Below are 72,089 nucleotides of genomic sequence, written 5' to 3' on the forward strand. Positions count from 1 at the left end.
ATGGTGTAACACTCCCTATTTTAGCCACTTTCCAAGCAAATCGTGTTATTATACTAGCAGCTATGGCAGTCCCTTGGGGAAATGTAATTGGTCCTCTCAACCTTAGAGAAAATAATGACTTTCCAAGAGCATCAAGAAAAAATTTCCCAAGTTTTAATGGTGATGGCACAATCTCTATAGAACAACACCTAAGTGCTTTTCATAAAGCCTGTGGTGTGGTGAATCCTCAACATGAAGATGTGGTAGTTAGGATGTTTGTGGATACTCTTGTTGACAATGTTGTTGATTGGTTCCAAGATTTACCTATAGGGTGCATCATGGATTGAAATGATATAAGAAAAAGTTTGAAGAACACTATAAAAGTATAGAAGATGCACAAGTGTTGTTGCTACAATTGTCACAAATGAAAAAAGAACCATCTGTTTCTATGAGGTATTTTAATGCAAGGTTTAACAAACTCATCAACAGAATACCTTCTACAAGTGCACCAACAAACAACAATAAGAACACCTTCTACATCATCTCTATGCTTCCTGATCTGGGATATCAAATTAGGAGAGCAAATGTAGAAAATTTACAAGTTTCCCAAACACTAGCTATGGAGATGGAAGATCACATGATAGCCTCTAGTAAGTGGAAAAGAGAACTTCAATTTGGAACCATAAGTAATGTAGCTAGCACTTCAAATAATAGAGATGTCATTCTCCAAAAGTTGTCTAATGAGGTTATTTCATTGAAGAAACAAATCAATAAGCCTATTCATTCTTTTCACCAACCTTATCAAGAAGGTTCTAGACATCCAAATGGAGGTAAGACTTTGCAAATACCAGCTGCTCAATAGAGGTTAGCAATTGAGGTTGCCCCAAAGAGACAAAACATGTGTGCTTTCCATTTAAGGGTACATCATGATGGGGATACATGTATTGACATGATCAAGTATAAGCATATGGTGGACAACAAATAACAAATAGTGGAACATCTAGAAAGTGAAGATGATCATACTCCTTGTCGTGACTCTAAAAACTTTTATTTGGAATATGAATCAAAATCACAAAATGGAGGGGGGTTGTTTTGCAACTCTAGATGGACCTCAGTTGATAGTCATGACTAGAAGTTAGAAGAATAGGAATCAATCCTCCAATTTAGTGCCTACCAAAAATCATGCACCATCAAACAAAGTAGTTGGAGATAGTGGCATGGTACCTTCAACTTCATAAAAGGAGCACAAGGATAAATCATCTAATTCCTTTGATATAATACAATACTATGAAGAGGTGAGAATTCAGATATATCCACTAGATTAGTTGAATTCTAATCCCGATCAACTACAAAGGTTAGTTGAGCACTATAATAATAAATATGGAGGACCTATTAGTATTAATGCTAACATTGATCATCAAAACAAAGCTAGTACTAGTGGAACTCCTTTGGCTGATGAAGATCTTGCACTACCTAAATTGTCTCAAGAAGAGGAATCCATTTTCTTGGCTACCTCTCTAGATCAAAAACCAAATCCTTTTTACATTTCCTTGTTTATCAATGGAAATAGGTTAGTAATTGCATCATAGACTCAAGGGCTTTTGATAATGTAATGCCTACCTCTGTAGCTAAAGCTCTACATCTACCCCTAACTAAAACTTTTGGTTGTTGTTACTCAATGGATGCAAAAGGAGTATCCTTTCTTGGATAAATAAAGGATGCTCGAGTTGCTTTAGTTGCCAATCCTTCTAAAAGACTAAAACTCACCATCCTAGTGGCAGACATCCTTGCAAGTTATGAAATGCTCCTAAGTAGAAGTTTTTGCAAAGAAATAGGGGGAGAGATAAAATTAGACTGGTCCTAAGCTACCATCCTGGTTGGGAACAAAAGGAGAAACTGGAACTAGAAGAAAAAGTAAAGTTCATTGTCCTAAAATCAGATGATCCTAGGTCTCAAATATCATATCAAGAAATTTAGTTTACTAACTATATTTTATTTTGTGATACCCCTGATATTCAAGAAGAATTAGAGCAGACTAATGGTGAACAATTGTGGACTTTAGAATTTGATGGTAGTTGTGCCAATGTTGGTTTAGGTGTAGTAGTGGTTTTGACGTCACCTAGTGGAGAAACAACTTGTTTGGCATACAAGTTAGATTTCAAGAATACTAACAATACTATAGAGTATGAATCCCTTCTCCTTGGCATAATCGCAGCAAAACAAAAAGGGGTCAAGATACTCAAAGCTCAAGGAGATGCAGAATTGATGGTAAGACAAGTGAAGAACCAATATCTAATAAAGAACCAAAGATTGAGAAACTACCATAATAAGGTGTGGGATGAGATTGAAAGTTTGGATGCTTTTTCAATTATAGCAATACCAAGGGAATTGAATTCAAGAGTTGATTCTTTGGTAGTCTCTTTTTCTCCTAACACATCCTAACTTCAAAGATCAAATCTATAAAGTGGAAGTTTTATTTAGGTCCAATGTTCCTTATTATGAAGACTCTTGGCAAGTGTTTGATGGTGACAAACACATACAACAATTCATTGAAGAGGCATAACCTTTTGCAAGCCTGTATTTTGAAGGAAGCACTAAATCAAGTTGTGATCCATTGATAGATGACAAAAGGAAAATAAAGCCAGATATGATGCAATTGAAAGGTAACAAGATCCCATCTCATCTCATTTCTTTGGAAAATATTTTTGATAGACATGATGCATACATTGAGAGAGAGAGAGAGAGAGAGAGAGAGAGAGAGAGAGAGAGAGAGAGAGAGAGAGAGAGAGAGAGAGAGAGAGAGAGAGAGAGAGAGAGAGAGAGAGAGAGAGAGAGAGAAGAAGAAGAAAAGAAAAGCTTGTGGTGAGTATGATGGAATAAATCTAGGGAGAAAAATCAATCCAAAAAGGATAAACACAGGGAAGTGTTGCACACAAAAGGAGAGGGTAGAAATCAAGAAATTACTCATTGAATATCAAGATGTATTTTCTTGGAGCTATGAAGATCTAAAAAAAATTCATGGATGCAAAATTCACAAATAAAATCCCCCTTAAGCCAGGAGCAACATCATTCAAATAGAAACAAAGGAACTACAACCCTATAGTTGAAGGAGAAATCTTTAAGGAGATTGATAAAATGTTGCAAGATAGGATCATATATCCTATTCACCACTCTACTTGGGTGGCTAGCATTGTGCCAGTGAGGAAGAAAAATGGAGAGATAAGGATTTGTATGGATTTTAGAAAACTAAATCAGGCTTCTCTCAAAGATAAATTTTCACTTCCCAACATGGATCACCTTTTGTAGACTATTTTAGGGTCAAAGATGGTGTCTATGTTAGATGTATTTTCAAGGCATAATCAGATTCAAGTAGATGTGGCATATCAGTTCAAGACAGCATTCACCACACCTTAGGGTATTTTTGCATATAGTAGGATGGCTTTTGGCTTATTAATGCAGGTGCAACATTTCAACGTGCAATGAATTTGGATTTTGGTGATTTAAAGGATAAAATCATTGTTGTGTACCTTGATGATTTGACAGTATTTTCCAAGAAAAGAGAAGATCACACCAAAGACTTAAAAAGAGTTGCTACAAAGGTGTAGACATCATGGTGTCTCAGTGAATCCCAAGAAATCAATATTTTGTGTAACAGAAGGTAAACTGCTTGGGTACATTGTCTCTCAAGAAGGCATGAAGATTGATCTAGAAAAAGTTAAAGTCATTCAGCAATTAAGTCTGGCATTGAGCAAAACTAGAGTAAAGTATTTCTTTGGTTGGGTAAATTTATTAAGAAGGTTTGTGCCTGATTTCTCTAAGACAAGTGTATAGTAGATATGATGAAGGGTAATAAAGCTTTCAAATGGAATGATATTGGAAAAAGACATTTTAAAGACATCAAAGGTGCTATTGCCAAAGCCCCTATTCTTGTTCATCCAAACTATACTAAAGAGTTCATCGTCTATTATTATGCATCAGAGAATACCATGTTAGCTATATTGATGTAGGAAAACAAAGAAGGAATACAAGCCCCGATTGCTTTCATGAGTATGTCATTGAAGAATCAAGAATTGAAATATTCACAAATGGAGAAACATGCATATGCAGTGGTGAGAGCACTCAAGAATTTTAGATTCTATGTGTTGCATTCCCATTCAATGATATATGTGTGTCTGATCCTACAATTAAAAGTATCTTGACACAACAAGAGGTTGGTTGAAATAATAGAGGAGTTTGGATAGCAAAGGTCTGAGAATATGATATAGAAGTTAAGCCAACCAGACTTGTGAGATGAAATGCACTTTGTAAAGCCTTGACAGAAGATCAGCAAGTTGAAGTAGAAGGTATTCCAAAGCTCCTCATGGTCAACCTTCAAGATCCTTGGTTTTCAAATATTGCATACTTTTTGAACTATGGTGAGTGTTCTAGTGGATTAATTGCTAAGCAAAGGAGAGATCTAAAAACAAAAGCCTTAAGGTATGTAATTGATGATGATGTCTTGTATAAAAGAGCTATTAATGGTACATTTCTAAGATGTATTGATAAGGAGTAGCAGGTGAAGTTGTTAAGATCTTTCCATGATGAAGCATGTGGAGGACATTTTTCTTCTACTATCACTGCATTCAAAATCTTAAGGCAATTCTACTATTGGCTTGGTATGTTTAAGGATGCATATAAGTGGGTTTCCAATTGTGAGAAATGTAAGTTGTTTACTGGTAAACCTCAACTACCTGCCTTGCCTTAGGCCAGTGGTGATTGAAGCTCCTTTTCACAAATGGGGGTTGGATTTTATAGGCCCAATTAATCCTTCTTCAAGCCAAGGACACTCTTACATATTGACTTCCACTAATTATTTTTGTAAATGGGTGGAAGCCAAACCTATGAAGAAGACTTTATCAGAGGTGGTATGTGAGTTTCTCAAACAACATATATTGGTCAGATTTGGAGTTCCTGTGAAATTGATAATGGAAAATGCATCCTATTTGTCTTCCTCAAAAATTATTGAGTTTTGTTATGATAATGGTATCCAAATTGATCATTCCTCTGACTATTATCCTCAAGGAAATGGGTAGGTTGAATCTAGAAATAAGAATATGATTAATATCTTGAAGAAATTGGTCTCAGATAATCAGAGAAGTTGGCACAAGAAGATGCATGATGCTTTATGGGAAGATAGGACCACACCTAAAAGAGCCATTGGTATCTCACCTTTTGAGTTAGTTTATGAAGTAGAAGCTAACTTTTCATTGCCTCTAGAGCTTACCACTTGTAAATTGAAGATGGTATATGAATAAATGGATTGGAAAAGAGAATCTTGTATCTCACCAAGTTGCAGGAGGAAATAGAAGAAACGGTAGATAAAATCACTGAACATCAAGGGAGAGTTAAAAGGTTATTTGATAAAAGGGAAAGACCAAGGGAATTCATGGAAGGTGATTTGGTCCTACTATGGGATAAAAGGCATGAACCAAGAGGAATGTACTCCAAGTTTCAGTCTTTGTGGAAAGGGCCATTTCAAATCATGCAAGTGAACTAGAACAACTCTTTCAAGTTGGCATATCCCACTAGAGAATCCCTGCCATGTTCTTATAATATGCAGGATTTGAAGTTGTATCAAATGTAAAATTGAAGCATATAACCCTTGTATAGTAGCTAGTTAAGTAGATTTTTCTTTGATGCATTTTGCTTTAACTTAGTTGCTTTCTTTCTAGGTTAGTTGTTGTTTCTTTCCTAGATTAGTCTGTCCTTTTTGTTTCCAATTTGTCACCTTGTTTTGCGGAACCAGAGATTTCTAGGATCCTTTTAAGAATTTTCATGCTTAAATCCCCAGACAAAGCCAGATGTTGCCCATTTTCAATTCATCTCATTTTGCTTTAGGTTGAAGTCAAGTCAATGTGTCAATGTTTTGAGTCTATGTCTAGAGTGCCCCTAGGATGACCTATCTTCTCATCACCCCTTTCAAGCTAACCTATTTGGGAAATCATGTAAGCATTGCACTGATCAAGGGCTAGATGATTTAGAGTTTGGTGGGTTAGTTATAAGTGTTTCCTTAATGAGAAGAAGGTCTGCAAACTCCAATGATTCATCATCTAAATATTCAGAAGGATTCTAAGGACCAAGATCTATAGCGGTTTGCATTACCATGGAAGATATCATAGGTGATCAAGCTCAAAATATAGGTAAATGAGTTATTTCATTAGAAAACCAAGTTTAAATCCTTAGATATACTTAAATATAAAGGCGAAAAAATATGCATCATTGATCTGTCACATGAACAGTCTAGATGCGATCTTAATAGCTATGTAAGTGTTTGGAAAAGTCAATCAATAAAAGGAACACATGCCATTGGTTAGTTGAAAAGTCATGCCCCTAAGTATTTTATGTTGCAATGATGTCAGAGATAATAGCTATAGTAGATCAAAAGTTTTTGCAACATTGCTAACAGTTAAAGTTAACCTAGAGTTGAGGTAGTGAAGTAGCGAAAAGTTCTTCATTGCATCATCACAAACAGTTAAAGTTGACCTAAGGTTAGTGTTGCGATAGAGAAAAAGCATGCATTTGTAGCTTCGCAAGGTTAAGAGATGAGTCAGGGTTTTAGGATGCGAAGTTGCAATGGATGGTAGCAATTAATTTCACATGGTTATCACATTGTCGCACAATTTTGGTGGCAATTAAATTCTTAGGACACAAAGCCACAAAACAAGATAATAGTCTTTTAGTGTCATAGATGTTAAGGTTTACTTTCAAATTTGGGTTGTGAAGCTGCGAAAGGTGATCTGGGCAGTTAAGTGTGAAGCGATAGCAACATCACATGCAGTAATGCAGTTAAGGGATTTTAAGTGGCGAAGCTATGAAAAGTAACCTAGGCCATTCAAATTTTGAATCATTGCACCTTCGCAAGTGGTTAAAGGTAACTTGAGGTTTGGGTTGCAAAGGAGAAAAATCTTATTATCACACCATCGTAAAGTTTAGTCGTAAGTTAAAACTTAAGGTTGTGAAGCTACCAAATAAGATAATAATTAGTCATCGCATCATTGCACGAGTTAAAAGTATTGTATGATGGATAGTTGCGAAGAGGCAATAAGGATTAAGATGAAAGGGTCCTACATGTTGAGAAAGCATAAGGTGGACCCACAAGCATTGATACAAAGGAGAAATCTCAACCATTGATCAAGCACAAGATCAATGACACTTCTTCATTTTCGAAAGCTTTCCTACAAGTACAAACTCATTTCAGAAAATCTCCCTAAAAGGTGCCACGTGTTGTCACATGTTAGGAATGAAGGTGGATCCCTCTTTAGTTTCCAAGTAATGTCAAATGATGCATCTTCATAGCCATCAGATCTCAAAAGATCAACGCCTCTTGCTTTCTCACTTTACAAAGTTGTAAAAGAAATAACCAAAGCGAGAATGCGAGCATTGGATACGTGTGCACAAATGGACCCATGAAGGAAGTCATAAAGGAAAAAAATAAAAAGGATTGTTAGGTTTTAATCATGATCGTTGATTTAAGATCAACGGCCAAAATTCAAACTTGTTGTGACCATTGTGATACGAATTACATGGATTTGGCGCCAACGGCATAATATGAACAAAATGCATATTTTCATAGGGTTTCTAAAGCTACATGAAGATAAATGGTTGCCAAGTGTTCTCAGAGGTGTCATGGGATCAAGATCATCATTGGGAAATATGCCACACGTCCATACCATGTTGCAGATTAGATGTCTCATGTTTTATTCATATTTTCTTTCTATTGTGTGACTGTTGCATTGTCATAACTGAGGAATGACAGAAAACTATAAATGTAATTTCTAATGATAATGAGAAGGTCAGAAAACTTGACAGTGGAGAATTGGTAATTATATTTATCTAATTTGGATTTCACATTTTATTTTTCTAACCATACATTAGATTAGGTTTGCATTGAGGGCTAAAAGACAATCATATTTGGGACTATTATTTTCTCTTGGATTTTATTCCATTATGGTGATTGCAGCATAGGTAATCCCATTTACCTTCTACATGTGGTTCTTTTTTTGTACTTCCCTATTATATTTGCATCATTAGAATCAGTAGTCATGATTGTAGAAGTTAAGATAGTTGCTAATTAGAAGTTAGATTCTATAGCTTTAGGATAACTTATAACAAACATCCATTGGGGGTTGTGAGTTATCCAAATCCAATTTTACTTGAATTGTTTGTGTATACAAGCAATTTGGTTAGTAGCCTCTTCTACTCTTAGGTCAAGAGCTTATCCTTTAAAATCATGATCGAATAAAGACATCAATTTATTTTATATCATTTCAAATTAAAGGGAGTTGTACCTTATAATTCAAAGGGCAGTGATATAACACATACACTCACTCATTTATTGGTGGCATCTTTTTGTTTCTCCAAAATATTGGGCATTAAAAAGAGTTAGGTTATAAACCCTAACAGGAGAACAATTGTTAACCAACATACTTATATGAATAGATTTGTCAAGTCGGCTTGAATATACTTTTGAACAAACAATTTCATCCCTTAAATTGGATAGCATTAACCAATAAATCAATCAAACTCCATATTCTATCAGTCAACTAATATTGAATTGAGTACTCGGTTAACTTAGAGAAACTCTTTGTTTAACCGACCCAACTTGGTCAATACTAATCCTAAACTGACTTTCATTTGGTAACCAAGTGAATTCGGTCAACTCAAGATCCATGACAACTTTCCTTTGGTAACTAAGTGAAGTCAGTTAACAAAAGATCTTCCTTTGATGTTCGAGTGAGCTCAGTAAGAACTGACTTAGAACTTGGTTGTAATTGGAACTCTCGGCATACATAGGAAACTGTCTTCAATGCCTGAGTGAGCTCGACAATCACTGACTTGCTCGATAAAGCTTGACATTTTTTGTAACATCAAAGACAATATAAAATTGCATAATTGTTTTCAATAGTTAAAGGCAGAACTATATGATGACAGTGAATATTGGGGAGCATTGGAAGAAAGAATGGTTGAAGCATTATAGTTGAAAACTTCTAAAGCAGCAAAGAAATCTATTGACACATGAGGAACATGTAGAAGCAAGCAGACTACAATAGAAATAAGAGTAGCAGGATCAATCAACATATTATTAGTGTAACCTTTATCAATGGCATCAAGTAGTCAACCATTAGCATCGCCTATGTAGGTAGCAAATATTAGTGCTATCCATACAATAGTTGAAGATCAAAAAGAGAAGGATGTGCAGTGATAAGTGAGATAAGTACATTGACAGTATCAAAGAAAACTACAAGAACAACTTCATCAATTACACTTGCACCAATTTAGCAAGAAAAAGAGGAAGAGAAAAAGGAAGAGGTGACCCCTAAAAGATCAAAACGGACTAAGGAAATGGCTGCTGGTTTAGGACCAAGCAAGAAACAAAAATATTAATGACTTATGAAGGTAAGAAAGCCACAACAAAGAAGGCAAGTACACCAAGGAAGATAAAAGGTCAAATTACACCAACACCACAAACACAACCAAAACCATAGTCACAAGAATCAAAAATTAGTGAGAAAAATAGAAAGAGTTAGAAACCTGAAATTGGTCGAATGAATCAAATGATAATTAAGGACAGTAACCTATCTCAGCTAAACAACTATTATGATCTTTATGATCCCTTTTCGAAGAGGCAACTGGAGAATGCATTGATAAGACATAATAGATTTCAAGAAAAAATTTGTATATGTTCATGAGAATAGTCCATAAGACATGTATAATAGATTGATTGAAAAGAATCCTAGAATCAAGGAAGTGGACAAGAAGGTAAGGGAACGAGTAGTGAGGAAACTTTGTGACATTAAGAGTGAAGAAGAAATGGAAGCTATACTAGAAAAGATAAAGCCAATACTGAGGAATAAGAAAATATCTATATTGATTGTGGGAGGAGGATATGAATTAATCATCAAGGAGATAGAAGATGCAGTAATAAAGGTCATGACAAAGTCAACACCTATTGCAACAACAAAGGAAGAACATGATGATATAGTCATGGATTCAGGTGATGTACCTAGTGAAGAAGATGACACCATGATGATAGGGGAAGTATTATCACTATTGATACTAATGAAGACCCCTTTGAAAATGTTCAAATTTGACCCCTCTATAGAACAAAAGAAAGAAGAAGTTCGCAATTTGTAAACATCCTACATTGAAGACTATATCAGTTTAGAGGATGAAGAAGAAAACAAAAGAAAATAGGACTCTAATGTTATGCATGGTCAAATATCACCCATAGAATTATCTTTGGTACCTATACCAATGAGCGTAGAGTTTGACTATTCAACTAAGTGGTCAAACATAGTAGATAAGGTAACATCCAACATTGTTACCTTGAAAAAGACAAAAAGAAGAGGAGAAGAAAGAGAAAGTAAACAAAGACAAATTCATCACAACCACCACAACATCAAGGACCTATAATTTCAATTAAGGAGAGACAAGTAACAATTGTACAAACACCTACTAAGGCAATAAAGACAACACAAGCTAGTACTTCACGATCCCCTCTTGAAGCACTAATTACTGGATTACCACAGGATATTGCCAAGATGTTTGATGGTAACATGGACACACAAAAATATCTACAGCTAATAGCATTTTCTTTAAATAAAATTACAGAATAATCAAGTAAGATGAGCAAGAGTTCCTTAGGCACACTTGATAAAATGACAAAGAAGATGGACAGCATTGCCCAAATATAAATTGATGAATCCGATACAAAGAAAAGAACTGAAAAAGACAATGACAAGATTTGATAAGAAATTCTCTACATTGCAAGAAGTTAAGCAGCAAAAGCTTGGACCAAACAAGATGCTAACCTATTTAGCATTGTTTGCGACAATATCACAAGTGATTTGTTAATACTTGATACTTGCATCAATCTATTGAAAAAATATCTATGAGAAGGAAAACAAATGTATGGGAAATGCACTTTATTATTTGAGTATAGAATAAACATTGAGAAAGAAATCAAAGAGAAGGAAGCAAAATTGAAGAATATTGTACGTGAATTGCAGAATCCACATGCACAGATAATAGAATTAGAGGCAAGGATCAACAACATTCATGGTCCGCTAAGATTACTTGAATTAAGGAAAGAAAGAACCATAAAGAAATTTTCATTGTTAAGGGAACACCTTACCTTGGAAATTGACCATGTGCAAAAACAACTTAAGGAATGTACTCGCACAAAGGATCCTTGCCATATTTGTGTATTATGATCTCAAAGTAGGAGAGTTGGCATCCTATGGCTTATGTGCACTAATAAGAATATCAAAATCAGTCACAGATACATGGGATAAAGAATTCAATAGGTTGAAGAGGAACTTTGGAGAGTGCATGGCACTCATTAGCTAGCAAGCTTGATAGAAAAATAAAGGTAATAAAATTTTGGCACATATATAAAGTTTTGTTTCACCTGTGTCATTGATGTCAAAGGGGGTGAGTAGTACAAGGAAAGGGTGAGTAAGCGTGAATATAAGTTATAAAGACGATAAATAGATGAATTGATCCAAATTTTGTAAATTTTATTTATCTTGTGAAGAACTTCACAATTTTTGCAATTTTGAAGATTTTTGGGACTTTGCCAATTTTTTCATGCCGAAGAGGGAGATTGTTGGCAATTTGGGTAGGAGAATATGAAAAGATGATATAGGGTTGTCATTTATGGCAACATATAACTATTATGAAGAAAGAAAAATATCATATTAAGTTTTGGGTGATTTAACTTAGAAAATTGTCTAAGTATAATCTAGGAATCAAAAGAAAATAGGACTCTAATGTTATGTGTGGTCAAATAGCTACCATAGAATTATCTTTGGTACCTATACCAATGAGTGTAGAGTTTGACTATTCAACTAATTGGTCAAACATAGTAAATAAGGTGACATCTAACATTGTTACCTTGGAAAAGACAGAAAAAGAAGAGGACAAGAAAGAGAGAGAAAATAAAGACCAAGTGCCAAAATAGAAAGATCAGATGGATGTTGAGCCATCACAACCACCACACCAACAAGGACTTACAATTTTAGTGGAGGAGAGACAAGTAGCAATTGTACAAACACCACCTAAGGCAATAGAGACAACAAGCTAGTACTTCAAGATCCCCTCTTGAAGCACTCATTACTGGATTACCACAAGATGTTAATAAGATATTTGATGGTAACATGGACATACAAAAATATTTGTAGCTAATAGCATTTTCATTAAATAAAATTACAGAAGAATCAGGTAAAATGAGCAAGAATGCCTTGGGTACACTTGATAAAATGACAAAGAAGATGAGGGAATTTGCCCAAATATAGATTGATGGACCTCATATAGAGAAAAGAGTTGAATAAGACAATGAAAAAATTTGATAAGAAATTCTCTATTTGGAAAAAGTTTAGCAGCAAAATCTTAGGTCACACATGATGCTAACCTATTTAACACTATTTGCGACAATATCACAAGTGATTTGTCAATACTTGATACTTGCATCAAGGTATTGATAAAACATCTGCGACAAGAAAAAGAACTGTATGGGAAATGCACTTTATTATTTGAGTGTACAATAGACATTGAGAAAGAAATCAAAGAGAAGGAAGCATTATTGAAGAATATTGTGCATGAATTGCATAATCCACTTGCATGGAGGAAAGAAAGAACCATAAAGAAATTTCATTGTTAAGGAAACACCTTAGCTTAAAAATTGACCGTGTGTAGATACAACTGAAGTTATGTACTGGCACAAAGGATTCCTTCACCAAATTTTGTGTATTATGATCTCAATGCAGTAGAGTTAGCATCCTATGGCATATGTGCACTAATAAGCATATCAGAATCAATCAAGGATACATGGGATAAAGAATCCAACAACTTGAAGAGGAACTTTTTGAGAGTGCATGTCGCTCATTAGCAAAAAAGTTTGATAGAAAAGTGAAGGTAATATAATTTTGGCATATATACACAGTTTTGCCTCACCTTTTCCATTGATGTCAAAGGGGGAGAGCAGTACAAGGAAAATTGTAATTTTTGAATATAAGGAGTTACAAGTAGAATAGAATATAGTGAAAGGGGGAGTTAAGCATGAATATAAGTTGTAAAGATTGTAAATAGATGAAATGATCCACATTTTGTAAATTTTATTTGGCCATGTGAAGAACTTCACAAATTTTGCAATTTTGAAGATTTTTGGGACTTAGCCAATTTTCTCATATGTTGTCATTAATGCCAAAGGGGGAGATTGTTGACAATTTGGTTGAGAGAATATGAAAGGATGATATAGGGTTGTCATTTATGGAAACATACCCCTATTATAAAGAAGGCAAAATATTATTAAGTTTTGGGTGATTGAACATAGAAAATTGTCCAAGTATAATCCAAGAAAATAGTGAACAATTATGCATTTTGTTTTAGCACAGCTTACTAGGAACAAATGAAGTTATGCACAGTTGAGGGAAGCAAGGTCATGATGTATTAAGCACGTACCTAAAAGCCCTAAAGATTATTTGATGTATGAACAAAGTTATGATGAGTTTTACAAATAAATGTTAAACAAGCAGAACAAAGAAGTGAATAGAGTAAAGGCATTTTGATTAAGGGGTGACTAAACAAAGTAGCGATGACATCCTAGATATTAATCCTCACTTAACATAAAGTAATTTTGAATTTTGGACACGTGTGAAGACTTGAAGGTTGACGTGACAAAACAATTTGGTATAAAAGAAAGATTTTTGTATGTGAAGTTGTGTAATGCCTTTTTGACATTGCAATGCAATTGTTATGTGATGCAAACTTGTGTTAGAGCATAGCAAAGGCAGTATATGTGAAGTTGTGTAAAGAGAGCCATCAAGGACAAATAAGAAATTGAAGATATTAGCACTGTCAAGAGGTTTTTGTATCTGCATAATTTGTATACAACATATACCATTGTATATGTATGTTTGAGCAATGGGCTCATCTTGCTACTCTTCTAAATTGTAATACAGGCTTCTAATCGGGTCGAGGCTTCTAACAAGGACAATTATACTATACGGATGTGATAGACTCATAACAAAGTCAATATCTTTCACAAGATACTTTTGACTAATGAATCATTTTGTGTGTACCATCTCCACCGAGGTTTTCCCTTGGGCAAGGTTTTCCTAGTTAATAAATAATGGTGCTATGAGTTGCATTGTGTTTCTTTATATTAACTTTTCAGCTTGATTACATATGCATATTTAAAGATTGTTAAAGATATCCATGGTTGGGCAAAAGTTTGTGGAATACTGTGAAAAACATAGATTAACCTGATTTAATAGCACTTATTACTCTTGCAAAAAGTTGTCATTCATTTCAAACAACTTTGCTTCTACCTTGAGGTACAAGATTTTTAAAACTAGCACTTAACCAAATAGTGCAAGGTTTGAGCAGATTTTGATTACGAGTTCCTATCCTAATTCAAAAGTGAGCTTCACTCTTTTTATTCGAATGCTCTCTCTCTTTTTTGTATCGACTTAATCATATGAACTTATTGTATTTTTAAGTAAAATTGAGAAAGACGGACGGATTAGGACAAGGCATCCCTCGTCACAAAATAATATTAACATATACAAAAATCGTATCAACCTCATCAAATAAACTATAGATTTATAATTATTTTCCTATTAACACAAGATAGCATTATTTCCTAAATAATTATTAAGGAATATCCTGGCTCAAGTGATACTTAAATTCTTTTAATTATCTTTCAAACATAATATGAAATCAGCTTGCAAGATGTTTTAGCTAAGTTAGAGAAACCAATAGCAAGGCAATTTTAACTCTTGATTTTGCATATTACCACCAATTATTGTTGTCCATGAAACTGCATCTTGTTGCGACATTCTGTTGATAGGTTTTTCGTATGTTTCCACAGAAACCCGCTTACAAGTATGGATTTCCATACCGTGAATGGCGCGAGAAGATGCAGTTTCATGGATGCCAATATTTTGAGAAAGTGGGTAGCTAATCTTGCTCTGAAATCATTCACGCTCTTCAAAAAAGCAGGTCCACAGTCCGAAAATATCTAAGATGCACCTCAGCAACTGAGGCGGTGCAAAAATGTGCTTTAAGTGTCCACAACATCTTGGCCAATCAATAACTCAAATTACTAAGGATGTTCCTATTATGATAACCTTTCTTCTACAAATCTAATGTTCTCGGAATTTTTCAAAATAAGAGAACATGAGATATATCAGACCAGGAAAAAAATTAAATAAATTTTGAGTATGGCGATGGGATAGTTATTCAAATAGCTTTACAAACTAAAAGCTGTCGGAAGATTTTAAGAGTAAATACACAACTTTTCCGGGATCGGACCAATTCCGGCAACATTTTCAACCAAATCTTTATTTCACTCATGATATATATTATTTTACCGTTCATCTGCAAACATTCTATGTTAAATAGTGCAGCCCAAAAAATGCTTTCTCGCATCATCTTCATTGCATCCAAATATTATATTTGTACCCACATTGATATTTTTTATCTGCACCATTAATATTTCCCTTATACCTGTCGGGCATTGAAATTTATCTTGACAAATAAGTTTTGTATTAGATACCCAATGGAAATGCCATATTACAAAACCTATCTCAACAGGCAATGTATAAAACTAATTTCCTATCGGAATCTAATCTATCTATTTTCGCTCTAGAATTTTCCCTTTATTTGCCAATGGAAAAATCCATCTTATTTTGGGATTCTGAGACAACACTGACAGGTGGGAAAATGGCAATAGAAATTATAAGATTCAGTCTTACATCTGCCAGGAAATCCTCATCTGAACAGAGTGAAGTTTATAGGCACGCGTCGACCAGAAAGAGAACAGAAAATAATACGTCACAGAATTACAAAATGCAGCCCTCACTACAAATTACATGTACAGTAGTTAGAATGAAGTTGGCAGGGAGATTGAATACACTTCTCGCTGCAACCTCGAAAAGTTGAATAATTAGCTTGTATTTCTCAGCTCGCTAAAAGAGTCAAAAGTGTTTTGACTTTGTTTTGCAACTCTTGTTCTATGATGAAACACGTAGAACGATTAGAAACATTAATAATAATAAATTCAACACAATCTAATCTAAAAACTATTACCAATAGTCAAAAGTGTGTTTACAAAAGTAATCACAACTTATCTCATACACACTCTTTATTTTCAGTAAATGAAAATCCTATTCACTATGTCACTAATATTAACTATGTCTCAGCATTATGCATGGTTTAGCAGCAAAGGACTCACCGATATTGTTTTCAGAGATTTTATCCAAGTTTCTTTGTCGAATACTAAAATTTATAATTAAATTTCCCAGATTCTCCATTGTATAAGTCTGATTTTCCATACAATACTGACCCCTAATTCCATACAACAGTGACCCGTAACTCCCTTTTGTTGTTGTTTCCTTGTTATTCAGTTCTCAGTTTTACTAATCTTTTCCTCCTTTTCTCAGTCATTGTCAAACATCAACTTCACCGCCATTACAACATTGGCAGAAAAAAAAATTTCCCTAATCTGTAAAGCTTTGTATCACAGAAACATGTCTTAAATATACAACAAAACGAGATACATGTACATACATTCTACATAAGTACATAGTAGGGGAATAGGAATATCTATTCTAGAATACATATTTTAGAATAGAAAATGGGGCTACGTAGTCCTGTTCTCTGTTTGTTTCAGTTAATATTTGATGGGGAATTCGCAGACCCCAAAATTTATGTTTTCTAAAATAAATAAAAGTGGGATAGGAATACGTATTCCAATAACACCTATTTGGGTGGAATTGCAAAACCTCATGTTTGGGCCAAAATTGGAATACGTATTCCTATTTTACTTCATATTCCAATTCCGATTTAGTGCATCCAAATGAAGAATTCAAAATTTTAAGAATTTACATATGCCTATTCCGCTTGTATTCCCGTTACCAAACAGACTCTAAATTTGTTGATTTTTAACAGACGATTAACAATAGATATATAATGCTCTTTAACTTTTAACTTAGTCAATATTGCTTATTATATATTAATTTCTCAATAACCTTATTTACAAGATCTAAGAGACGGCTACAATGTACCATAAGGCAAGGATTCAGACTCTCCCAGAGCTCGTTATTTAGAAGCTTATAATCTAAAGTTTATGGCCCGCTGTTGATTTTGTTGTGTAGATGAAATAAATACAATCGAACAATTGATTGATATAGCGACAATGTTGTATTTGAGTCCAAAAAGTGATAGTATCAACTTCTACGCAGTACCCACGTCGCTCGAGCCCTATAAACACAATAAGCTAGTTTTACCAGTGCATCATCATGGATTGTACAAAGCAATACATATGGAGAAGAAACCGTGTTGGGAGTAGGCATCAAGGATCTTCATTCTGTAGTGTTTGGACTTTTAACAGAGCTGCTATTAGATGCGGAGTTCTTTTGATTTAGCATGATAGATATTAATTCATTGCTTGGTGATCCCACTTACCCCTGGTAGGCTATAGAAGCATAACATATTGTCATACATCAGACGGGGGATTATTATATATGCCACGAATTGTCATTAACTAGACATCATTACAAATCAAAAGTGGGTACTATGTGTACCGCAGATGTTTCATTGACATATATTCTGGACGGAGAAGATTAAAGACAGGAAATAAAAGATAAGGATGGAGAACAATCAGCTTGGTTTTAATAATCGAATCGAAATTGATTTCTACTCATACCCTTTGCAGATTGGGAAAGAACTAACAACAGTCCCTTTGATTTTATCAGAAATGGCATCCTGTTGAAATGTTAATATCCTCAGAAATATTTGGCAAGCATTATGAAGGTCTTAGAGAAATAATGTTAAAACCAAGCATATCAAGCAAGCACTCAAACAAATCAGGTGGTCTTATCAGACCGAAACAAATCTATCATTTTTTATTGATAGAAATATATCAAATGCTGTTGATTATAGTAACCCACCAATACATAGTATATTACCATTTCACAGACAAATTAGATATGCAATCAGATTGAGCAACTGTATTATTTAATGGGACCACATCATTCCACACGATCTCATAAGATTATATCTGATAAGCAGAAGAAGGAAATCAGTTGCAGCCATATATGAAAATAACAAAGTGTTGTCAACTATTTTATAAGGTGATATAATATATATATTGTTTCTTGGAAATCATATCAATATCTATCCTTTTCAATTATGCAAGTCTATACCATCGGGGATTGTAAAATTTAAGTAAGAAGAAAGACTCTTTGTTTCAAATTCTCAAAGTCGATAAAAAAGGGACATTACATCATGTAGGATATGTTTTAACTAGTATAGATATCTTAAATAAATCTATCTAAACAAATGTCAAGAGCTATCACTATAAAATAATTAAAATTTAATTAACTACACCCATGAAAATTTGCACTCACTAAAATGCCAAAAGCTATCAATACAAAATTAATTTTTAAGGATATTTAGTTTATAATAAATATTAAAATTTTGACATGTAAATCACTGTCACATTTAATCTAAACAGATAAATGTTAACATTAACACACTCACACCATCTCACTCCACCCTTTCTACCATTATAAAATGCCTCTCAGTATTAACAAGCATAAATTATTAATGTCCCTGTTGTTACAGAGCAGGATTTCCTGGGTTAAATGAGTTTAGAACACTTTGAATCGTCCTCTCGACAGCATCAATCTTGTCTTCTGGAAAATTAGGTGGAATGTTGAGCTTTGGAACTTGTAAATATTGAATCATGCGATGAACTTTCACTCTATAAAGCTTCAGCTTCTCAAGTTGATCAGCTGCCATAGGCTGCAGAAAAAATAATGCTTAAAGATTGATTCCAAATTGAATGGTTTGCCGTGCCATCAGACCATTTGATTAAATTACACTGCAGAAAAGTGAGTTAAAAAGGAAAGTAAATCTACCTGCTGACATATAATAGTGAGCCTTTGGAGTAATTCTCTTAGGTCAGGAAAATACATATCCTTCATCGTTTGCAGCTGCAAAAATATTGCATCACCGTATCTTTAAGACCATTGCTAGAAAGAGAAGTCTTCAGCCTAATACACTAAAAAGAATGTAGAAGAAGAATCATTAAATGTACAAAAATTAAAATCAGGTGACTTAAAAACATATCACAAAAAATACTTTTGGATCTCCTTTCTTCTTTGATAAACTAATTTCCTCGGTTCTAAAATGAGTTAAACTGTAAACACATCAGATTACAAATCAATTCACTGATCGTAAATCCTTTCAATCATCTTTCAAACTGGTATTCAAACCTTAGCAATCATTTTTAAATCGATCTCCAGTGAAGTGAAATGTCCACAATATTGAAAATTGATCAATAGCCTGGAAGAAAGGAAGTTGCAAACATCGTACCTTCTGATAGATTATCTCTTGCGAGTCCACAATGTTTGATTGTCCAGCTTGACCTGATGTATCCATTGACGCTGGAAAATCCCACAATTCCTAAATATGTAAGTCCACCAAAGATTTCTATCATTCCAAAGTATAAAAATGGGAGAAAGAATGTAAACCTTCAATTAATGTAGATCGAGCCGAACATGTGCAATAGATAGACAATAGTGATTAGTAGAAGACCATCAGGTGTCATCATCAATCCCAGTTACAATTCAATGAGAATATAACTAGCACTTGCACTTTTGAAGGGAGCAAGGGTTAAGCCGATAGTCATGTATATCTTTTATAATGTTTTTAAATAGTTATTATTTTGTTTCTGCTTATAATTAAGTTTAAGTTTGATAGTTCAAGTAAAATGCTCGATAAAACATTTCTATCTTTATTAAGAGGTGCATTTTAGTAAAATAGATATAAAATATTGATACTATGCTAGATACCAGGGATTCTTATGAAGGAATTTGATGAAGGAAGCTCTTATGATGTATTTACTCCAAGCTTGTGCTCAAAATCCTTGAATGGTAATTTCCTCTATGACGAAAATGTTTACTTTAATCCTTTATTCTTAAAGGAAGGCATTTTTGTTGATGATTCTCCAGTTGGTATTCAAAGACAAGGTTCAATGACTATAGATCTACAGGTTGCTTCACATCACAGATTGTATGAAGGCAATTCAATACAAAGTTTGGTATCTTCTAGTCTTAACCATCAGAAGGCCCTTCAGATAGAGAATTTTGATATAAATGGGATGGAAATTGAAGTTATGGCCTGTAATGTTGAAGATGGTACCAATGTAACTCAAAAGTACCTAAAAATTCAAGATGGTCTTTTGGAAGATCAGGAAGAAGAATTGGATCATAGGAAGATTCAATCTAACACAAATATGCATCTAGGTTGGAATAATTTTACAAAAGATTCAACCATAATCATGCCCACAGGACAAAAAGAGTTTGTGGAATCAGAAATGAGTTCAAGACTTCATAATGACCAATCACTAGAAATTCAAGTACAGGGCTTGCCAAGTACAAGAGAAGATCAGAGATAGATTTAGAAACTTGAGAATCTAATTCTACAATTCTTTCAAAAAGAAGTCATTCATGACATGCATCATGAGGGAGAATTGAATCCAAAGCCTGACGTTTTTTATGAGACATGGTTATTTGGATACATTCCTTTGTCCAAAGCAATGGAACTTGTTAGGAATTCAAAATTTCGAATCAAAGGAGCAAGCCTACATTTGAGTTTGCTGGAATTTGGGAGTTGTCCCTGGTTAAGTCACCATGGAATATACTTTTCCCAGCCATATGGGTTTGCATGATTCATCTAAAGCTAAAGATATCAGAGGTAGCGGTACCCTACCTTGTACATATGCTAGTTAGGAGTTTTGTCATGCCTTTCCCTCCCTTTTTCTTGGTTGTGTTCCCAATTTTGGTGTGCGTAGTGCCTTTTCATATATTATCTCCTTTTTGGGTGACTCTATGGCCCTTGTGATAAAGCACTGCTCTTTCTTAACTCTACATTCATTCAGAGTCCTGTATAGTCCTTGTCCTCAAATAGAGCCAACTGTTACCCAAAGATTTTACTATGAGAGTTAGTTAAGTTAATTTCAGGCAGAGAGAGTTTAATTCTCAACTATTCAAAACTACCTCTGTCTATGTACTAAAACCATCTCTCTTCCCGTACTAGAACTTTTCTATCTCCCCGTACTAAAATGTTTTTCTCTCCCCATACTAAAATCATCTCTCACTATGTACTACCTTTTTGGGTTTTCAGTCAAAGACTTAAAAGCTCATCAACTCTGATCTATGAGATCAAAACTTCAGAAATTCCAACAACCCATGGAAGACAAATGACATTAATAAATGTCTTTAACTAATCATTGATGCTCAATCAACAATTAACGATGAAGATGGAAGGCTACCTCAACAAAATCAACACTGTGGTCTTTTCTCTATAGTAGATTTTTAATTACCTATGGTGAAAATTGACTTATGTCACTTATTGTAACTAGAGTCAGGATCTAGAGTTTTTATTCATATGAGTTAGAGTTAGCATCAGAAATGCATTACAAATACAAAACTCTAACTTTTTGAGTGGTTACGAACCCAAAAAGTTAGTTAAGACAGAATGACATATAAATTCAAGAATCTCTATGTGACAAGGGACTTTTTAGAATTTGGAATAAGGGAACACTTATGTTTTAGATGATAAGACAATTTTTGGAAAGCATGTACACTTATGTTTACATAAAATTCTTCCATTCATCAATATGCACTTTTGAATAAAATATTTAATGTTTTATATATCTATGAGTAAATCTTTAGTTCATAGACAATAATTAATATTAAAAACTATTTATCACTTCTCTTGTACTGTAATATTTCAAAATATAATATTTCACAATTCTTAAAATATTTTATTATTATTTCATAACATGTAAATATCTTTTATTAATAATTGATTATTTCTAAGATTTTTTTTAATGTCATTAACATAGTTTAATAAAAGACTAAATATAAAATTTATAAGATATGTTCATAGGAATAGGTGAAAGACTTTGAAAGAGAAGTTCTATGATGCAATTTTACCTTATTGTCTATTAGTATGAAATGAACAAGGATAGTTACCTCATGAAGAAAGGAGATGTGACGAAAGATAAAGCTCTAGTTATAGTGAGGGTGGCATTGTTAAGGAGAAAACTAAGAAGATAAAGGAGAGTCATGGGGACACCCTCCTCACAACATTATTAATATTTTATAAAGGGTAAAATTATTATTTAGAAATATATAGATCACCTCCACTTTACATAAACATAAATGTGAATATGTTGCATTCTGGGCATTTTATATTAGTAATTGAGTATTGACGATAAACTTCAAAAATATCTAAAATATAATTTTATATTAAAACATATATAACTTTTTTATTAAAAAATTGTTGAATAGAATATTTTATATTTTATGTGTTTGTGAAACTTTTATAATGGACAAAGTTATTATTTAAAAATATAGATCACCCTCTTTTTATATAAACATAAATGTGAATACATTGATTTAATAAATTAATTATTGATAATTACATTTGAAAAAAATCGATATAAAAACAAAAGTATACATAAAATTTCTTAGGAAAAGTAATTCATGCATTAATATATACTATTGAAGAGAATAATATTCAATGTTTTATATTTTAAAATATAATCATTTTTCATTTGTCAAATTTTTTTCCTATTATTTGAAATAAATGTGAACATTTTATATTAATAATTGATTATTTATATATAATTAATTAAAAATATCATTAACATATTTTGATAGCAACTAAAACTAAATATAAGATTTGTAGAACACTTTTAGAAATAAAAATAGATGAAAGAGTTTGAATGGATCAATAAATGAATAATTAAGAGAGAGGTAAAGTGCGATGGAAATTCATGAAAAATAAATGCTTTGAATGATACTATGAACTTGGAGTTCTATAGTGCAATCTCACTTCACTATCTATTAGAATAAAATGGACAAGGAAATTTACCTTATTAAGAAAGGGGTGGCACTAAAAAGAGAGTAGGGTGCCATGTTCATACTTCTATGACTAAAATAAGAAGCTATGAAGGAGACATTGGGACATTCAATCGACAACATTATTAATATTTTTGGTAGAAATAATAAAGAAAATGTACCACAAAAAATGAAAATCTCATAAAGAGTTTGCAAGCTTTTTGTGGCTTGGTTTCTTTATTTTAGATTTTTTGTTCTATATTGTTTAATAATTAGTTTGTGCTTAGATTTGTTAGTTCTATTTTTGTTGTATAAGGAAATTGTGATCCTTTTAAAACCATTTTTCTTTAATAAAAACAACTATTACCTATGCAAAAACATAAATAGAATTATTATTCTTAATAGAAAATGTTTGATTTAAATAGAAAAATATAAAATATTTTTTTAAACAATGCCACCTCCATCACTTATGACTATTGAAATAAAGATTGAATTTAGAAACTTATGTCAAAATATTTTATATACTAGCACTTGCACCCAAAGGAGCAATGAGTACACTAACAAAAGATGCAACTCTATATTAAACAATTGTTCACATGTATTTTTTTGTCAAAACTTTTAATAGAAATTGAAGGAAATGTAAAAAAGGAAAATAAAATAAACATAGTGAAATTGAAATATTTAAGTAATAAATAGTCAAGTCACATACATAATTGAAATGTAGAAGATGAAAACAAGTTTGTTCTTAAATTCATATACATGTATTATAAAACAAAAGGAATGTAGAAAAGGAAAACAAAAAAAACAAAGATAGTTAAATTGGTATGTGTTTTGCCCACAAAGTAAACTATTCTTGAAGCAAAATAAAAGAGACCATCACCTAGATCCGATGAGTGCTAAGTGTTCCATTTATTCTCATGAGAGATGGATTCATGTTGAATCACTACTCATGAAACATGGGTCAATGAGTTTGACTCAAAATCACACAATTAAACCCTGATAGCAATAACACAATTTGACTTGCTGTGGAAATTATCTCCTACTTATCAATAAAAGAGACGTTTACACAGTTTTTAATTGTAAGTTTAATATAATGTATTTCAAGGTAATGAGTAGTTTTTTTTTTGGAAGAAGAAATGGATTTCAATGGCATGTAGCTACAAAAAAGTTGTGTTTTTTCAAGAGAACCAACAATTCAAAGTGTGGCCAAGGACCAATTACAAGCAATATAAGTTTGGATGACTTTCTATGAGCGGCATCTTCTCACCATACATGTAACACAACAATAGTATTCATTAGGGAAAATAGATATTAAATTGGATAAATATAGCCAATAAAAAGTGATCAAGTAAATGCACAAAGAGACATATATTAAGGCATATATAGTAGAGGTAAAGAAGAATACTTTACTTCTGACTACTTTATTCATTTTCAAAGCAAATAGAAAATGTATGCTGCTTGGAATCACATAAATTTAAAAGATCTAGAAAACATTGGAGCATATGCAAGTGGTGAGGCTTCAACAAGTGGTTCTCTGACAACGGAGGATAATGAGACTTTCATAGGTTCATCAAAGTAACATATTTTAAGCCCTTAAGTTCTCCTTACCACAACCTTAAATATTTCAACACTTTTCAAGGTTAATGTAAACATAAAAAATGCCATTCAAATGTGCACATTCCATTTTTCTAAAAAGAAGAGTGGCTAAATATCAGTATGGGTAGTACACACATTTCTTTCAACTTTTATAATGTATATAGATCAAAATGGATGCAAAAATAATATTTGAAAAATAAATCGATGATGAAATTCAAGGGGGGTAAACTTTAAATTATGTCTAGAGGTATAATGAATGCATCGTCCTCTACTTCCTTCTAAAAAATGTGCCTCTAAAGTTTGAGGATTCTTTTATTCTTTGTTCTTTTGGTATGTTGTGATCAAACGGTGTTTCTTTGCTAGACAACCAAGACCAGAACATCAGAATATCACATTAATACTCATGAGATTCATATAAAAAAATAGTTATAAATTTGAGGGACATACTGTCAACAAATTATAATATTTCTTGTAAGAACAAACTTCTCTAATTTCTACAAATGCTATATGCAAAGAGAAACAATACTATTAGAGCATGCATGTCCATTTTTATCATGTCCATTGCTGAAAATGATATTATTGAGATTGGAGAACAAAGAAATGAATGACTGACAATCTATTTACCACACTAATAGAATCTAAATATTCATCAGAAGATCATATCATGCTTATATTGTGCTATGGAAAAATATTACTATTTAGCTTGGCACCAATGTGTTGGTTATCAATAGTTTTTAAGAAGTGTGGTTTCAATGTCCAAATAATATATTAAAATTAATAATTTTTTCGGTCTTCTTTTATATTAAGTGAAAGAGATTAACAAAAAAATTGCCAATTGTTTAATACTTTAAAATTCTATAAATTGGAATGTTTTAAGTTAAGGGACACTCTTAAGCATGTGAAACATGCCTAGGAACCGAGTCACTTATCACAATAGAAATATAAAAAGGTGATACAATAGGATGGAAAGCACAAAAAAGGAATGGAAAAGGGAAAAGAACTGTAGCATTTTGTATTTTCCCCAGCCAACATAATAGCCACCCTCCTCTTTTATAATGCATTAGCAATATATAGTATTTTTTTATCAAGCAAGAGTAGGGGACACCCTTCTTATTGCTTGGGATAGTTCATTGCACTTATGTTAAATGAGGACAAAAACTCTATGAGTTGGCTTTCTTTCTCCCCTTCTTTGACATTAAATTACCGTGAATGAAGAATCCCTATATTGGTAATTAAGTTGTGTAATAATGTACCTAAAATTAAACTTCTTAAACTCCAAATTCAAAACAACAAATAAAAGAAGTAGAACGAATTAGTTTTATCATTTATTTTTGAATCTAATACCTCAAAGTAAATGAACTCTCACATTTTAGAGAACCCCAAATATGATGAAAAATATGGTGGTTTTTCATATATGAAGCCACAAGATGTCATGATTGCAATTACTTTGTTGAATTATTTTTTAGTGATAAACTTACCCTGTCCATAAAAATAAAAATACAAATGAATTTAAATTAAACACAATTATCATAAAAATTACCATTGATGCGCTCAGAAATCTCGAAGAGCCCATCTAATGGCAAGCACCACTTTAAAACATTCGCTTGCAACTCGTTATGTTCACCCTCTTATAGTCGCTAACCAAAAAAACATAGTACTTTTTGCACAAATAGATCAATCAACAACCAAGAAAGCTAAAACAAAAATTATTTTGTTCAAAACTCATACCACAGTGTTGCCACATAAAGAGATCAAATTCTTTATTCCCTACTTCCAGTGCCACATCATATTAAATGCATTATGTTCCAATTGGGATAACCAATAAGAAAAGATAATTCCTAGAGGAATACACTAATTAGAGGCAACCTCATTCATCTGAAGCAACACAAGGTGAATTGGATTCTTGTCACATGAAAAAGTCAAACAAGATTTGTCTAGCCGGATTTGAAGATCTATAACCAAATTTGCAAATCTATTTCCCTCACAAGACCTTCTCTTATGGATTATAATTAGATTAAATTAGATTTTTACTTAATTTTAGGATCATTGAGATGAGCCAGCCTATGGAACCATATGTATGGGTTTTTTTCAAATTTATACCATTTCAAATTTATCCCACTTATTATGCTTCTGCCTTTAAAAACTAGTTGTATCATGTATTAGCAAATGGATTCAAAAAAAATACGTACACGTCTACGAACAAGACAATGCATTTAACTTGTGTTCAATCACAACCTTGGCTACCAAGAAACGTCCCAAACATAATTTGTCAAGAAACCATGTGAGAAAATACAAAAGAAGCCACAAAACCGAAAACAAAAGCATAGGCCATTGTAGTTGATTTGTCAATAAACCATGTGAGAAAATACAAAAGAAGCCACAAAACCGAAAACAGAAGCACAGGGCATTGTAGTTGATTTGTCAATAAACCATGTGAGAAAATACAACAAAAGCCACAAAACCAAAAACAGAAGCATATGCCATTGTAGTTAATTTGTCAATAAACCATGTGAGAAAATACAAAAGAAGCTACAAAACCAAAAATGGAAGTATAGTCCATTGTAGTTGGGTAGCATAGGTGGCTCAAGCGAAAGGAGAATGAAAACTCCCAATTTGTAAGATGAGAAAGAATGCCCAACTGATCAGTCCAACCCATTACAGTTTGTCCCTGGTGCTCTGTTCTGGAAACACCCTACCCCTGCATGCAAACAATTGTTTGAAGAGGACATCCAGCCATAGACAACTACATTGCAGAGGAGGCACCTGATTAGTCACTCTGTACCTATCATCAAGTAGGTGCGTTTGATGCCCATTTGCTTGGGGCCTTAGAAGAGGCCCCCCTACACACACATGAACACCTCCTCTACTCTTGAGCGGCGCCATGTGTGTCACTTGTTTCTCTGCTTACTCGGGCAAGGTAGTTTCTACATCGATCCCCTGAGAAGGAAGCTGAGGGTGGGTCTGTATTGGAGAAGTACAATGGTCTCATCTCTCTCATTGCTGAACAAACACCTACTGATCGAAGGATAGACTGATGATGCAATAGACTAGAAGACTGAACCAGAAATGCGAAATAACGAAACCAAAACCAATTCGGATTGGGGAGGGGTAATGGATTGTAGTGTGTGCATGCAAAGTGCTGCCATGCATTCATGGGGACAATACTCCACATTGAAACCTAGATTAGTTGGTGGCTGGAGAACCAAACACAAGACAAACTCATTCATCTCTAATGGAATTCTTTCTGTAAGTAAAAGAATAATAAAAAATAAAATTATGGAAGGTAAAGCCTAGATCAGAAGAATAAATATTTGTGGAAATCTATAAGAATCTTCACAGCTGATCAAAATCGCAAATCTTATTTAATCTGCATAGCAATAAAGATTTTATTTCATCAAGGAGATCTGATTTGATTTGCATAAGATTTTATTTTGATTTGAATTTGATTTTGCGGTGGCTGCATAAATTTTCTATTGATTGATAGGTAATTGTAAACCATGGGATGCAACTGTAAACCAACAAATAGTTATTGCTTGAACTTAGAGCCCGTTTGGTGAGCGGAATAGGAATACGTATTCCAAAAATTTTGAATTCCTTATTCGGATGCACCAAAACGGGATTGGAATACGAAGCAAAAATAGAATACGTATTCCATTTTTGGCCCAAAAATGGGGTTTTGCAATTCCACCAAAATAGGTGTTATTGGAATACGTATTCCAATTCCATTTTTTTTTATTTTAGAAAACATAAATTGTAGGGTCCGCGAATTCCCATTAAATATTGGCTGAACCAAACGAAGAACAGGAATACGTTCTATTCCAGAATACGTATTCCTATACCGCTCACCAAACGGGCCCTTATTGTTTGACAAGTAATTCGTTTTTAATTAAAGTTCCACTGGTTAACAAGAACGCGTTTATTATATATTATTCATGTCTGGTGTCTATTACCAAAATACCACTTATAATGTCTGGTTTTCCAAACGGACAGGTTTCTATGAAAAACCCACCTATAATAGCCTATTGGCTAATTACACAAAAATTTTACTTAAAAATTGGTTGATGACAAATTTATTTTGTTTTAGAAGTCACGCGTTGTGACATATCTCTCTATTCGAATCCAAGCGAGTACAAGCATTTTTTTATCCATATTCACACACGGAAGAACTATTTGGACAACTTATTCAGAGAAATAATCAGTCCCTTTGTAATTGTAGCTCACACATTCGCTATAATATCGTCATGGGTCGCAAGATGAAAGCCCTTGTGTTGCTATCTGCATTTGTGATTGCATTTCTATTGCCATTTTTTTCCTTCTCTGACGTCGGTGAAAACCAGACCATCAAAGAAAGTTCAGGTCACTTAAGACTTTGTAATTTCTAATCAGTGCAATATCTGTATTTGCCGTTCAATTGATCATCATTTGTCTACCAATATTTTTGTTGCTGATTATTAAAAATGTTTCAAATGTTCATCATTCTTTTAAAGGAATTTCGCCCTGGGCTCTTTTGGTATGTGATCACTTAAATTTTTATTTATTTTGTTATCTGACTATTGTTCTAAGCCATTTTGTACTTTAACTAACTATTATTTTATAATCTAAACCTGAATTCCATTTTATCTTTACAGCAAAGCACCCTTATTGGCACATGGTTTCACCTCATTGGTTTTACTGCTGTGTAAATTATAACGAATCATACTGCTGTCCAACAGCTGCATCTTCTTAATCACATTACTCTGCATGAGATCCCCCATTTCCACGCCGTTTTCCAGTTTTGGAGGAGCCAACAATTCAAACTTTTCTGCCATTTTCTATTTCCCTGACGTCAGAAACTCAGAAAATTCCGATGCAAGTCTCCTAGGGAAAAAGCCTATCGGCTTAATAAGATATTTGTGATAAATGTATAGAATAGGTTAGATGAATTTTACTTGTAGGAACATCCCACAGCCTCTGGGTTTGGGCCTGTACTAGCTGCTTTTCCGACTCAACAAGGCTTTGCTCCTGCCATTAAAAAACCCCTTCCATGGTTTCTCTAGGCAAACTAACCAGTTCCAAGCATTTTCTTTTTCCAAAACTCGAACACCTCAATATCTTTGCATAAGATGACATGGTTTTGATAGGTTAAAGCCTAAAAAGCTAACACGAAAGGGCAAACATGTCATGTGAAGAAACAACAAGGCTGAGAATTCAAAGAGATAGCTAGGCACTTTGCCAACAAAGTACTTATACAGTTCAAAATATATATATTCACGCCTATAAATGGTGTTAGAACAGTGAAGGAAAATTTGTTAGATGTCAAATGAAGTTATCCTAAGAAAAAGAAGAATGAAACTGAATTTTGATAGACTGCCAAAGATAATCTTGGCTGCACAAGCAGGGGTGTAGTCTTTATAAGCGACGGCAGAAGAGTTTAAGCATTTTTTTTTGCTTAAATCATGCAAACTCATCCAATAAATAATCAATAGAAAATGCTCTTCTCCAAGACCCCTTCCTTGACATCTCTAAAATGCAACTATATATAAACAATTAAAATAGAAAAGGTTGAAAGTTAATTATTGGCTACATTTTTTTTAAATGGGCTTCAAAATTGAATGTCAAATATAGTTAATTCAGGATTTCTTCTATTGAGATCTTGCATTATCATTGCTATTAGTTGCATTATCAGAGGTAACAATGTTGCAGACCTTTTAGTAGAAAAAGGGGCTAGAAAAAGGGGCTGGTGTAAGGTCTATAATTGGGTATAAAATTATATAGGTTGTTATCAAGCACATCCAGCCAAATATCAAAGCATTTATCAGCACTTGAGATGGTTTCTCTATACTCTTGGCAATCAATGTCTCCATCAGGACCTGCCCTCGATCAAATAAATGCCTTGAACATGAAATTTTGGAAGATACCATTCATGCTTGAAAGGTATCCATGACATTTCATACAGTCTGGAGCTAACGCTCTTAGAGAAGAAAACTTTCATGACAAATGGAAGCAATCATGTATATAGATAGTGACCATGGCAGCAATGCAAGCATCATTCTAGTGGCTGATGTTCCTTAAATCATAAGTTTTATATTTTTGGGGTGCTTAGAGTTAAACTAGGAGTTACCTGAGAATCTCTTTATTTTTGGCTTTAGCCTCCACTTTTAATAGTCTAGTCTTTAGATAACATCAAAGTTGCATGGACACAGACAAGGATACAAATATGGATACGGTATCAGATAGAGATCAACCACTTTTTAAGAGCTCTAATATGAAAATACCATACAGTTGGATACAACATTAATAGAAAATACATAAACAGATTTAATATGATTTATAAGTTATTAGAAGAGATTTTCATTACTTCGAAAGAAATATAGACACAGAGATGCTACATAAATGATTATAAGGTAACTTAAAACTTTATAATATGCTAAAAATTGTATAGTTGTGTTGTAAGATACTCAAAATATAGGTCTCTGAAATAGAAAAACATTACATTTCTCTTTCTTATTTGGTGTAGGTTTTGTTTATACCAAAAGAAGTTAAGAAGATTGCATGAAATGAAGTTTTTTTAATTATATCTGGGAAGATTTACGTCAAATTTTTAAGAGTTAATTTAAAACTTCGTAATATTCTAAAAATTGTACAGTTGTGTTGTAAGAAACCCAAAAAATGTCTCTAAAATAGAAAAACATTACATTTCTCTTTCTCGTTTGGTGTAGGTTTTGTTTAGACCAAAGAGAATTAAGTAGATTCCATGACTGAAGTTTTTTAAGTTAAATTTGGGAAGATTTATGTCAAATTTTTAAAATAATAAAATTGAAAAGCATTTGCCACAATTGGAAATTCAAGGTATTTTGGGCACGCATGGGCACAATATTCAATGTGTTTCCAAATTGTATCGGATATGTATCAAATTGGATACTGGGATACGACTGCCTGAAGAGGAACAGTGGAATTTCCTGCTACTCTGGATAACATTGCTAGAGCTGAATTGACTATTCAAGTTTTGGACTTTTTTTTTTTTTTTTTTTTTGGCTCTTTTCAGTTAATCCCTCAGTAATGAGCTTCTACTAGCCTTTGTCATTGTTGCCTTTTCTCTATAATTTGGTCTGTCAAACTGTCAATAAATCTTTAAATTCCTTCAAAATTACTTTACGGTCTTAAACCAGTTTATTTTTCTTTAATATGGGCATTTACTAAGTGGAATATTGGTTCTACTCTTTCCTTTTCTAGATTGAACGAACTTCTAAGAAGTTCACTGTTAACTATTCTAATCAGTTGGTAACTCATAGTAAATGAAGACACATCCTGAGATTCCATTTCAAACAGACAAATCAAACTTACTTCCAGAAGATCACCCTCAACCATTCTAATCAGTTGGCGATGGTTTACACTATGGGTAAAGGAGAACTACTGAAAATAAATTTGCACAATAGGTCACCCAGAAGTTTATACCAAGGTCACACTCAACTATTCTAACAAGTTTGTGAAGGCTAAGACTCAGGTAAAGGAAAACATCTGGAGAAATCCCATTTCTAGTATGTCCAAGGATGGCTCTGATAATTCACTAAAGAGAGTGCCAACGAAAACTCAGGATCTGGTCCCCTTCACGGGATCTCTGGATCTCACTCCTCTTCCCAACATATTTCTTACATCAAATGGCAATCCCCAGAGATAGGGACATGAAAAATTAAATTTTGACAGAACCTGCCATGGTAACCCAGGATCCTCTAGCAACTTGTGTTATCCGTGACACCACAGATATACTGATCAACAAAGCATCAATAAAGATCAAACTACTCGGATTGCAATCGGTGAGTTCATGCAATATAGACAATATAATTATTAAAGGGGATTCTTTGGTTATTCTCCTCTGCCTCAAAAAAAAGACATCCTGCGAACTGGAGGATAAACAAGAACCCAATGAAAGGTTAAAAGACTTTGGATAACGTACCATCTTGCTCCATCTACCATTCATACTGAGAGGGCAATAAAATAGCTAATTTTCTTTCAAACCAAGCGTTCAAACAAAATGAGGAACCCATAGTGATGATGTTTGATAGGTGGCAGTATCTTCGCAGTCAATTGAGTAAAGAGCTTTCAACCCTGTAATTATACAAATGCAACCAAGAATAGTTGGATTGGCAATTCATAGCATTTGTTCATTTCTCCCTTGTTGAGGAGGTACCCTCCATCAATTTGCGAGCTAGAATGGCTTTAAGTTTCTACCAGCTTTCCTTTCTGGAATCCTCAAAACAATATTTTATTTTCTGCATTCTCAATGCTTTAATCCGAGGGGCCTCTAATTCAGTTTAAAAAGACACATCAAGCAGATGGCTTCCCTGGACGAAATTATTGAGGCCACATTGCACAATGATAAAGGTATTCTATTTCAAAGAATTGATGCATTGGAAGTGATCTAAAAGATGTTGGGAAATGATTTCATCAAGCGGGCATCAAGGCACTGGTAAAATCTGTCACATCATCTATATTTCAAAGCAACGTGTTAGCTATTACTGAGGCAGTGGAGAAGAACACTTCTCATATTATTCTGTCTTCTCTTCTTTCCACAGGCTACAACTATAAGTACAGGGCTTTGGTGCCAATGGGAACAGTCAGAAGAATAGAATCAAAACTGGAATCTCTAATAAAGGAGGTGCCTACCATTCCCGGCTTTCTGAAGACAGATGCTCTTGTTTCTCGTACATCCCATTAATGAAAGTGCTCAAAGTATACAGAATGGATAAATTCTCTCTTCTTTATGAGCGATTAAATCTGTAAAAGCCAGTGAAAGCAGTAATACTTCTCCTGCCTCAAGCTAGCTTGGTCAAGCACAAAGATGGCACCTGTGCATCTGAATTTATCGAAATGTGAGAGACATTTACCTACTCCATTTTATAAGCTTCTACTGTATGGTAAGGTAACAGTACATTAGGTTTCCTTGGGGTCTAGACTGTATATCTGCATTCTTTGTAAGGATTGGTTAAATATATTTTGTATTGCAGTTCATACCATCAGTCCATATAGCCATGATATTATACCAAAGTCATATAATGATGGAAAGATCTGATATCATTGCCAAGCATCACAGCAAAAACTTTGTAAATTTTTATTAAAGTTTAATGGAAAGTGAGAGCGCCCTTGCCCCTAGACTAAAAAGACTCATGGTCTCGATGGAATAGCCAGAAACATTGCTAATAAATGGGACAATAATTCCAAAGGTTTGAGAAAGAAGAACTAATGACTTGATCTTTATAGTTGCACTATGGACATCACTGAAATTAAACTACAACTTAACATTAAAAATGGAGGCAAATCATTTTCTTTCAAAGTGGACAAAATAATGTCAAAATCGGAGCATATTTGTACCACAAGATATATGCCAAATAGAAACATTCACACCAAGCCTATTCGAATCCTGAAATTCAAGATCATTGCCTCATTCAGAACCCACGTAAATTACTGCTATCTATAGATAGAATTGAGCAGAAGTTCATCCAAGCAGAGAAAGTTGATCCAAAAACACTACAATAAAATTTGCTTCAAAGAAGAGTGCCCTCAATCATTCTTATGGGAAAAGAAATGCAGGCAGCCAAGTTTGACACAAAAGGGTAAAAGACATCTTGAAAATTGACAACATTCAGCATGCAAAAATATCCATATGGGGACTTTGAAAATTGGCAATTTAAGCATCTTGTTTTAGCAGAAAGAGCTGAGCAAGCTTGCAAATTTACGAATTAAAATTCACTGTTGAAGATCAGATCTATAGAAACATCAATGTTGTTTACGAGGGTTGTGAACTATTCTTAAATCTCATAGCTTGCTTTAGCCTAGTAAGCTTTATTCTTGAAAGGAAAAAGATTGTGTTCTCCAAGAGCAGTGAACTCTTTTATTTATATTGTGGAAGAGAGATATGGAGAGACATGTCCCTTCAGGGAACATGTCTATTCATTATTATTTAACTAATATAATAAATACATATATATTATATTTCATATATATATATATATATATATATATATATAGTTTAGTCTCATGGATTTATCCAATTGAAGCTACCAAACATTAACACTCCCTCTTAGTTAGGGAAGATAAACACAAGACATTACCTCAATGTAAAATAAGGAATGACAAGTTTTAAAATAGCTTTGGTCAGAAGATATCCACCATCAATTACAATGCTCAAAGTATACAGAACGGATAAATTCTCTCTTCTTTATGAGTGATTTAATCTAGAAAATTCAGATTAAGCAGTAATACTTCTCTTGCCTCAAGCTGGCTTGGTCAAGCACAAAGATGGCACCTGTGCATCTGAATTTATCAAAATGCGAGTCATTTACCTGCTCCATTTTACAAGCTTCTACTGTATGGGAAGGTAACAGAACAATAGGTTTCCTTGAGGTCTAGACTGTATATCTGCATTCTTTGTAAGGGTTGCGTAAATATATTTTGTATTGCAGTTCATACCCTCAGTTCATATAGCCATGATATTATACCAAACAGTCATACAATGATGGAAAGATCTGGTATCCTCCCCAAGCATCACAGCAGAACTTTGTAATTTTCTATTTAAAATTAAAAGAAAGTGAGAACACCCTTGCCCCTTGACTAAAATAACTCATGGTCTTGATGGAATAGCCAGAAACATTGCTAATAAATGGAACAATAATTCCAAAGGTTCGAAAAAGAAAAACTAATGACTTGTTCTTTATAGTTGGACTATGGACATCACTGAGATTAGACTACAACTTAACCTTAAACATGAAGGCAACTGATTTTCTTTCAAAGTGGACAAAATAATATCAGTCTAAGCGTATTTGTACCACAAGATATATGCCAAGTAGAAACATTCACACCAAGCCTATTTGCATCCTGAAATTCAAGATCATTGCCTCATTCAGAACCCATGTAAATTACTGCTATCTATATATAGAATTGTGCAGAAGTTCATCCAAGCAGAAAAAGTTAATCCAAAAACACTACAATAAAATTTGTTTTTAAGAAGATTGCCCTCAATCATGTCATTCTTATGGGAAATGAAATGCAAGCAGCCAAGTTTGACACAAAAGAGAAAAAGACGTCTTGAAAATTGACAACATTCAGCATGTAAAAATATCTGTATAAGTTATGAGGACATTGAAAATTGGCAATGCAAGCATCTTGTTTTAGCAGGTAGTGCTGAGCAAACTTGCAAATTTACCAATTAAAATTCACTTTCAAAGATCAGATCTATAGAAACATCAATGTCGTTCAAGAGGGTCATGAACTATTCTTGAGTCTCATATCTTGTTTTAGCCTCGTAACTCACTGTCAAAGATCAGATCTATAGAAACATCAATGTCATTTACAAGGGCCGTGAACTATTCTTGAGTCGCATATCTTGCTTTAGCCTCGTAAGCTTTATTAAACGTTTAATTCATTTGTTCATTCTTGAAAGGAAAAAGATCGTGTCAGCTAGCTGAACTTAAGAAAAAGATGAGACATAAAAACAGAAGTTCAAATGAAAAGTTGAGAAAGATCAATGTAACTTACAATTAAATATTTGAATGTACAGATATTAAAGAGATTATACTTTTTATAGATTTTATGCCTATTCAGAGATTTTGTTTTTGGTGGTGGGAGCTATAGATTGAATGGCTCTTCTTTTCATTTCGGGAATGGTAGAGAGACAATGCCACTTTGTCAATGAACGCTCAACGTACAAAGTCATCCAAATAAGTTATTGGAACATCTTGACAATTGACCATTTAAGCACCCTGTTTGAGGGGACACAATTGAGCAGCCTTGCAAATTTATTGACCAAAATTGTAAAATGGAAATATATTTGATATGACCGTTACAGTCACCTTCAGCTGAAAGAGGTATTTAAGTTAATATATATAAAAAGACGTGTCACACATCATGCGAGGAGGCATGCCTATGAACATATTAAGTGTTGTATATTTGGAAATTTAAATGGTCTCACCTTTGGGATTTGAAGCGATCATTGTGTGTAAAATGAAGAGTCAAATGCAATCTATTTATGGGATTGCTCAGTATATTGTTATCAATCAATTGGAAAGCCATGTACCTGAATATTTTATGATCAATAAAAGACATATTTTGCTGGTGTGGTTGGGTTTTTCCCTTTCCATGGAAGGGTTTTCCCAAAATAAATGATTTGAGTGTATTGTGTATGATTTATGTACTTCTATTGCTGTTTATCTCTATTTCTGGACTAAAACATTAACAAAAGGGACATAGGAATTGTTTTGGGAAAAAAAAAAATATATCATGGAAGAAAAACACTATATAGAGGGCAATACATGTGTGTAGACAGAGCAATAAATCTGCACCATCTGGCAACAAGCCTCCTGACATCCAAAACATATGGAATATATATATATATATCATTTATTAAAAAAATCAATCAGAAATGTTCATATCATATTTAATGTATAGATATGTAGTATGCATATATATACATACATATATAAGGATATTTATAAATATGCATTCAAACTATAGTCTAACTTATTACTGTTTTAGGGTGGGAAGAATGGGGCTATATTGTTGCAAGAGGGGCTTTGTCTAAATTCAATCAATGGTAATACTCCCTAGACAGGGTGAAGGTCAGCGCCCCAGAAGCCTTGAGGGTGAATCTCAAGATAGGATATGAGCTTGGACGACCAGTAAACTTTGAGAGAGCCTATTGAAATTGGTATCTAGGCACCTTGGTTACATTACTAATCCATCCTTCATTGAGTTGAAGTAGTAATAAGGTCAGTATAGATGTTAATGATATGTATAGATAACTTGATCTAATAAGATAATGAATAAGTCTCTTTACTTCGAATGTCTGAGACTGAATCATTGTATCTTTATCCATTTAACATAGGATATAAATATTAAATTTGGGTTAATCTGATAATGACTAAGCCTAAGTGTAATAGGGTACATCACAATTGATATTTTGCAGACCTGCTGGGGTTATTTGAATCCATATGGTACACATCTTCATTGTACCTAAACGAATGTATCCACCCTCTGTCAGCTTCGAAGAGCATGGTTTGATATTTTTTCATGGCAGTGATTTGGTAAGGTTCCAAAGGTCAGTTCAGAAATGCTGAAGTTGCCAACTTTGACTGATTAATATCATGCACCTCGGGTCATGTCATCCAAATCCACTTGGTAGTCCAGTTCTCACAATAGCAGTCAGCATAGTTGTCAATTTCCATGGCTCTAGGAAAGTGTTTGGTCAGTGTTTGAATGTGTTTTTGGATGCTCCCAGACTTGTATTGAGCAGAATGCAAAGAGGCCTGAAATCAGATTTTGTCGATTACTCACTTCATTTTTTTTAATTTGGACACATGTAGAAGTGGTTTCAAGTTGAATCCAATGGTACTTGGTTGAGATGAAAGCTAGGAGTGCAAGGAGATGATCGCAGGTCAAACTCCAAACGTCAAGCTCAAAAATTTTGAATGAGGGAAGATACAAATCAAGTTATCAAAGTGCGAATTCAACTCAAGATCAAGATGGGACTTAAGAAATCAGAATCTGCAGTAGAGAAAATTACCATCAACTAGAATTTCCTCCAAAAATCTAAGTTTGCTTTGAAAGAATCCAAGCTACATGAAGATTTCATCACGTCGAGAAGTTCAAGATATCAAGTTTACAAGTACAAGCAATCTAAGTCATAGCAAGGAGAAAATTACAAAGAGTGAAAGGTGGAGAAGATTCAAGAAGACAAAGCAATTAGGGAATATGCCATCACAATTGAAGACTTGATAATATTGAGTATCAAAAGATATTTTCCCATCACCAAAAGACTGATCAAGTCTATAGGATAAGGATATTGAGGCGGTGCCAACTTCTTTTCAACCAATTAGAAAATTCTAGTTACACATGTTCAAGCACATCTGATCATATTATGCCAAGAGTACAATTTTTTCATTGGCTCTCAAAAGCATTATAATTTACTTAATGGCCCACAAGGTGATGCCTTCATTTAATTGGTTGATAGGGTGGCAACCCTAATTAGGGTTTGTGAGTATTAATCTTGGACCTTCATTGCAATCGAACAACTATAAAAGGCTAAGGCCTTCAAAATTGTAAGGGGTTAGATTGTGGAAGAATTAGATTAGAGAGCTAAAAGTAATGGTAGGCTAGAAAAGAGAGAAACTTGTCGAAATTGTTGCCACAATGTTATTAAAGTTATTGATGACTCCTTGTTGGTCTTCATGATGAATCACTTGATGTTGCTTTGAAATGTTGCATGGCTTCTTCAGTCCTTCACTTGCAGTAGATATCTTTTCATGGTGTTTAGAAGTCATTTAGTCAAATGAAAGAAATTGTGGATGTTTGTTACATCCCAATTTTTAACCTAGCTTGAAATATAGCCGTTAAGGTTCGCATGAAGTCAGTTGGCAGTTTAATTTAATATAATCAGGCGAAATGGTAAGATAGTTGGTTGTTATGATTTCAAGTGAAGATGACATATTAGTTGATTGTTAATCGCGAATTCATGGAATTAAGATGAAGGTTAATTGTTATGATTATTTATTATTAAATAATATATAATTTAATTACGAAAAATTTCTTTGCAGGAAGCATGTCGAAAGGGTGAAAGCATTGTCAGAAAAGAATTAGGCAGGACGTCACCATCACTGGGTAGACGGGTAAAAGACATAGCCAAAATACATCTGCAAGACTTGCGTGAGTTATTTAATACTTTAATTAAAATAATTGGGATAAAATATTAAACGCATATTAAAGGATTTTATATTATCTTTTGTCGTAGTATTTTTAAATAACTGTTTATAAATGCTCATTTAAATATAACAATGATTTGACACCATTATAATTTAATTAATAAAGTAGTGTTGCTTGTATATGTAAGATTTTAATAACGTTAGAATTATAATAAATTATTATAATCCTTGAAATATAACTTTGCAACTCTATTCTTCCAATTTGATATTATTGCTTTAAATGATAACACCTGGCATAATTAATCGATTTAAACTTTTGGCAAATTGAGTTTTTTTTCGTTTCCTTATCTTTAAATTGGAATTTTTGATGTATTCATATTTTCATTTTGGAAATTCGAGGGGGCTTTCGTTATAACCGATGGGAGATGGAAAGTCATTATTTGTCTCTTATATGGAAGTCGTGGAATATGATCTTGTATGGAGAGGAAGCCAAAAGGTCTAGCTCGTAACTTTATTTGTAAACCATCAACATAACTCGACAAGAGGGGGGGGAAATCAATTTTCTTTCATACATGAATTTCCATCGATTTCCTTGCTCAGAAATACTGTGTCAGTAACACCCCATTTTGAATTACTTGCATCCTTTCATAATGATATCATGCATCGCGAGATACAGACTAGAGAGGCAGGTTGGAGACAGGCGGAAGCCTTTTTAGATTGCAGATGCAATATGTCACCGCTATACACTGTGGAACTTCAAGCTTGGAAGACAGAAGTAGTCAAGCAGAGAGGTCGTCTCAAACCACAGTGACAAAGGGTCTTGTAAGATCTTTCTAAAGCTGTATTACTTACCCTCTAATGATTCGAAAATGCTAAAGTCTATTGTAAAATCGTATAGTCCTATGATCATGAAATTCGTTCTTCTTCATTTGGGTTACGAGTCATGTTTTAAGCCAAACATAATTCTTATTATAGTCGTTTCTTCTTTTATATTAGAGACTGCAATTTATGATTGAAGCCAATCATGTTTCCCATTTATAGTCTGCTTTATTTTAATAGTGATGACAGTCAATGATAAGCCGGTTAGAAACCTTTTCAAATTCATTGTAATTTACTAAAGATCATTTGACTGCCAGTTGCAGTAATATAATAATGTTTTTACTTATAAACAAGACTGATAATCTTTTAATATCAGAATATGTAATCCTTTGACTTTTGCATTTCTTTAATTACCTATTCTAATGCCGAGTCGGCTCTAAGTATAAAACATTAAAAGCTCCTTGACTCCAGTAATCATGCAAGTATGTCATCTTGCTTTCATGCAAAAGATTACAAACTGTATCCAAATGAAATTCATAGATCTGTCTTTGTTTACATTCTGAAGTTAAATAAAGCCAAGTCGGTTTCATTCCTTTTAGATCAGTGAAATCCTCTGAATTCAGTCGATTGCCCTATGCAAGATTATAGCAATGTTTTATATTCATTAGAGTCGGATTACATCCAAAATTTGGTATGACATTGAAACTATAAAGTCTGTTCTCTTATATATATATGTGTGTGTGTGTGTGTGTGTGTGTGTGTAGAGCTACTTGAATTATCTTTGGATCCATGATAAGAAAGTAAATCAACCCAGTTTAGAATCAGACCCATCCTGAATTATACATTTCACTGAGAATGAGATAATGAAACTAGAAGGAAATCACTAGGTAAGATGCCAGTATGTGGTGAAGAAGTTGTAAGATATCATTGTGATCTTTAACCTGATAACACCTGGGAATCACCGGCTTGGAGGCCTGAATAGGGTGAGAAGGAGAAAAGAAAGGAATCTTCAATAATATGAATCAGCATTATCTATGTCATTTCAATATTTACCATTAATATAAATTAATTAATAACTCATGCATATTCCTGTTACGATGATCTCCTGCTACCAAGTCGTATGGCGAGTTATATATCATGACACCCAGTCGATGGAATGATGTTCCCTATCAATTCCGAGTAGGGAGGGCCTTTCTCGTTAGAGATCGCGTGGGGATATGATATGGTTCGAGGTTGGGTGGTAAAGCCCCTGACAATGTTTCATCTCTCTCAAGATATCGGATATGCGTCAGAGAGAGATAAGCCATGCATTCAATTGTTTATCAGAAACAGGTATTATCAATTTTGTTTATGAGAAGGTAAGATTTAATTGAAGTATTTCATTGTTATCATCATTTTACTTTCATAGAAATGAATATTGAATATAAGTATTTATCTAATCTTGAGAAATTGTCACAGATAAGCAATCGAAGGAAAAGAAATCCGAGGCCCTAATTGATTGTGAGACAACTGGAACCTTAATTGATATGGTGGTATTGGAAGCCCTAACTGAATCCATGGTATCGAAAACCCTAGTTGAATCCGTGGTTGCGGAAGCCCTAAATTGAATCCGTCGTCGCGAAAACCCTAGATAAAATCCGTTGTCGCGGAAGCCCTAAATTGAACCCGTGGTCGCGAAAGCCCTAAGTGGTAAAGCAGTACCGGAAGTCCTAAATAAACCAATGGTAATTGATGCCCTAATTGGTAAGATGATATGTGATGCCCTAATTTAAGTTATATTGGTATTTAGCGGTATTCATCAAATGATTTTTTTTGAGATAGCAGTCGATTTGAGAAATTGTTATAGTGTATTTGTGGACTAACCCGAGTGGTTGCAGAAGCATACTTAGATGATTTTCAGTCTCAGTTTTTCCGAGGTATGTGATTTCAATTTCTGAAGTAATTTCATTAAAAGGTATTTCAAGTATTTAGTTAAGTTTTTTTTTTTTTTTTTGGTTTAACTGACTTTAACGGTAATCCTCTTCACATGAACATGAATGATGTAACTGCCTTCTTATGAAGTCGAAGTTAAAACTGTATTCTATGCTTATGATAGATGTTAAAATTAGACCCGGGAAATCAGGATGTTACATATGGTATCAGAGCGCTGGGTTCAACCCTGAAACCTTGGGTCAGGGCACTGTTTCTAAGAACTGAAAACGTAAATGTTGAAAAAGATTTAATTGCATATCCGGATATTGCAATAAAAAACTAGAAAAAAAAAAAAAAAAACACTGGAAAATCATTCAGAATAGCCAGGAAGGCTGAAATGATATGAAATGGACAAAAGTATAAACTATGAATCGAAACCTAATTAAAAAAGATAAAAAGGATTGGCAAGCTGAGTAGTGGAGATCGGGTCTAACGACCCAAATTTTGAAATCCTTGGCCAAGGTGGAATTAGGCAGATTTGCCAAAACAATTGATCTTGTTGATTGTCTTGATGCTTCAGTTATTTTGTCGAATAACTGTTGGGACTTCAACCCACCTGATTACTCAGTGGCAGGGCCAAAATGTTACATATGTATTATCCCTGGTGGGAGGGCCATTCTTTGTCGAGAAAGGGAAGATTAAAAGGGTCCCGATGCCTAAACTTGCGCAATCCAAACACAGTTTATAATCTTGATAAAATGATATCTAAATCCATCATGAGCGGGTTTGTCGACCCAAATTAATGAAAGAATTAAATTGTTACCAATTTGAACCTAAATTGAATGAAAAACAAAACTGCGAACCATGATGTTGGTTAAACGAAAAGATCATTATGTGCTCCAATAAGGAGTTGGAACTATCAATGTTTGTTTACAGATGTAAAATGGGCATGGAAGCCTGAATCCCAGAAATGGGAAAGATGAATATTTATAGATGAATGATGAGAATACTCATGAGAATCTTATGAATTGTTCCAAATGCTTATGATCTTGATTTGATGATCTTGCATAGCACATCATGTTTTTACCCTTTGACACATTGTTATACATCTATAATATGCATGCGATGTTGACTTTACTTATTGAGCTGTTATATATTGTTTTGGAGATATCCTATTATGAAATGATTATTCTAATGAAATATTGGGCTTGAAGGCCAAGATTGCAATGGAAAAACATGGGTTCACTAACCAATTACAAGTAATCTGTAAGTTTGCAAGGATGATCTATTCATTAATGAGGGCCATATGCCAGATGGTACGTAAGAGTGATTTAAATTATGATCAAGTTATGATCTAGAACTTGTTGGTTAAAGAATTTCAATTTTTGAATACTTATCTTACTTTCAATAATTGAACCCTGAAAATCCTTTTAAATGAACATATCAATATGGAATTGAAACTAATGATATGGTGAGTGTCTACATGAGCGTGATAGGAACATGAAATAGAATCAACTCAAAAGATGCTAAGAAAATCTCAAGTAAGGTCAAGAGAACTCAGGTGAGTACGTGATAAATTTTATATTACCATGCAAGTATCTTTTTGGAAATTGTAAAGTAAAAATGGATCATGAGTTTTGATTATGATCTTCCTTCTGACCCAATTGAGAAAAGAAATGATATCACAATGTTATATATATCTTGTAATTGGAATATTCTTTTAGTGTCTAATTTACAGAGGTCATCGAGGACGATGAACCACAAGGGGAATGGTACGTTACATTCCAATTTTAAATTATGTCTTTATAATGTTCATTGCAATTTCAAGTTCATCGAGGACGATGAACCACAAAGGGAATGGTATGTTACATCCCAATTTTAACCTAGCCTGAAATATAGCCGTTGAGGTTCGCATGAGGTCAGTTGGCAGTTTAATTTAATATAATCAGGCGAAATGGTAAGATAGTTAGTCGTTATGATTTCAAGTGAAGGTGACATATTAGTTGATCGTTAATCGCGAATTCATGGAATTAAGATGAAGGTTAATTGTTATGATTATTTATTATTAAATAATATATAATTTAATTACGAAGAATTTCCTTGCAGGAAGCATGTCGAAGGGGTGAAAGCATTGTCAGAAAAGAATTAGGCAGGATGTCACCATCACTGGGTAGACGGGTAAAAGACATAGCCAAAATACATCTGCAAGACTTGCATGAGTTATTTAATACTTTAATTAAAATAATTGGGATAAAATATTAAACGCATATTAAAGGATTTTATATTATCTTTTGTCGTAGTGTTTTTAAATAACTGTTTATAAATGCTCATTTAAATATAACAATGATTTGACACCATTATAATTTAATTAATAAAGTAATGTTGCTTGTATATGTAAGATTTTAATAACGTTAGAATTATAATAAATTATTATAATCCTTGAAATATAACTTTGCAACTCTATTCTTCCAATTTGATATTATTGCTTTTAAATGATAACACCTGGCATAATTAATCGATTTAAACTTTTGGCAAATTGAGTTTTTTTTCGTTTCCTTATCTTTAAATTGGAATTTTTGATGTATTCATATTTTCATTTTGGAAATTCGAGGGGGCTTTCTTTATAACCGATGGGAGATGGAAAGTCATTATTTGTCTCTTATATGGAAGCCGTGGAATATGATCTTGTATAGAGAGGAAGCCAAAAGGTCTGGCTCGTAACTTTATTCTTAAACCATCAACATAACTCGGCAAGAAGGGGGGAAAATCAGTTTTCTTTCATACATGAATTTCCATCGATTTCCTTGCTCAGAAATACTATGTCAATAACACCCGATTTTGAATTACTTGCATCCTTTCATAATGATATCATGCACCGCGGGATACAGACCAGAGAGGCAGGTTGGAGACAGGCAGAAGCCTTTTTAGATTGCAGAGGCAGTATGTCACCGCTATCCACTGTGGGACTTCAAGCTTGGAAGACAGGAGTAGTCAAGCAGAGAGGCCGTCTCAGACCACAGTGACAGAGGGTCTTGTAAGATCTTTTTAAAGCTGTATTACTTACCCTCTGATGATTCGAAAATGCTAAAGTCTATTGTAAAATCGTATAGTCCTATGATCATGAAATTCGTTCTTCTTCATTTGGGTTACGAGTCATGTTTTAAGCCAAACATAATTCTTATTATAGTCGTTTCTTCTTTTATATTAGAGACTGCAATTTATGATTGAAGCCAATCATGTTTCCCATTTATAGTCTGCTTTATTTTAATAGTGATGACAGTCAATGATAAGCTGGCTAGAAACCTTTTCAAATTCATTGTAATTTACTAAAGATCATTTGACTGCCAGTTGCAGTAATATAATAATGTTTTTACTTATAAACAAGACTGATAATCTTTTAATATCAGAATATGTAATCCTTTGACTTTTGCATTTCTTTAATTACATATTCTAATGCTGAGTCGGCTCTAAGTATAAAGCATTAAAAGCTCCTTGATTCCAGTAATCATGCAAGTATGTCATCTTGCTTTCATGCAAAAGATTACAAACTGTATCCAAACGAAATTCATAGATCTGTCTTTGTTTACATTCTGAAGTTAAATAAAGCCAAGTCGGTTTCATTCCTTTTAGATCAGTGAAATCCTCTGAATTCAGTCGATTGCCCTATGCAAGATTATAGCAATGTTTTATATTCATTAGAGTCGGATTACATCCAAAATTTGGTATGACATTGAAACTATAAAGTCTGTTCTCTTATATATATATATATATATATATATATATATATATATATATATATATATATATATATATATAGAGAGAGAGAGAGAGAGAGAGAGAGAGAGAGAGAGAGAGAGAGAGAGAGAGAGAGAGAGAGAGAGAGAGAGAGCTACTTGAATTATCTTCGGATCCATGATAAGAAAGTAAATCAACCCAGTTTAGAATCAGACCCATCCTGAATTATACATTTAACTGAGAATGAGATAATGAAACTAGAAGGAAATCACTAGGTAAGATGCCAGTATGTGGTGAAGAAGTTGTAAGATATCATTGTGATCTTTAACCTAATAACACCTGGGAATCACCGGCTTGGAGGCCTGAATAGGGTGAGGAGAAAAGAAAGGAATCTTCAATAATATGAATCAGCATTATCTATGTCATTTCAATATTTACCATTAATATGAATTAATTAATAACTCATGCTCCTGTTACAGTGATCTCCTGCTGCCAAGTCGTATGGCGAGTTATATATCATGACACCCAGTGGATGGAATGATGTTCCCTGTCAATTCCGGGTAGGGAGGGCCTTTCTCGTTAGAGATCGTGTGGGGATATGATATGGTCCGAGGTTGGGTGGTAAAACCCCTGACAATGTTTCATCTCTCTCAAGATGTCGGATATGCGTCAGAGAGAGATAAGCCATGCATTCAATTGTTTATCAGAAACAGGTATTATCAATTTTGTTTATGAGAAGATAAGATTTAATTGAAGTATTTCATTGTTATCATCATTTTACTTTCATATAAATGAATATTGAATATAAGTATTTATCTAATCTTGAGAAATTGTCACAGATAAGCAATCGAAGGAAAAGAAATCCTAGGCCCTAACTGATTGTGAGACAGTTGGAAACTTAATTGATATGGTGGTATTGGAAGCCCTAACTGAATCCGTGGTATCTAAAACCCCAGTTGAATCCGTGGTTGCAGAAGCCCTAAATTGAATCCGTCGTCGCGGAAACCCTAGATAAAATCCGTTGTCGCAGAAGCCCTAAATTGAACCCGTGGTCGCGAAAGCCCTAAGTGGTAAAGCAGTATCAGAAGTCCTAAATAAACCGATGGTAATTGATGCCCTAATTGGTAAGATGATATGTGATGCCCTAATTTAAGTTATATTGGTATTTAGCGGTATTCATCAAATGATTTTTTTTGAGATAGCAGTCGATTTGAGAAATTGTTATAGTGTATTTGTGGACTAACCTGGGTGGTTGCAGAAGCATACTTAGATGATTTTTAGTCTCAGTTTTTCCGAGGTATGTGATTTCAATTTCTGAAGTAATTTCATTAAAAGGTATTTCAAGTATTTAGTTAAGAATTTTTTTTTTTAATTTTTTAAAATTTTTTTTTGGGTTTAACTAACTTTCACGGTAATCCTCTTCACATGACCATGAATGATGTAACTGCCTTCTTATGAAGTCGAAGTTAAAACTGTATTCTATGCTTATGATAGATGTTAAAATTAGACCTGGGAAATCAAGATGTTACAATGTTTACTTGCTTGACTCGAACATAAAGACAACACTAGCCTCTTGTTGATTGTAAGTGACTTGTGTGGTGAGCTAGTGAGTGTAGCTTTCATTAATAATCTTTAGTTTACATCCCTTGATGGAATTAAAGTGGACATGTTGATTTGAAATCCATTTGTCTTAGAAGCTTGCACTAAGTGGGTGGAATCACTAACAAGATGACATCTAGTAGGGTCCAAGTCATCCATACTTCCTTGCATTCATAGTTAGGCGTAGATGTAAAGAAGTAGAGAAGTAGAAATGAAGTTAAAGTTTAAATTGAGAGTTCATGAATTGAAAACTCAAAAGCTATATTTTCATTGCACATTGTGAAGCCAAATCTTTAAAAACTAAAGAGTTGATGTCTACTGAATGAATAGCGTAAGCACCCTTAGTGATTACCAGCACATCGCATTATTTCAGTGAGTGAGTATCCACAATTGAAGGGATCCTTAAAGTCTTCTCACAATCTTCCTTTGCAATCTTAGCATGAGAAGTGACCTTAGTCAAGAGAGTTGGAAATTTGGTATTTCATCTTGGAATACTAAGTATTAACATTTTTATGTTGTAGTGGAACAAAACTCACATCAACAGGTAAATCCTTGATGTTAACCTTTTTGCGCTTCTTTTGAATTTTGAAGGAATTTAATAATTAATTTTATTTCTTCCACTTCCTAGCGTCTTCATGCTAATTATGTTCTCTTCAGTTGCATCCCTTAGTAATGAGCTTCTACTAACATTTGTGATTGTTACTTTTTCTCTAAATTTATGTTGTCAAGCTGACAATAAATCTTTAAACTCTTCAAAAAAAAATATTTTAAGGTCCTAGAACAGTTGTTTTCTTTAATATGGAATTTCCTACGCAGATTATTGGTTTTGATCTTTCTTTTTCTTGATCAATTAATGCTCAAATTTGTTGGGGCTTCCAAGGAGAATTACAATAAAATAAAAGTACATCTAAAAGTTCAATTCCAAAGAGACAAATTGAGCTTACTCTAAGAAACTCACCCTGTTCTAATCAGTTGGTAAAGGCTAAGGCTCCGGGTTAAGGGAAATAACTCCAGAAATTTGATTCTAATGAAACGAAAAAAATTAACTTCTAGAAGAACTCAACCATTCTAATTAGGTGGCAAAAGCTGAGACTTGGAGTAGAGTAAAACAACTCTAGAAAGTAGATTGGAACAAAACATCATGCAGAAGTATCATCTCAAGGGGGAAAAAATCAAATGCTGCTCATAAATAGTAACTCCACGGATGGCTCTGATGATTGACTTTATGGGGTGCACGAAAACACTTATGTCAAGCACAGTTTACCAGAAACATAGCTAATTATGTGGAACAAGAATTTGACTCAATCTGAGAGGCTCAAAAGTAAACATTAATAAATTATTATTTTTAGTCAGAGTTGCCAGAAACTCCTCTGTCCTTTCTTGGACGCTCGTATCCTCGTATCCAATTTGGAAATGTATCTGATACTGCCTGGATACACGTCAAATATTGTACCCATATCTACCTAAAAAAATTGATTTTCCAACCATGCCATATACTATGGGATTTGATTTTTTAAATGATTTGATGTAAATCTTCCCAAATTTGATTTCAAAAATGCTTTATTAAAGCAATTTTTTTAAAATGGTTTAAACAAAACCTGCACCAAATGAGAAAGACAAATAAAATGTTTTTCTATTTCAGCAACCCATTTTTTCAGTTATCTTCTAATGTAACTCTACTATGTTTACAAATTGTGGAGTGTAAAATTAAATTATAAGTGTCAATATTGCTTTTGAAGTAATGAAAATCTCCTATAATAACTTTAAAACTATATTAAATATATGTGTATGTTTTATTTATTAATGTTGTGTCCAGCCGTATTCATATTGGTGGTCTTAAAAAAAAGACCGTATCCGTACCCAATACCGTATCCGTATTTGTATCGATATCCATATCCATGCAACTTTGTTTTTAGTTTTTCTATTGACACCATCAATATTAGGCCACAAATTGACCCTAAAAAGGCCATTTGTTCAATTCCTTCCAAAGGAGTCAAAACGAATTTCAGGCATAGTGGCACAGAAAATAATATGTTCATAAAAAGCATGTGCACAGAGTCTAGTCACATTCCCACACTTACGATCATTGCATATTTCGGCAACTGTGTACATTACCTAGGAAAAACTTTTGCATAAGAACAAGAATCTTGCTATCTAAATTAGTTTAAAACTTTAAATGGGATTGACCTCTCTGTATTAAAACAAAACTAGCTCAACCTTTAAAAATTTCCAAATCAAAATGATCTAAAAAAATTAATTAAAAAATTATAAGCCAAATAATCCAACTCATTAATGGATCACCAAGACAATTTATAAAATTAATAAAAAATTCTTCTAGAATGCCCCAAATAAAATTAATAAATTCTACAATTTTCCTACCAATGGCTCTGTAGGCCACTCCGCACTGTAAGAACAAATCCATCATTACCGCATTCAATGCTGATCCAGTTAAATATAACAGATATGCACAGTATATTGAAGTTTGAACAATATGCAATTGACTCCTAAAGATATCTTTTGTGGTATTTCACAAGAATTAAATGTCTTCCAAATTATCATATCTTTTAGCATCCACCACCAAAAACGAGTTTAACTGCTGATATAAGTGCTCACATGTTTGTAAATAAGGGAAAATATATAACATTTGAACACCATATTCGATAAACTTGCTCTAGAAAGAACCAATCAAAGTAGAAAGGTTTATATTAAGGATATAAAATTCAAAGAACTAATCTCCATTTTTTGGTATGCATATGTGTGGGCTATGCAATTCCCCTCGATGTTCTTTAGACCATATAATCATATGTATTTTGGGTAGGGTTACCGAAACTCCTTTTATTTTATCACGGAAACGGGGTATTGGGTGATGGGTTTTAGCGATATATATTCCGGCACCATCAACTGATATATGAAGAGATCCAGACAGATCTGAGCTAAATTATTGCTAATAAACATATCACTGCAATACGAGAGGATCCATTAAAAAGGAATGAAATATTTAGCGGTTTACCAGGCGTGCCCAGAGTGCTAGGGTATGGCAGTCCTGGCATAGCTTCAATCGCTGAGAAATTTCCACTAAGTTCTGGCAGAAGTCAGAAACCAGCGCGGCGGGACAGAGATCAACGGTGAAAAAATGCCTCTAAATTTCCGCTTACGAGAAGGAAATGAAGTCATTCGATAACGGAGACCTCTATAGGGGCATCACATAGCCTGTGTCAACATTAATTGTTTTGCGCAGGGTTAGTTATGTTTTACATTTTAATTAACTGGATAGAATTTTAATTAAGTTGTAGAGAAATGCATTTTATTGTGAGAAAAGTTGTGAGACTTCTAATTTTTTTAGGGTGAATTAATAATTTGTAACTAAATTTTTAAAAAAATGTTATATTGCTATCAGGATTTAACTGTGTGATTTTGAGTCAAACTCATTGACCCATGTTTCATAAGTAGTGATTCAACATGAATCCATATCTCATGAGAATAAATGGAACACTTAGGGCCCGTTTGGTTGCACGCATAGGAATTGTGAATTAGAAGAGAAAATTTGAATGGAAATGGAAATGCGGAATGAGAATAGGAAATTACAATCCAATCTCATTTATTTCTTGTTTGGTTGCACAAACTTGAATTGAAGATTGAAGGTTCGAACCCCATCAAATTTTATGAATGAAAAAGAAAAACCATAATTTATAGAGGGTTTCATCTTCTCACACGCTTATTTTTAACAAATTCATGATGTTTGCAAAAAGAATCTAAAGCAAAAAATAGTAAAGCGAGTGAATCCAAATCTTCACATCGACCGATCGAATCGCGTTACTGAGCGATTCGTTGGCCACTGTGCGTTGGTCTTTCGTGAGTAGAATCTGAGGAATATATATATATTTTTTCAGTATCATCAGTTTGAAAATGGCCATGATTTTTCATTTTGGGCTCCAACAGGAAGTTATAATGAAGCGGATTTGAAAACATTTTCAAATAAGAAAAATTCAAAATGAGAATGGGAATAGCAATTCCAATTACAAGTATTTTGGAGAATGGACAAATGCTTATTTTGGGGCAAAATGGGAATATTTCTTCCTATTCCCAATTCCGATTTGGCGCACCAAACAGAGAATTAAAAATGAATTTTAATTTTCTATTCCTATTCTGATTGTATTCCAGCAACCAAATGGGTCGTTAGCACTCATTGGATTTAGGTGATGCTCACAGGGGTGAAGCATTGGGACTTCATGGGAGGTCACTCATCCCAGTACTACTCCAGCCTGAGCGTGCTTAACTACAGAGTTTCCTCCATGGTTAAACCCAAAGCTTGCAACCCCATGTGCAAAACCTTCACCAAGTGTTGTGCATTATGAACCATTCATTAGAAAGCCTCTTAAGCTCATCAATTGATAAGTGGCAGATAATTTCCATAGCAAGTCAAATTGTTATATTGCTATCAGGATTTAACTCTGTGATTTTGAGTCAAACTCGTTGACCCATGTTTCATCAATAGCGATTCAACATGAATCCATCTCTCATGAGAATAAATGGAACGCTTAGCACTCATTGGAACTAGGTGATGCTCACAAAGGTGAAGCACGTAGTTAAATCCTAATAGCAATATAACAATTTGACTTGATGTGGAAATTATCCCCTACTTATCAATTGATGAGCTTAAGGGGCTTTCTAATGAATGGTTCATAAGGCATAACACGTCATGAAGGTTTTGCAAATGGGGTTGCAAGCTTTGGGTTTAACCATGGAGGAAACTTTGTAGTTAAGTGTGCTCAAGCTGGAGTAGTACTAGGATGGGTGACCTCCCAGGAAGTCTCGGTGCTTCACCCCTTTGAGCATCACCTAGATCCAATGAGTGCTAAGTGTTCCATTTATTCTCATGAGAGATGGATTATCACATAGTTAAATCCTGATAGCAATATAACAATTTGACTTGCTGTGGAAATTATCTCCTACTTATCAATTGATGAGCTTAAGGGGCTTTCTAATGAATGGTTAATAAGGCACAACACTTGGTGAAGGTTTTGCAAATGGGGTTGCAAGCTTTGGGTTTAACCATGGAGGAAACTCTGTAGTTAAGCGTGCTCAGGCTAGAGTAGTATTGGGATGGATGACCTCCAGGGAAGTCTTGGTGCTTCACCCCTGTGAGCATCACCTAGATCCAATAAGTGCTAAGTGTTCCATTTATTCTCATGAGAGATGGATTCATGTTGAATCACTACTCATGAAATATGGGTCAATGAGATTGACTCAAAATCACATAGTTAAATCCTAATAACAATATAACAATTTGACTTGCTATAGAAATTATCTCCTACTTATCAAAAAAAAAGGCTAGATCATTGAGCGAACGACAATGGGCGTCAATGGCAATCACTGAGGGACATTTCAAACATTTTTTGTGGGCCTCCTATTGTGCAAGCAACAAGATGCTTGAATCACCAAATCAAAAGCAAGGGTTTCCAGGCTTTTCCCTTCACTTATAAATATACTTATAAAGCTAATTCATGGCCTCAGTAAGGTGTGGATAACCTTGTGAAGATCTTCAGAGGTAAAGTGACAGTTTAACTAGCAAAGCCCTTTTTTGTTAACCCCAAATTTCATGTTAAGCAGTGTACCCACAAAAAGAATGGTATCCAACAAGATCAACAGCTATTCAGTACAGCCTGGCAAGGGAAGCCTCACCTATAGTTGGAGGCTTCTTCTTATCTCTTGGTCAACCCTCCCAGACTCAATGGCATCTCTACCTTTGAGGTTGGAGAATCAACAAGGCAAGCTGCTATGAAGCATTCAATCTCCTTTTAACAAGATCTCCCCTCTGATTTTCAAGATCCTTTCAAAAATTCGAATGGGCAGGGAAAAACTTCAAACTTTTCCCAATCCCGTTTCAACAGATTAGGCCATCAAACCAAGCAGCAGATGTCAGGTGGTGCGCGAATTCGCCAGAAACAACCTATATTTGACATTTGGCAACCCTCCTAGTTCTCCAATGATTATTGGCCCCACACTAAGTGTTCTTATGGGTTCCCAGGATTTTGGCAAAGGTCATCATTCTCATGATGTAGCTTTATCTGAGGAAGTGCTCCACAGCACAAAGATTAGAGCACCTTTAATTCCATACCAATCAAAGCAGATTTGGCAAGTAAAGCAAACGTTGTCACAGATCAGCCAGGCAATGAATCCGCCACAACATTATCGCTCCTCCCCAAATTCAGTCACTATTACTCTGCCAGAGCATATGTTGCAAGATCAGATTGATCTCCCTCGACAAACAACCCTCATTCGTAAGCTATCAAAGAATTCCTTGTTATTCTATGATATTAAGTCCTAGGGCTTTCAAGCTTGGGTACGGCTGAAGGATATTTTCTATTTAGATTCAAATTCAAGTTTCTTTGTTGCTCTTTTTGAGTCTATCACCTGTAGGGATTCCATTGACAAAAACAAGGGCTGGTTTTGTCAAGGTTTAGGATTATTCACCGTGGCTTGGACCCCTAACTTTAAACTGGAGACAAAGGTTTGTCTTTTCTTTCCCCACTGGATTGCTTTACCTTTATTACTTTTGGAGTACAGGGATGTTGACATTGTGGAAATCATTGCTAATAAGATAGGCATCTTCATAATGCAATATCTTATTCCTTTCGAGCTTCCTCAAAATGATCCCAGAGTTTGTATCTGTATAGATACCTCGAAAGAACTGCCCATACAGATCAAAATTAATTCAAAATGGGGAGTTTGGTCTCAACATATTATTGTTCAAAGTGAGGATACAATCCATAAATTTCAATACAAACTGGGCCATTTTACTTCTCAATGTAATCGACAATCTCATTCTGAGATGATTGTATGTGCAAACCATTGTATTTATCCTACAAATTGCTTGAATTGGGGTTCCAAACAGGTTAGATAGGAGACACCTAGAAAACTCTTTCACTTTATATCTCCAGCTCACCCTTCTCCCATTTTGAGATCATTCTTCATTTTTTCAAAATGTTGGCCTTCTTCCTCTACTCCGTAAGATGTTTGTTTATGATCAAGCAATACCCTCCCATTCAACTCTAGTTTCATCCTCCAGTTGTCAATGTCCTCCATTGTGATCATTTAGAATAATCTAGCTTAGATCTTAACACAATTGTTCATCACCTAATGTTCCAGATCTACCCATCTAATATTTTAGATATCAGTGCAATATTCCATAGTAATGCTACTGTGGAACATAAGGCTTGGGACTTCAATGATAGTATAATAATAGAGCTCACCATGACATTAATCCATGAAATTGTATCAAAGGAAAGCTATTGGCTTTCTAGTAACCCAAATCCATCAACTCATTATTTTTGTTCAGATATTGTCCCTTCTTAGTCATCAATTGATATAGAGACCATAGAGGAAGACAAGCTTGAGCACTAGTTGCACAAGTTTAATGACCATGAATACCTAATTGATTTCTTACTACTCAAGGATTCCTTCAAAAGGGATCAGGAGAAAAACAACCCCTCATGATTTTGAGGCTTTTCTAAATGAGCTCTCCAAGGATCATTTGAATTCAAATCAAAGCAACCTTCCTTAGAATACCATCTAGAGTTCTATGATGATTGAGTGTGTTAGGGACAGTGAAATCGATGGTCAAGTGGAAATAGACCCAACTGAGGCTATTCAAACCATCCCTTTGGGAGGATTTGACTGCAGTTTGATACTATCTATCGAACAATCTCCTAATCAAAAGGCTCAATACAGTTTGATTCCCAAAAAGAGAGGTAGAAAACCTAATGGAGACAAAATCAAAGCAGAAATATTAGTAGGCATTCAATCCACATTGGATGACAAATTTACACCTACCAAAAGATTGACAAGGAGAACTAAGGGTTCTCCTTGTCAACAATGAGAATCGCTTCTTGGAATGTCAGTGGCTTAAATGCATCTGACAAAAGAAATAGAATCAAGTCTAAGCTTGGTTCTATGAGAGCAGACATAATTTTGTGACAAGAAACAAAAATGTCTCAAGAGAATTATGATAAAACAATTAGCAAATGGCCTTAGTGGAATTCGTTACATAGGTAGGGCAATGGTGCTTCAAGTGGCCTTGTTATATTAAGGCAACCAAAAGTAATTCAAATTCAGCTCATAGATCAAAAAGACAATTGGTAATTACTAAATATTACAACGTTTGATCTCTCTTTCATTTTACTGAATATTTATGGTCCCATAACAACACAAGACAAACTGAGATTGTGGAAACATTTGACACATGTCATTCAATCATAAAATAATCAACTTATCATTTTAGGTGGAGAATTTAATGCTATTTTTAAACTATCAGAAAAACATGTCAAAATATGTCATACCATGAAAACTATCCAAGATTTCTCCAACTTTATAAAGGATAATAACCTATTGGACATCGAGCCTAACAATGATTCCTTCACATGGACCAACAAGAGGGCTAAGTTTTCTCAAATTGCAGTTAGACTGGACAAGTTCCTTGTATCTCAAGATTGGAATCTATCAAACATCACATTTTAATCTGAAATTATGGCCTGCCCAGGCTCAGATCATTTTCCCATTTCCATACAATTATTCTTACCATTGGCAAAACAAGGATTTTAGTATCAACCTTCTTTTAAATTCGAAAGGACGTGGCTCTGTCACCCTTAGTTTTTGTCATTGCTTAAATATTGGTGGATTAATGCTTCATTCTATGTTGGTTAAAAGATGTATCAATTTGCTACAAAAATGAAGTGTGTTAAAAAACACATAAAAAAGTGGAATGAGATGGTCTTTAAAAATATCTTTAAAGAAAAAGAGATAGTTAAGAATCAGTCGAAGGAAATTCTTGAAATCACTAGCAAACAGGGTATGGATCAGGATAATTTGGTCAAACAAAACAAGCTCTAGTTAGATTGGGCGGAACTTTGTAATAGAGAAGAGATATATTGGTGACAAAAGTCCCAAGAGTTGTGGTTGAAAGAGGGTGATAAGAACACTAAATACTTCCATGCTTTTGCTAAACAAAAGAGAGTTGTTGATCGTATCTTTAATATCAACAATGCAGAAAATGGGCTTCCAATTTCAGACTCTCAGGGGATTCAAGAAGAAGGGGTTAGATTTTTTAAAAACTTATTAACTCCTCCTGTTTTGCTCGCTTTCCATGAAGTACAATCACAAGATCTTCTCAATACTATACTCTCTCTAGTTCCAAAATCTGATAATGCAATTTTAATGGCTCCTTTCACATTGCATGAGCTTAGGAAGGTATTTTTCTCCTTACCTCTGGATAAAGCCCCTGGGCCAGATGGATATTCAACACTATTTTTCCAAGTTTGTTGGGACTTCTTAGGTTGGGACTTACTTGGGGTTATTGAAGAATCCAGAAAAAGTAAAGCTATGTTAAAATACTTTTGGTCTCCAGGGTTAAGTCTCCCAAAACTTTCTCAGATTTCAGACCAATTTCATTATGCAACATTATCTACAAAATTGTTACCAAGGCCATATATTTGAGAATGCAATATCTGATACCTAAACTAGTCTCACATGAGCAAGGTGGTTTTGTCCCTCGACAAGAAACCATGGATGGTGCATTAGTTGCCCATGAGGCTCTACATTCAATTAATTCTTCTAACTCTTCAAATTTCATCATTAAATTGGATACGATGAAGGCTTATGATCGAGTATGTTGGGAATTCCTTTTCAAAGTTCTCCAAAGATTTAGATTTTCAAAAAATTGTTGTAAATGGATCAGAGCTTGTATTTTGCGAGCATGGTTCTCAGTTATTATAAATGGAGTCCCTACGGGATTCTTCTCTTCGACACAAGGGGTCAGGCAAGGAGATCCTTTGTCCCTAGTCCTATTTATTCTAATGGCACAAGCATTCAATAAAATTATTCAAGAGCAACATGCTCTTAGCCATTGGCAAGGTGCAAAAATTGGGAATTCAGAAATTTTGGTTACACATTCATCATTCATTGACGACACATTGTTTTTTGGGTCATCCAATGTGAAGGAAGCCAAGTAGATCAAACATGTTTTGGACTCATATATAGTTGTATCAGGTCAAAAAATTAATGAGAATAAATCAAAGATATATATTTTTAATACAAATCAAATTATTTCTACAAGGATTGTTAATATTTTGGGGTTCTCACAAGATCATGTTCCATTTGTGTATTTGGGCATTGTTTTCTTCATGGGGGCTAATAAAGCAAGCTACTAGTCTCCCATAATTGATAGAATTAAATCTAGAGTTGTGGCTTGGAAAGCCAGATGACTCTCACTAGCTGGCGAAATTCTTCTCGTCAAAACAGTGATGTCTGATATCCCAAACTATTATCTTTCAATGCTAAAAGCTCCCCTTTCAGTGATTTAGACTATGCAAAAGCTAGTTCAAGAGTTTTTATGGTCTAGAAACATAAATGGAGGAAATAAAATACCTCTCATCTCTTTGCAAGATATGGTCAAGTGAAATCTTTGAGTGGGGCTGGAATTCATGATTGGTACAAAGAAATAAAGCCTTTGGTGCCAAATTAGTTTGGCAAATATATTCTAAACCTTAAAATAAATGGTGTCAAATAATGCAATACAAGTACTTAGATAACAGTTGCCCCTCAAGTGTACTCTCGTTGCAAGATCCCCCAAAAGGATCCACACTATGGGAATTTACAATGACATTTAGAGACATTGTAACTATCTATACTGGGAGGTAAACAATGGCCTCCAAGTCAAATTTTGGAGAGATTCTTGGAATGGATCCCCTCCTCTTCTTAAACTAGGCCCAATGAATATTTTGATCGACTCTTTGGAAAAATCATGGGGTAAATATCTGATTGATTTTGTCTCTATAATTTGTTTATTATCAAAATAAGTGATTTGGAAGGACCTGGGGGAGCTGCCTATTTCATCCTTTGATCAAGACAGATTTTGTTAACTACTCTCAAGTTCAGTGGTTTATCTTTCTAGACAGGAAGACCGGTTAATTTGGGCCAAAGGGAATGGCTCATATTCAATCAAAGAGGGTTATAGGATTCTCCAATAGCAGGAAGCTAATAAAACCCCTTCCTGTGCATTCTCATTTTGCTGGAACCAATTTACTCTCTTGAAGGCTAGGCACTTTGCTTGGATTGCTTTGAAGAAAAGAGCCCTTACAAGTGATAAACTCTCTAAATTCCATATCTCACAACCTTTTAATAGTCATCTTTGTGATCAAGAACTTGAGGATGGAGACCATCTCTTTTTAAATTTCCCTTTTGCACAGCAATGTTGGCTTTTTGTCCTTGATAAACTTCACTACTCCACCCCCCTCTCGAATAAACTATGGGATCTCTTCCAATCATGGCCAGTGATGTATTCCAATTCCTTTTTCTCCAACCTTTGGACCTGCATCCCGACTTTAATCATTTGGGCTCTTTGGTGGTAGTGAAATAAGAGGATTTTCTGTCAGCATCCCTCCACTATTGAAAGTGTTCTTATCACCATTGAAAAGTCTATATCCGAAGTTGTTAACACTAATCACAATAAACACAAATGCAACCTAGTTTTATCTAACTAGGACAGAAATATTCTGCGTGATTAGAAAAGCATACATGTTCTTATTGGTTGGTGTAAAAATTCATATGCTTCCACTTCAAAAGCCAGAGACAAAATCCACTAGATCCCACCTAATCCTAGACAAGTTAAACTCAACTTTTATAGTGCATCAAGGGGCAATCCAGGTAAATCAGCTGCAAGTATTTGCATTTGAGATCATTATGGTGATGTGCTTGCTATTAAATCTGATTCCCTGCATTTGAGATCAAACAACATAGTAGAAGTGTATGCTCTCTTCATAGGTCTAGTTTTGCCAAAACAAGTGGGTTTTTCACTAACACAAGTTGAAGGCGATTCCATGGTTATCATTAATGCCTGCATAAAAAGAGAATCACACAATTGGAAGTTGTCCTACATCCTTCAACAAATCTAGCATCTCCTAGAGACCTTTGAAGAAGTTCTTATTTCATACACCCTTCGTAAAGGGAATGCCCTTGCAAACTACCTTGCAAATATGGGTTGTGATGGTTGTTTGTATGATGCAATTGATCTTGTGCATGCTATTAATAATAATGTAGATTTACAAAAAAGTGATTGTTGATGATAAGAAAGCTTCTAGTCGTCAAGAATGATTCGGGTACATACTAGCACTAATTTATGACAAGGAGGTTGTTCATTGATTTAGGACACACATATTGTCATATTTGATATATTCCTACATCTTGGTTTTGGTGGCTTTGTTAGGATTAAACCATAGACAGAAATAACAATTACATGCAAATATAAACAATATCAGAAAATAATAGATCACACAAAAAAGAACACAAGACACCAAGATTTAACATGGTTCACCCAATCCTGGGCTACGTCCACCAAACTGCAAGTCCAATATTATTATGATCTAGTGATTAACCTGATTATAATTTGTAATCCCTTACAGCTCAATACCATTGCAAAAACCAATTTTTGCATCACCTTATAAAATAGTCCATAACCCTAAGCCCTTTTTATACAAGTATTAAACTACTTTAGGGTTATAATTAATAATTACATGTCGGCCCAAAATCTTGATAAAATAGTCCCAAGCCCCAAAGAATTAATGAAGTATGTATAGTACTTTTCTAATCAGTCACCACAATCGAACATGCCCGTCCTTTCATTTCCCATGAATCTGCTATCTACTTCGATTAATATCCAGTGTGAATTCTCTGATGGGATGCTAATTTCTCTGGCTATGTATGTGCAAAGTTATAAGCTCTTTATATTATTATTATTCTTGTCATTGAGATGCACTGAATTTTGGAATCAAAATGGATTTCTCATTTGCAAAGTACCAACAATGCATCTCCTGCATTTAATTTCATGTGGACTTGCTACTGCGAGTGTAGATTCAAATAAATAATTAGTTGCTGATGGAATTTGGAGTTGTGGCAGAATGACAGTCCGAATTGGAGCTACTTACCTTGGGTTTTTGGACATCATCTTATGTTTTTTTGATTTCCAACTTTGAATGTACATGATTTTATCTTTTTGATTGGGCAATTGTAAATCGAGGTTCTCCTCTAATATATGTAATGACGAGAAGTATGGGTTTTCTTTCCTGATTCTTTTCTGGATGAGTCTTTGAATCAAAGTCAATATATATATGGTGGATAGCCCATTTTTGCTTTAAAAAACATAAAAAATTGTGTAAATGATTCTTTTGCACTATTATTTTCATAGATATATTATTATGCATTTTTACTTATCTAGATATGAACTTTAACACATTTTATGTTAGTAATTGATGTAAGATAAATTATTAAATTTATAGTTCCTTACATACCTTTTTTGATTAGTTTGAGGTGGTGTGATCACCTTCTCCATTAGATAGGGTGACCTTAACTTTATTTGTTCCACTGTCTCCATCTTCCACCCTTTTCTTCCAGGTTTGATTCATCTCCTTCTTCTTTTTTTCAATATCCACTTTCCTTTACCCTTGTTCTGTATATTATTTGGTATTGGTACTTGGTTCCTACAATTCTTATTCACATGTCCAACCTCGTGACAATTAGAACAAACTTTCTTAGGTACATTATTGATTGTCAAGTAGGGTTTTTCCTATTATCTCCATTCATATGCTCTATGTCCAAGCTTTTGACAATTGTAACAATAACCTTTAAATCTAGGTGCAATAGATCATGTATTCTTCATTCTGTTATTTCTGTCAGAGGTTAATCCTAACAATTGGTATTAGAGTGAGACGGTCATCATTTTTTTAGGCAAACTATTGTCATTTTTTTTAACAATCCTCTATGGGAAGATCTCATGGTTGAGTGGGAGCGATGGCAAATGAGGGCAAGCTAAGGGTTGACAAGTTTAATGGGAAGAACTTTGAGTTATGAAAGATGCAAATAGAGGACTATCTCTATCAAAAGGATTTATAGAAGTTGTTGGAAGGAAAAATCAAGAATCAGGAATCTATGAGAAATGACGACTAGGATCTTTTAGATAGAAATGCACCTGAAAGCATTCAGTTATGCTTGATACCATCAATGGCATTTAATATTACAAAAGTGGAGATGATGGAAGAGTTGATAGAAACCATAGTGAAATTGTATGAAAAGCCCCCCGCTTAAAATAAGGTATTTCTCATAAAAAATTTATTTAATATGAAGACGACAGAAGGTGGATCTGTTGCAAATCATTTAAATGAGTTTAATACTATTACTAGTCAATTATGTTCTATGGATATTAATTTTGATGAAGAAATTAGGGCTCTCTTGATTTTGTGTTATTTTCCTGAAAGTTTGAATGGCTTGGTAATGGTTGTGAATAATTTTGTTTTTGGATCTAATACCCTCAAATATGGTGATGTGATCAGTGTTATTTTGAGTGAGGAAACTCGTATAAAATCCTCAGGTAGATCTACATCAGGAAGTACTTTGAACACACAAAGCAAAGGCAGAATGATTGAGAGAGGAAATAATTTTAGAAATCATGGGAAATCAAGAGGAATGTCAAAGGGGAAGAGGTCTCAATCCAAAAGACCGAGAGATTGCTGGTACTATGGTAAAATAGGGCATAAGAAGAAAGATTATTGGACTCGAAAGAACAATGAAGGAGATAAACCAGAAGGGAACAAGAAGGAAAATGTGGTAAGTAACAATTCCAAAGAGGATGCTTTGCTTCTATCTTTACAAAATATTGATAATTCATGGGTTTTAGATTTTGGTGCTTCATTTCATACTACACCTCATAGAGGCTATTTCATTGATTATGTCCAAGGGGATTTTGGGCTTGTTTATTTGGGGGATAATGAACCCTGTTAGATTGTTCGAAAGGGAAAAGTTAAAATTAAGTTGCAGATTGGGAATCATTGGCCACTACATGAGGTAAGACATGTTCCAAGGCTGAGTAGGAATTTAATTTCAGTAGGGCATTTCGGTGATGAGGGTTGTGTAGTTACTTTTAATGATAAAAATTGGAAGGTTTCAAAAGGTTCCCTTGTAGTAGCAAAATGTGTGAAAGTAGGCAACTCATATCTCTGTATAGGTCATATTGTTTCTTCTACTTTGATTGTTTCAGAGAAAATTGAATGTTTAGGAATAGTTGTTGTAGTTGAGTAGGGAGAATAGATAGTTGTTGTAGATTCTGATACAACACTGTGGCACAACAGAGTTCGGCATATGAGTGAGAAAGGTATGAAAATATTGCATTCAAATAATGTTTTATCATGTCTAAAATGTGTTAATATGGATTTTTGTGAAAGTTGTGTGTATGGAAAACAAAAGAGAGTGAGTTTTGTGAAGATTGGGAAGGAAAATAGAAGGCAAAAATTAAAGCTTGTGCATACAGATGTATGGGGACCAGCTAGGGTATCTTCCCTCAGTGGCTCTCATTATTATGTTATATTTATTGATGATACAACTAGAAAAGTATGGGGTTATTTCCTTAGACAAAAATCTAATGTATTTCAAATTTTTAAGAAATGAAAATGCTTGGTTGAAAATGAGAACAGAAAGAAATTAAAATGTCTTAGAACTGATAATGGTGGTGAGTATTGCAGTCATAAATTTGAAGATTATTGCTCAACTAATGGTATTCATAAACAAAAAACTATTCCAAGGGCTCCATAGGAAAATGGAGTGGTTGAACGCATGAAATAGACTATAATGGAGTGTTCAAGGAGCATGAGGTTGCATGTTGGGTTGCCCTTATACATATGGGTAGAGGCTATTAATATTGTCATGTAGTTGATTAATAGAGATCCCTCTACTCCTTTGGGTTGTGGTATTCCAGAGGAAGCATGGACTGGTAAAAAGGTGAGTTGTTATTTTCTTAAAAAGGCATTTGCTCATATAGATTTTAAAAACATAACCAAGCTAGAAGCTAAGTCAAAGAAATGTGTATTTGTTCGATATGGCATTGATAAATTTGGTTATAGGCTTTGGAATTTTGAAAATCATAAAATTGTAAGAAATAGGGATGTCATATCCAATGAGAAAGTGTTGTACAAAGATCTGTTGCAGCAACATGAGAAGAAAGAAGATGATTATGTAGGACTAGATGATACTCCAAAAGATGATGTTCCAGTAATTCCTCATGATGTGCAATAATTGCAACAACAAATACCACACACACCAATGAATGTTAGATAGTCAACAAGGCTAAGTAGACCTCCATAAATATTTTCTCCTTCCTTGTATTCTATTTTACTTACTGATGATGGTGAACCTAAATGTTATCATGAAGTTGTGCAAGGGATACTAAGATTAAGTGGGAGTCTGCAATGAAAGAAGAAATGGACTCTTTGTTGAAAAATAAGACATGAGAATTATGCAAGTTGCCTGTAGGTAAAACGACTTTATAGAATAAATGGGTTTATGAGTTAAAAGAAGAGGATGGAGGTAGGAAAAGATTTAAAGCTAGGTTAGTTGTAAAAGGATTTGTATAGAAAAAAGGCATTGATTTTGATGAGATATTCTCTCTTATTGTTAAGATGACTTCTATTTACAGTGTTTTAAGTATTGTGGCTATTGAAGATTTACATTTGGAGTAGCTTGATGTTAAAATAGCCATACCACTTGTTAGGATTAACCTTAGTCAAAAATAATAGTTACATTCAAATATAACCAATATCGAAAAATAATAGATTGCACATAAGAGAACACAAGACACTGAGATTTAACATGGTTCACCCAATCCCTATGCTACGTCCACCAACAAGAAGTCTAATATTATTATTATCCAATGATTACAACCTGATTACAATTTGTAATCCTTTATAGCTCAATACTACTGCAAGAACCAATTTTCACATCACACCTTATGAAAAATCCCTAACCCTAAGCCTTTTTATACAACATTTTTGTTACTTACAAAATTAAGGCTAGAATAATAGAAATATAGTAGGCGATGTCTTTTACAATATAAGGTCATTTTTTGCTTCGAGGGTGCTACCCCAAAAAAACCCATGTGAGGGTGTTGCCCCTTAACCCCATCCTGTACTACGACAAGGAGTTGATGTAGTGCAAGGCAAGATAATCCCCAAAGGAGATGTCCTAGCCCCCAACAAATAACCACACAATAGAAACACAATCTAATACAAATTACAACTCTTTATTCATAAAATAACTATTACATGTAATGTGTTGGGCTATAAGGCCTTCCCAATTATGGCCAATTACAAAGCAATTTTTAATAAAAGTTCTGTAAGATCCTTCAAGATCCAACCCAAACACTAGCTAGTCTAGATCCACACTCTGGTAGAAACCTCCAAGAAAGATCTAAACTTGTGCTTGCAAGCCCACCAAGAAATCTCTTTGTTTCTAAGCCACAACCACTAGCTCTCCTCACAAACTCTCAACTCCACCACAATTCTATTGTAAACTACCTCACATTTGACGTTCTATCCACAGACTCAAGAAAACTCACTCCTCTGCTTCCTCCTTCTCTCCAAGCTTTTACTAAGAAGAGATCACACCTTGAAGCTTGATTACAAATTCTCATATACCTTACTTAAATAGGCACTTACCACCCAAGAAGTTACAAACACAACCAATGTGGGATAAAAGGTAAATACAAATACCTTACAACAAATTTGTGTAAATGATTCTTAACCGTTTATAACTAAACCTTACCTCAAGATCAAAAACTAATCTAAATACAAGTAAACCATGATCATATTTCAATCCTATGTAAAAATGTAACCCTGATGAAAGACTAATCTTGATTAAATACCAACATTCATATAATTAACTAATTCTACCCCTAATAGGACTATAGTCCTTATGGGCTATCTAATTTAACTATAGGCTTTGACAATACATAACTAATATATGTTGCATTCATGCATGATACTCTACATTTAACATATCACTCCTATTGGCTTATCATTGCACATACAAAAACATGCAACTATTGAAATATAAGTGTGTTATTTTTTTCAAATAAGTTTTTTTTTTTGCATTTGATTATATTATTATTATTTTAAAAATGTAATTAAATCTATAATCTAACAAAAATACTATCAAATTTAATAAATCAGATAAATGCAAGAATCCATGTTTGAAGCATTCGTGGGACTCTTTTCTTTCCCACCTTTTTATTTGGAAAATAACTATAGATTGGTCATTTAAATACTTTCTATCTCTTAAAATATACTATTATTTGAAGTCATCTTCTTGCTATCTTTATATAAATATTTATCTTTAATATAATCCATTATTTATTACTTTTTAATTTTAAACATTCATATATCAAAATATATTATTATTTTGAGTCATGTTTCTTAAGTCATTTCACTAACACTGTCTCAATTTAAATGTTAAGAAAATTGACTCTAATTTTACTAATTCTTATGTCAATTCCAAACCATGTTCAAATATAAATTTAACCAATTTTTATCTTGCTAGTGTAGATATCTTCAATAAATCCATCTAAAGAAATGCCAATAAATATCATTACAAAATGATTAAAAATTAATTTAATACATCTAAAAATATTTATATTTCCTTGTAGCTCTAAAGAGTATTTATTAGCAAATATTTTATACAATGTTTATTATTATTATCTGGTTGTCAAATTTAACCAAAAAAGAGAAATGTTAACGTTATCACACTCCCATCATCAAATTTCAAGATAATTATTTCAAATAATTAATTTTAAAATTTACAAACAACAATTGAAGACCTAATTTAAACTACACTTTATTATAGATTGAATACCAATTAATCTCATTAGTTTATTAGATTATTCATTGTAAAAATAATTTTTTAACAAGGGATTAATTTCTCATGTTTTTTTACATATTAAAGAAAATAATTTCTTATTGAATGATTGGATTCAATTACTTGAATACAGTTTTATAAGTTTAAATCTTAAAATAATCAGTTTGAAAAGATGATACAACAATCATATCATATAGTTATTTTATTCTCAAAGCTATACATACAATATGTTAAAGTTAATTTTTGCAACTTTATTTCTTCTATTTAAATTCATGTTACAAAAGAATAAATATAAATTCATCTTATTTAGTTGTGATATTGCTATCAGGATTTAACTATGTAGTTTTTGAGTCAAACTCATTGACTCATGTTTCATGAGCAATGAATCACGCATGAATCCATCTTTCATGAGAATAAATGGAACACTTAGCACTCATTGGATCTAGGTGATGCTCATAGAGGTGAAGCGTCAAGACTTCTGAGGAGGTCACCCATCCTAGTACTACTCCATCTCAAGCACACTTAACTACGGAGTTTCCTCCATGATTAAACTCACTCTTCTTGCAACCCTATTTGCCAAACCTTCACCAAGTGTTTTGTCTTATGAACCATTCATTAGAAATTCCCTTAAGCTCATCAAGTGATAAGTGATGAGCTTAAGGGGGTTTCCATTGAATGGTTCATAAGGCACAACACTTGGTAAAGGTTTTTTAAATGGGGTTGCAAGCAGAGTAGTTTTAACCATGGAGGAAACTCAAGGATTTCTAATGAACGGTTCATGAGACACAACACTTGGTGAAGGTTTTTCAAATAGAATTGCAAGCAGAGTGGGTTTAACCATGGAGGAAACTTTGTATTTAAGCGCGGTCGAGATGGAGTAGTACTAGGATGGGTGACCCCCTAGGAAGTCTTGGTGCTTCAACTCTATGAGCATCACCTAGATCCAATGAGTGCTAAGTGTTCCATTTATTCTCATGAGAGATGGATTCGTGTGCGATTCACTACTCATGAAACATGACTCAATGAGTTTGACTCAAAAACTATACAATTAAATCTTGATAGCAATATCAAAATTTCACTTGTTGTGAAAAGTCCCATAGAAGAACAAGGTTTGAGATTCTAAAAGATTTAATCGCTTGTCAAACCAACATTTTATGATAACCTGATGTTTCAACATCTTCTCTAAAGTTGATGTTCTCTTCTCATCCAATTCCAAGGGATTCATCAATATGATCTACACTCTGTCAGCATCACCAACATACCCTCTCATAAATTTCAACACTGGTATCTTGAGATTGAGTGGGAATATTGGTTCCTACCTATAAACAAGTAGACGTGGGGATGTTCCCAAAGCATTCTTAATCCTAACTCTATATGTCCATAATGCATATTTCAATTGAGTGTGCCAATCTTTTGGATTCTCAAAGAGCAAGCATTTTATCACTATAATCAAGTTCTTATTGGTGGACTCAACCACACCATTTGCTTGGGGATAGTAACTAGATGAAAACTTGATAATAAATCGATTGTCCAATGCCCATTGAGTAAGGAAAATCAATGAAAAAGATGACCCATTATCACACACCAGGAAGAATGACATTCTAAACCTAGTCACAAGTGCTCTTCCAAGAAATTAGTAACCACTTTTGTTGTACAATTTTGGAAAGTTTTAGCTTCAATCCAATGCGTGCAATAATTTGTAGCTATGAGGATGAACATGTGTCCTGTTGATGGCGGTGGGTGTATTGGTCCAATAAAGTCCATCCCCCACTTGGAAAAAGGGTGTACCTCAAATACTAGTTGTAGTGGCATAGTTGGGTTACTTTCCCTATTGGCACTCGTTTGACAAGTGTGGCAAGAGCGTATGTGTTCAAATATGTCCTTCAAAATTGTAGGCCAAAAGTAACCTGATCTCAAAATCTGCCTCTATAGATCCATGTCTAGTGCCATACTTGTCATGATATTGTTCTAATACATCTCTTTCTTCTTCACGTCTTAAACATTTCAGATAATTCCCCTTATAGTTCTTCTTGTAAAGTTTCCTATCTTGAAGCATGTAGGATTCACATTTCATCTTGAGTTCTCTACGTTGGGAACTATTCATCTAGTGAGGGTATTGATTCTACAAGAGGTAATACATAATATCTTGATGCCAAACATCTGCGATTATTCCTTCATTAGTGTCTACTTGAGACACTATGATTTGTTCTTCATTGTCAATTCTAATATCATTGTCAGCTATCATCTTGGTCAACCCTTGTCCTCTTACTAGCTTGGTTGGTTTAATTTCCAAATCAAATTCTTGTAATATAGCCATTCATTTTCCTCTTCTTTTGCCTAATTCATTTTGCATTAGTAACTATTTAAGAGCAGGGTCTGACATAATAGCATATACCTTACTCTTGAGTATGTAATGGTGAAATTTCTTGCTTGCCTTTATCAGGGTAATTGATTGTTTGTCAATATTGGAATAGTTCAATTTGGCATTATTTAGTGAACAACTTATCAATGTGAAAGGTCTCTCATCTTCTTTATCTTTCTTTTGCATGAGAATCCCTGCACATGTATATTCTGAAGCAGAAGAATAAATCTTGAAAGGCAACTCATAATCAGGACTCACAAGTATTGGAGTCCTAGAGATAGCTACTTTGATATCTTCAAAAGATTTCTTGATTTTAGGAATCCATTTAGTTTTCACTCCCTTCTTCATTGAGGGGACGAACTATCTCAAAGAACCTGCTAATGAACTTTCATACAAAATTAATCTTCCTAAAGAAATATTTAAGCTCTTTGCGACTATGGGGCAGTGACAACTTTAGAGTCACTTCTATTCCCTTAAGATCAATGGATATCCAAACTTTGAAAATATTGTCACCCGAAAACTTTCCTTTGGTAACCCCGAATGAAAATTTCTTGGGGTTAAGAGATATATCATATCTACGACATTGGTTGAAAACTTGTTTTAGATCAGCAATATGACTACTATGGTCTTTTGAAAAGACAATTAGGTCATCCATATAGATAACTATATATTTATTTATGAGCCCCTTGAAAGCTTCATCTATTGCTCTTTGAAATGTAGCTCCTGTGTTGATTAATCCAAAGGGCATTCTAATGTATGCAAATGTTCCCCATTTTGTTGTGAATGCAAGATCTTTAACCTGTCTTCCTCATCTACCATCACTTGGTTATATCTCGAATATTCATCTAGAAAAGACATCATCTTAGACCCATTAACAATTTACAATACTTCATCAAGTGAAGAAAAAGGGTAGTTATCTTTTTGGGATGCTTGGTTCAAATTACTAAATTCTATGGAATGGCAGGTTTATCTGGTCTTTTTCCCTTATAGGTACCAAGTTAGAAAACCATGTAGAATGTCAAATTGGAAAGATAATTTTAGCATCAAGAAACTTCTAGACTTCTTTCATTATTAATGACTCACTTTTTCTTTGACGAAAAGTGTTAGCATCAAGCTTCAATAGAATATCATGAGTGATGATGTTAGGATCATATGTCTTGAGCTCTCCATAACTCCACATAATGACATCTTCGTACTCTGTGAGTAACTGAAGCATACTTTCTCATTCATGGGGTTGCATGCCTTTTTTATTCTCACCAACTTAGTGTCATCTTTAATGCCTAGATTACATGAATCACAATCTTCAATCCCCTTTTCTTCAACAATTCTCTTACTACGTGTTGATTCATCTCAGTCAAAGATATGTTCCAACTCTACCATCCCCTTGGGAATAGTATTAGTTTTTTAATTTATGATCTCATCTTCATCTTCTAGTTCATCACCCTTGATTTTCTCATCAGGAGTATCATCAATTTCTTGTCCTTTAAACAAATTACTACACATAATGAACTTAAGAATATGTTGATCATCTTGGAAGACCTAGAAGTTAATAATATTATCCAGAATAGACAAGGCAGCCACTAGTTCAATTGAAAACCCTTTGAGTTTTTTTTCTTTCAATGGGTTGTAATGCACTGGCTAAAATTGCAAGGGCATCATCGACCATATTCCTCCTTCTTGGAATGGACAATATCTTTTGGGCTTCAAAATCTTCCATCAAGTCCCAAACTCTTTTTTGGTAAGTAAGTAGTCTTCTATCATTGCAAGAGTAGATTGATTTAACCTTTCTAATCACCAGCTGAGATTCTCCTTTAATTACGAGAGCTTTGATGTACGTCTCTAATGCAAAGAGAAGTCCACAGATCAAGGCTTCATATTCTACAACATTGTTAGTACACCTAAATTATACACGATATGCAACATAAAAAGACCTACCTTTGGGGTTACTTAGTTCAATAACTATGCCTATTCCTAATTTGCATTTAGAGCCATCAAACCTAAGTGTCCATATAGGTTGTTCTTTCGGCTTCCTTGACTTGTGTTTATTTGTCTGAAGCTTTTCTTTCACTTGGATTTTGAAGGATTGTTTCTTTGGAATCCATTGCATTCTTTCATGTGTTGGACTTGGTGAGTTACTATCGTTTACCTTTGATATGGGGATCATCTGTTTCTTTTGTTCATCTTGAATTTTCCCAATCAAATTTGTGATTTTATCAATTTGTGGTTTAGGTTGACTGACTACCGAGGTCCAACCTTGACCTTTCACAAAGTGTCTTCTCCTTAAAACTTTAGTCATCCTTGGTGGAGGAGAATACAAAGCTACTTCATTTGAAAAATTGTACTCTGTGATCATTGTCTTTAGCTTTGGCTCAACATCTATCTTGATCTAGTTATTCAATCCCTTCCAAGGAAGTCATAGTTGAGTGAAATTAGTTGAGAACCATCCTCTTAGGCACTAGGTCCATTCTTTACTCAGAAATAAGTCGTATGTTTTTAGAATTTATGCCATATGTATGTCTATGATATCTTGAATTCAAGGGTCTGTAGTCAATTGTATACGAACATCTTTCAATACCCCAATAACTTTTACTTTTATTTTGTCAAGTTGAATCACTATTCAATTCGTGGGTTGTGGGGTGACTCCCAACTTTTGAGCTATCGAAAGTGGCATTACATTACAAGAAGCTCCTAAATCTATGAGACAATTGTGAAGGTCCCTTCCACTTCGACCTCTTCCTTATACATGGTAGGCATAACCTTAGATGTGTTAACCTACTAATATTTTCTTCTTGGTATGATTAAGAGTCTTCAATAGTGCTTCCCTCTAATTAGGGAAACTTTGTACCATATCAAACAAGGATATATTGGTCTTTGTTCTTTTCAAATCTTCAACCACGCTATATTTTTCTATTGACCAAGTAGGATTCTTCAATATCATAGGTACATTTCCTTGGTTCTGAAATTGTTGTCCAACATAGGGTGCTCTTGGAGGCATTGGATTATTATTCACTCTTGGATTTGGAGGCATTGGTTGCAACGCATGAGGAATCATATCTATCATGGGTTCGCTTCTATTTTGTAAGTTGTAAGTATTATAGTTGTCATTTCAAAAAGAGAACATCTCGGCTAGTTCAGGGTTTGATTCTTCATTGAATGGAAAGATAAATTCTTCATTAACTCGTTCCAGCATTTCAATATTTTGTGGAGAATCAAAAGACTCTAACAACTTATCATTGAATTGCATAGGGGACTTGTTACTGGTGCATTGCAAATTCTAGTTTATTTCTTGATTCCCAATAAAATATGATCTACCATCATTGGGTATGTTTTGACTAGTGTCAAGTTGATTTATGTCCACAAAATGAGCATTGTTATTGTTGTCTGCGGGGATACTCCCATTGTTTGGACGAGTATTGCATTGCCAATTTTGTCTTTGGAAACCATTGTTGTGGTCTGAAGGGTTGAAATTATTCCCTGCATTATTATTTCCACTAAAATTCTTCTTTTGATTTTGACCATAGTTGTTGTTATAAGGGGATGCATTTGTTCTTTGGAAATTATTATTTTGCCCTTGCGATAACCTCAAACGGGTTAGCTCATTAGATATTTGAGACATTGTCTTCTTCATTTGACCTAACTCAGTTGTGACATTATTTTCTTCCTCAGTCGCTGGTGCTTCCTTTTGCTCAAAGATAGCAGCTTTTGGAGCTTCATATCTTGGGTAGGTAATGATTG

At 34.0% G+C, this 72,089-nt stretch overlaps 1 protein-coding gene across 2 annotated transcripts; it reads right to left on the reverse strand.

Annotated features, from left to right (window-relative positions):
* Positions 1-18,459: 18,459 nt before the first annotated feature.
* LOC149531589 (mediator of RNA polymerase II transcription subunit) lies at positions 18,460-50,551 on the reverse strand. Of its 2 annotated transcripts, none has more exons than XM_089810678.1 (4): positions 50,277-50,551; positions 19,402-19,491; positions 18,945-19,019; positions 18,460-18,828 (listed from the first exon to the last, which is right to left on the reverse strand). In XM_089810678.1, the coding sequence occupies exons 2-4, from the start codon at positions 19,465-19,467 to the stop codon at positions 18,643-18,645; spliced, it is 327 nt and encodes a 108-aa protein (XP_089666804.1). In that variant the 5' UTR covers positions 19,468-19,491; positions 50,277-50,551; the 3' UTR covers positions 18,460-18,642. The 2 variants fall into 2 exon arrangements, with proteins under 2 accessions (XP_089666804.1, XP_089666803.1); XM_089810677.1 differs by having other exon boundaries at positions 19,402-19,472; positions 50,277-50,543.
* Between the last annotated feature and the right edge of the window lie 21,538 nt (positions 50,552-72,089).

This window comes from Cupressus sempervirens, chromosome 11 (assembly GCF_028749045.1).
Source record: "Cupressus sempervirens isolate cs-2001-9-10 chromosome 11, ASM2874904v1, whole genome shotgun sequence".
Classification (NCBI taxonomy): domain Eukaryota; kingdom Viridiplantae; phylum Streptophyta; class Pinopsida; order Cupressales; family Cupressaceae; genus Cupressus; species Cupressus sempervirens.

Bases quoted from the DNA above. Each gene is read 5' to 3' on its own strand.
- LOC149531589 (XM_089810677.1), bottom strand. From the start codon at position 50,316: ATGCCAGGACTGCCATACCCTAGCACTCTGGGCACGCCTG. The intron at 19,473-50,276 runs GTAAACCGCTAA...GGGATTTTCCAG, and splicing joins TAGCACTCTGGGCACGCCTG to CGTCAATGGATACATCAGGT. The intron at 18,829-18,944 runs GTAGATTTACTT...TTTTTTCTGCAG, and splicing joins TCACTATTATATGTCAGCAG to CCTATGGCAGCTGATCAACT.